At 41.3% G+C, this 72,089-nt stretch overlaps 1 long non-coding RNA gene across 1 annotated transcript; it reads left to right on the top strand.

Moving 5' to 3' along the window:
* Nucleotides 1–4,455: 4,455 nt before the first annotated feature.
* On the top strand, nt 4,456–45,561 carry LOC146675145 (uncharacterized). Its single transcript, XR_014910647.1, has 3 exons — nt 4,456–4,587; nt 44,950–45,065; nt 45,146–45,561. It is a non-coding gene; the product is annotated as an uncharacterized LOC146675145 (long non-coding RNA).
* The last annotated feature ends 26,528 nt before the right edge of the window (nt 45,562–72,089 follow it).

Genomic DNA, 72,089 nt, shown 5'->3' on the forward strand with positions numbered 1-72,089 from the left:
GTGAAAAATGAGTCAGGTGTCTCTTTCTGTATAATTTTCCTCTCTCAATAAGCGAGCAGCAGACAGATCTGCACAAATCCAAATGCAATCAGACAGCTTCCTGGAACATGCACAGCATTGCATACACCTTGCTCACCATGGATTAAATTGCCATTGACAAAGTCTTGTTGCTCGCTCTTTTCTGGATATGATTTGAATTGAATTTGTGCAGGCATTTCTGACACCGAGAGAGGAAGGGAGCGAGGGGGGGGGGGGGGGGGGGGGGGGGGGGAGAGGAAGAACAGGTGCTGGGTAGGGAAGGGAAGGGAAAGGTGAGAACAAGAAGACACTGGCGCAATCACAGACTGTGGGAATGAGTAAGAGGAGAGATAAAAGGAAACAAATCAGGAAAGGAGGTTGAGCCGACGAGAGACAGCGACAGAAGAAGAGAAAGGGGTAAAAGAGAAAGAGAGCATGTCTGACTGTTTCACAGGTTAATTCTGATGCATGGAGACAGACAGGAGAATAGATTGGTAGCCTTGGGTGGATAAGGACAGAACCATTCCCCAGAGAGATGGATTAGACAAAGGAGTGGAAATAAATGATCGCAGATTTTAATGGCCTTTTGGCTTGCTGTGCTGTGCCCCACCCCGCATTATCCCCCCCCCCTTCCTATTTTCACGTGCGGGGAGTTTTACAGTGATGACATTTTTACATGCCACCTGTGTAGCTTTTGAAGTTTAACTCTCTAAAACAATCATCACCCTCTTCCAGTTACAGATGCGAGGCTCGATGAAATTTGCATCCAAGCATGTAGTACACAAACGTAAACTATACAAATGAGGGTGCTTGTGCAACGGCAACCATTCCGGAGGTGATTATACAGAGTGAGAAGAGTCTAAAATTTACTTCATTATGCTCTGCTAGAATTTGCACAAAGGAACAAACAGGCAATTGCTACTACAGTCAGGCGTTTCTATGATTTACAACACCGGGTCCTATCGGCTACAATTAGGGCTGCATCAAGAGATGTAACAGAGAGACGTGGCAGTGAATAGAAATAGAAAAGCAAAGGTGATTGTTATCCTTCCTTGTTCCCAAAGAGCCTATCAACAGCTGAACCAGGAAACCTATGAGCCAATCGTGTTATTGCACTGACACATGTGGACAGTAGAAGTTCACAGTAGTTTTGGCTGTAGTAAAAAAAAAGAAACAACGACTGGGAAAAACGTGTCTTTTAAGGCATTTTTACCAGATCCAACTAGTGCTCTTCTACTTTATTTAGAAGACCTTCAAATTAACTGCCCAAATAACCACCTCAAAACCTCTGGCGTAGCAAGACTTGCTGATAATTTATCAAAAGGATAGTAAAGAGTTACATATAGTAAAGTCTTTAGAAACTTTGCTAAATGCGTGTATGCAGTGCTTGATTTTCATAGACAAATGATCGCTAACAATTGTGCTAATTTGCCTTGCCCATGGCTCTAAAACTGTAGTTCACTTTTCAAGGTTGGCTGTTTCAAAGATACAGTGGGGCAAAAAAGTATTTAGTCAGCCACCGATTGTGCAAGTTCCCCCACTTAAAATGATGACAGAGGTCAGTAATTTGCACCAGAGGTACACTTCAACTGTGAGAGACAGAATGTGAAAAAAAAATCCATGAATCCACATGGTAGGATTTGTAAAGAATTTATTCGTAAATCAGGGTGGAAAATAAGTATTTGGTCAATAACAAAAATACAACTCAATACTTTGTAACATAACCTTTGTTGGCAATAACAGAGGTCAAACGTTTACTATAGGTCTTTACCAGGTTTGCACACACAGTAGCTGGTATTTTGGCCCATTCCTCCATGCAGATCTTCTCGAGAGCAGTGATGTTTTGGGGCTGTCGCCGAGCAACACGGACTTTCAACTCCCGCCACAGATTTTCTATGGGGTTGAGGTCTGGAGACTGGCTAGGCCACTCCAGGACTTTCAAATGCTTCTTACGGAGCCACTCCTTTGTTGCCCGGGCGGTGTGTTTTGGATCATTGTCATGTTGGAAGACCCAGCCTCGTTTCATCTTCAAAGTTCTCACTGATGGAAGGAGGTTTTGGCTCAAAATCTCACGATACATGGCCCCATTCATTCTGTCCTTAACACGGATCAGTCGTCCTGTCCCCTTGGCAGAAAAACAGCCCCATAGCATGATGTTTCCACCCCCATGCTTCACAGTAGGTATGGTGTTCTTGGGATGCAACTCAGTATTCTTCTTCCTAACTTGCACAATCGGTGTCTGACTAAATACTTTTTTGCCCCACTGTATAGCCTTGAACAGAATCTTGACAGGGTTTGTAAAAGTTGTAATAAGACTCACGATGTGACAACTTACACCTCATCAACTAATAGGTATCCACAAAGCAAAACGACTGGGATTCCAACAACGAAGAAAGTCGTGTCATACGAGATTGCTAAAATCTCATGTGGTCTCTAGGCACCTTAAGAGAATGTGGTCTCCTGCATGTCCAACATCTCCATTTCTTTGTCATCTTAGCAAAGCTGCAATAATCATTATTTCCCATACTTGCAATGAGTGAAATATTACAGAGTGTATGATATAGTTGGTTAATAGTTCCTTTGAGCCTGATTCTGTAGTTCAGTTTAAAGCAACAACTTTTTTAGCCTTTTTCTCTTACAGCCCACTATTCCCAACTATTCCCTACTTTCATTGGTCGTTCTGTTTTATTTATATAGCGCCAAATCACGACAAAATTTGCCATAGGGTGAGGTAAAGACCCGACAATTATACAAAAAAAATCCCCATCAATCAGACATGACCCTGTGAGAAAGCACCTGGTGACAGTGGGAAGGAAAAACTCCCTTTTAACAGGAAGAAACCTCGTGCAGAACGAGGCTCAGGGAAGAGCGGCCATCTGCTGAAACCGGTTGAGGTTTAGGGGAGGAAGACAGGACAAAAGACACACTGTGGAAGAGAGCCTGAGATTAATAATAACTAATGATTAATTAATTACTACTGCCTTTCACAAACCAGGTAGCACTAGCAAGGCAGCTGATACAGACAAAGTAGAGGAGCATTTTGCACCGTAGCTTCTGAGCCACATATTTCCTCCAGGAAAACACAAGAAGAATAAAAGTAGTGAATTCTGCCCTTTGCCAGGATTCACAACCCAGGATTCATGATGCTGTGCTGTGTCTACCGGCTCACTAAGTCTCCTATTCCACTAACAAGAAAATCATAATAGCTTCTTCTTCTTTTTTTTAAACAGGAAACTACAGTGTGTCAGTGTTTAAAGTGAGTTTTGTGTCCCCAGAAGTGAACTGCACATCTGTTTTTACTGTAATGCGGCCCTTCTTCAGAGGGCACAAACACAGACTGCCGCTTCCACTGCTATTCCCATGCCAAGCCGCAACGGCACACATTAATAGCACGCCTATCGTATTACCCGGCTCCACCTTATCTCTGAATGCAGCACCGCATTAATCTTCACAATTTTAAAATTATATACACATATATGTATGTTTAAAGTACAGGGGAGCCGGCACATAAGTCAGCATAGTTGAGTAATATACTTGGCCATTAGTTTTTATGGAAATATAGCCTTGGGGTTGTGGAATAAAAAATTGGTCTCACTCCTAATTTCTGTTATGATAAGTTCCATACCTGATTGCCTCCATAAGAGGCAGATCTGTCTTCATAAGGCCTTGTGAGGCTCCTGACAACTATTTAGCTCTGCTAATCCATTTGTTTGATTTATTTCTTACAGTATGTGGCTAATGTCTTTTAAAGATCTAGCGGCTACAGGGAGATGAAGAAAAACCAACTGCTGACAGATAGCATCAAATTTTTGAGCGTCTAATCATTCTTGCATATCTTCCTCTGCTCAGAATTCCTTTTGGTTAATAAATGAGATGCCTTGATGAGCACAAGAGATACGGATGCTATTCTGTGCCAGTCGAGACAAGATAGTAATTCTGAGGGTGAGATAAGCATCATCTAAATAATGCAATGCACTACTCAAAATAAATTGATGACATGAAACAAATCACACCACTCCCGCAGCTTAAATTCTCCCAGAGAAGAACACGGAGGAGACAAAACCTTTAAAGAGGAGGATTTAGTAAACTTTTTTTTCCCCATTCCAGCGCTTTTCTCTCTCTCTCATACCTTTTCCATCACTCTCTGACCTCTAACCTACAGAGTCATTGCTGGGGGACCAGCAGGCCAGAAAGCTGAGGTGAGGGCTGAGATGACCTTAGGGGGGCTCTCCAGCCCCGTCCGACCAGGAACATCCGTCACCATCAGACTGACCACAACCAGAACTCGGCCTAGCATACGAGAGGTGACTGTGGTGGCGGCCGTGGAAGTGGGGGAGGGCAAAGAGGGAGAGATAAAGACTGATGGGTAAAGAGCTCCTGCTCCTCTATCATCATTTCACAGGTCTGGGACTGTGAGACAGCAGTCTCTCGCAGTGGGAATCACTGCTAGTTTGGGAATGGATGGGAGATGATAAAAGAAGAAAGGTAGGATGCTACAGGAAAGTGGAATGTAATCAGTTTTGTGGACTGGACTCTGCCACTTAAAGAACTACCGGCCAAAGCCAGCGGGTGAGTTGACAGACTGATTGAAATAGTACACAACAGCATTTGGAAGCACTTGAATTGAAATGTATTTGGAATGCTAAGTTGCAGAGTGAGGCACTGGGTGGCTTCATTCAATTTTTGTGCAAATACATGCAAATATACCCTCGTGAGGGGATACATATACATTGTACACGATGTGAAGACTTGTCTACGAAACATAATGTAGGGTAGAATATGAACGTAAGTGAGCGTTCACTTAAATACGCTTCTACATATTAAGAGCACACACAGAAAGGTCCATAAACTCACTGATGCCCACAGTCCCGGGCACGTGCACTCGCACACCTACACACAGATTAGGCTACTGCTGGGACTGAGGAAAATGGCTTTAGGGGACCCATGGCAGCGGCAGTGGTTCCCTGTCTCTGGCTTAGACAGAGCCACGTCGATAACTAATCCTGACCTTTCCCCAGACACCAAATTGAAAAATAAGAATAAGAAAAAATAAAATAGATGGCGGATGCTATCGAGACGGCCTCTGCTGCTTCCTGCGGGCGTAAGAAGCGTTCCATCTATTGGATCGTGAGGAGGGGGGGGAAGGAAAGGGTGAAGGGATGGGTGTTGGGTTGGCGGTATCAAGTTTTCACAGGGTTCCTTCAAGATGGTGAGACAAATTCTAGCCTTGGTTTTCCTCACTGGCTCTGTCTGACCATGAGGAATCAGTCATAAGGTTGATTTTGTCTGTCATGCAATGCAACTGTGTTCTAATTAAAGATACCAATCCAAATCGAAGAGGCCGATATGACATATACATATGTAGACGTTGGCCCGTGATCCCCTTATGAGAGGAGTTGTTCCTGCACACCCTCCCTTGCTCTGTCATACCTGTTAGAGCTCTAAATTAACTTTGCCACAAGCATGGCGAGTGTTGCCACGCATCTTGCAATATAGTGAATATATTTGGTTACATTACCCTACCACCTGTGGTGTGACGCTAAGGTGGCAAAGTGCTTTTACTGGACACCCCACTACCACCAGGATGGATCTAGCCATGTGTGTCCACCATCAGAATAATTGAAACAAACATCCCATTACGAATAAAGTCCATCATATCTGGTGAATAGTGCTCATTGGAAGTAAAGAATATCAGCGCTTCCGCAACATACAGATGAAGTTCTTGTCGTTCCTTGATAATCAGCGATTGTGCAAAAAGGGAAATTGGGGGAGCCGAGCGTTACGTGTTGCACGTGGAAATGTCTATTTCATTTTATTGAACAAGATGAAGCAGTGACAAAAGCACGTAGAAATAGTGCAAAATGAAACAAGAGAAAACTCATTTGAAAACAGACATCAAATTACTGCAGTCTTGCCCAATGAGATCATTTTCTCGCCCTGCCCAAGCAAAGAGCGGAAGTATCATTTGTGAGGAATCTGTGTGCAGGAATTGCAGCGGACACGCACACACACAGAACCACGGAGAAAGTAAAGTCTTTAATGTGGATGACTAAAGAGCTCTCCATTATGATTCAATAAGTATAGGCAAATAGGAACAAACATAATGTACAATCCATGTGGGTGAAACAGAGTGATATTCCTATGAGATCCACTAGGGGGTGTAAAAGTTTTTAGTCCCAAAGAGCCTGCTTCAATTCCTCTATAACTGAATCCTTACTTTGTAAGGTCCTCAGGTCAGTTCATTGCATATATTGATTAAAATCCAGTGCCTTTATAATCCAGTGTCCATTCAATCATCACAAAGTGGAACATGTCCGAAAAGAAGCTCAAATTTAAAATACAATAAAAAATATCTGAGTGGAAAACAGGAAAAGAAAGTAGAAGACATTGTACTTGTGAGTATATGTTAACATAAAAGTAAAAAAAAGGTTTAGTGCACATAGATGCAAGCTAAATAAGACAAATGACTGGAGTATAGTAGTATACACACTATAGGATAGACTGCAGAGTGTTGAATGAAACTTCTCTTGCAAATTATGGGTGTTACGCAAAAAAACGAAACAAACCCCCCCCATCATACTTCTGCATTTCATTCCTCTCGCTCTACTGGAAGATGAACAGGTCACACTGGTAGTTGCTTGTCATTGTTAAAAATTTGGTACACTGCATCAGTGAAACCTTCCCTCATCTTTGGACACAAATAATAAACATTACAAAGAGACATTAGTCAGTCAGTGAGTAATGGGGCCAAAAAAGTAGACATTCATGTTTAATACCAAGTGTACTGCATTAATTGCATTATTAAATTAATTCATCATTTAGCATCTTGGGAGCAATGCAACAACCTGCCTAGTTATCTTTAAAAGATGGTCCACTACATCTAACAGGTAGTGGGTAACTTTGTTGTGTGTTGCTCAACAAGATTGGTCTCACTACCAACTCATCACCAATCAACATTTGGACAGAAATTTTTGGCTACATTTTAACACACTGGATCATTTATTAATGTACAGGATTCATCCAGCCCTTACATCATTAAAGCTAAACTATGATCTTCTCCTAAACCTAACCAGGTAAAGTTGGTGCAGAAAACCAATAAAAGCGTGACTGAAACTTAATGTAAAAGTGAGTGAAAACAAACTATGCAGCGATGAAAATGAAGCTCCCGCATGACAGAGGAACTTCTGTCTCTTAGAAAGTCTTCTCCTCCACACACCAAAGAAAACTGACCACCTAAGAATAATTAACCAAAGCAGCTTTTACTTCTCATTTATCCAGCAAAATCAAGTACGCATAGTCTATGTTTTAAACCCATGTTTTAAACCCGAATGAGATCTATTCAAAGGCGGAACAGGCAACAGGTCAAAGTGTCCCGTGTCCGGATGGAGCTCATCCTATACATCATCTGCTTTCCCAGGCTTTGTCAGAGAAGGTCACTGTAGAGCACCCTCCAGTGGTAATGGTAGAGCTATTTTCTGCTGTGTTTTAGCTCTTTTTAATGGAATGTTTGCCTCCAGCTATCACATCCACAGCATGGCTAATTAATCGGAGTAATTATTTGCTTAGGCGGACAAAGCGAGCGTTTTGTCTGTGTTCGGCAGTTTTCGACAGGAGAACATTGTGTCCGGATGAGGGTATGGGGACTAGAGCATGATAACTGGGGACGTAAAGACGGGTTTATGACTCATTAATAGAATAACTTTTTTCCCCTACAATATTCTTTTAGTATATGTGAGTTTGTGCTGGAGTCTTGTACCTTTGGTGCCAGTTTTGCAGTCTTTGCGTGGACACTAAACAAGCAAGTCTTGACTTGTAGGCTGAAATGTGATTCAGTGATCCTGTTAAACTTCTGACATTTGATAAAGAAACATTCAAACAAAATTAGAATTTAACAATGTGGGGAAATTCAAGGCTGACAGCTATTCTAACCCTAATATAACCTCTTTCCGCATTGCTGGACAGTCACACTCACAGATCATTTCTGCTTAGGTTTCCTCCAGTGATGTTCTAAACTGTATCTTTCAAGAAGAAGGGGCAAAATTTAGAGAGAAAACCAAGACCTTAACTACTTGGGCCTGTAAAAAGACATACTTTGAGCAGGTAAAATACACAAGTATATATAGGAAGGAAGTTCATCATCTAATTAAATAACTTCAAGATTTTCTGTTTGCTTGTACAATATGAAATATAAAATACTGCATGGGTAAAATTCACTCCAAAAGTGCTTTGTTCACAGTGATTTCATTGAAGGAATATGTAAAATGGCTCTGCTCTCCTTGTAAAAGAAAAAGCATGTAGGTTAATAAGGCTACACAAGAGCTCTATAGCCTGTCTGGAGATATACATAATTAATAAAGTTTCCTGTGTAAAGTGAGTACTCCTCGTTTTTCAGTGGTAAATTGTATGGATTCTCCTACAGCTAAAGTCAAAGAAAGAAGGCCAGCTTACTGTGCTCCGTGTGAGGCAGAGTCTAACAACATATTTCAACATTTATGTGAGCTGGTAAATCTGTAATACAATACGAGATGGAGCACAATTGGAGTATCAGGAGAGAGCTCTGATCTTGCGGGCTTTGTAGTTACGAAAAGGCAAGAGTTTAAATTAAAACAACATACAGATTGTACCTTTTGATTATGACAATTATGGTATGTGTGTTGCTGTGATAATAAAAAAAGATGCCTCAACTGTAGCCAGATGAGCTGAGGATACACTAAATGATCTGACTTTGCAAGCACTGAAAACTTGGGGCGTATTCAGTATAAATACAGTGAGCTCCCAGCAGATAACCTTCTATAGGTGCTGTGGTTGGCAAACATAGCAGGTTGCTCAATGCACCCATGTTTCTATTTAAACAATCTTTTTGCAGCATTTTTCTGGGGTATGAAAACAGCCCTGTTGTGCGCACTCCTTCACACAGCGAAGGCCCAGTGACAGCAAAACAGCCAACAACAACAGAGTAGATGTGGCTGATTCATTCTAGCGAGAGCCATTGAAAGTACAACAAAAAAATACTTTTAGCCAAAAAATAAAACCACTCATCCAAGTACTGCAGTCCCCAGCGATACATCCATCAAGTCTGAAGCAGTTGTTGAAAGAATGAAGAGGAGCCAGACTGCTGGATAAAGATTTCTTGACTTGTTTCATTAACCCTCTCAAGGCAGGCGTTGCAGATTTGCAACAGTTAAAAACTAGCAACCTGATTACCCCACATACATATTTTACAAGTTTTTTTTACTCAGAAGTACCACTGCAGGACTTGGTTGTGCATTAGCAACAAAAAGTTTAATTTGAGCCTGAGAGGGTTAGACAATGCATAATGCATAATATGCTATTTCTAAAATTACAATATTGGCAATATCTTGATAAATGCTCAATTATCCAGGTAAGTAAATCCCAAAAAGTTGATTCTGTTCATCTGGACGTAGCGTTTTCAGTGGGAGAAACGTTTCGTCACTCATCCAAGTGACTTCTTCAGTCTCAACTCAGCCACTGAATGAACAATGGGCTTGTTGATCAATAGTCATGAGAATTTCCATATTAATGATCAAGGAACTGACCTCCCAGCCCATTGTTCATTCAGTGGTGCTATTTTCAGTCATTGTGCAATGTACTGTTCATAAGGTTGGGGAAACCTGGAGTCAGCTGAGACTGAAGAAGTCACTTGGATGAGTAACGAAATGTTTCTCCCACTGAAAATGTTACATCCAGATGAACACAATCAACCTTTTGGGAATATTGGCAATAGATTACCCTCATGAGAAAGTCCTGAAACTGAAATGGTGTTCATGTAAAAGGTGAACTTTATGAAAGGTAATTGGTGGAATTTACTGTCTTGTTATCGCCGTGCGGGAGTAGAGCCGCTCCATGTCCAAGTCACCAAGCGTCGGTTCAGATTTGCCGGTCACATCCTTCGACCCAAGACCTGCCCATGTCGCGATTTCGTGGAACCCGAAGAATGGAAAGAGACGGCGAGGAAGACCCAAAATAACATGGAGGAGGACTTTCCTTGAAGATTTACTCTCAGTCGAACTGTCATGGGATGAAGCAACAACCGCTGCGATGGACCGGGTTCGATGGCGTTCTCTTGTCGCCCGATGCGCCGATGGGCGCGGGAGGATCTAAGTCTAAGTAAGACTGTCTTGTTAAAATGTTTGAGAACATCATCTGTTTTGTGCTGAGGTTGTGTTGGTATACAGCAAACAGCCCTATTGAACTGCTGTACTAGTACTTTTGTATTATGGCAATGCATGGTCAGCTTATAGAAAAGAAAGTCCAAATTATGTTAAGCTATAAAGATCATTCAGTTCAGAAAATTTCAAAAACTTGGTTCATTCTCTGCAACAAAAACTTTCTCTCATAGTTACCATCCAAGCAAAGGAAGATGAAGACATACCCACATTAGTTACCTGCCTCAAAATCAATTAATGGCACCCCCAGATTGGAGCCTACATCAAAGGTTCACATTTCAGATACATCTCATATTTGTTGGGACGTGACAGTTGAATAGACTTTTTGTTCAAACTGCTGCAAAGAAACTACAAACAGGGGAATTTCTTGGGAAAAGTAACACAAGAAATGCACATCAAACAGGATATTTAGTGCAAGCTACTATACCCATAATAATTAGAAATATAAAATTGCATAAGCATGCATGGTTCCCATTCTGTACTAACACATCTATGCTTAACCAACATGGCTGTCACAATGGTTTGTAGCAACATGCCCATTTGGTTTAAGCATAGCGTGACTATCATTTGTCAGGCCAATGACCCAAAGCACTCTGTCAGGGTTTGTAAGGGCTATCTGGCGAAGAAGAAGAGTGATGGAGTGCTGTATCAAATGACCTAGAGGAAAGAAAAGTATCCAACAGGCTCGGCACATGAGGACTCCTTCAACACTTAGTCAAGCGTTCCAGGTGACTGGTTAAAAAATATGTAAGTGTGTACAAAGCTGCTAGCAAAGAAAAAGCAGTATACTTTTAAAAATAGTGGGAAATTATATTTTGATTTCCTTACAGTCGTGTTAAACCGTGTCGTGTCATGTCGTGTTACAGTCGTGTAACATAAATTAGAGCATTATTTTATACCATCTCCCAGTCAGAAACTTAGCTAGCTAGCATACGTTGAGGACATTAGCATGCACTTGCTAGCTCAAGTTATAACTGGGGCGTAGTTTTAAATCTAAATAAGGATACTAGTATATGACTATGTATGGGTTTGGTCACTGTGTTGTAATGGCGGTAGGTTACTCGTTACATAAACTCCATTAGATTGCAGTACATCTCCTTTGCTTAATCACATCACTGGACTAGACTGACACAGCCATGCGTCTCTACCCATTACATGACTTTATGTATCAACGAGCAGAAATAAAGGTGGCATGAACTGTACATTTAGCAAATCTTAGCAACCACATATAAACAAGCAGACCCACACGCTAACAAACTCACACTCTTGCTCCTGCCTATATTGAACAGGCTGGGTCCTTCGAGCACTCTAAATCTGTTCATCTGTCAAAGTGTCAGAGTCTATGCATCATCCCTGAGTCTTAGGCGCTCACACAAACATACACACACAAGACAGGGAGCATCTCTCAGAAGCAAAGCAGAAGGCTTTACTATATTTTAAATGAAGCAGGCTTAGAGATATCAGATTGCTCTCCATCTTATGGGAGACTGTCGCTGCTCTTGTGTGCGTGGGAGTAACAAAACATTAACTATTTTAAAGGAGGCTTACCACATCGCTTCTTAAGACCAAAGGAATAAAACAGATTCATATTTCCAGAGTAGTCAAAAGCATACTGATTATGCCATGCAGAAGAAATTTGTTTACCTTGTTCATATGCTGACAACATACTGAAGACATTTGGGTACACATTTGGATAAATATATTCAGGTTACTCAAACAGATAGGAACTATATATACATATGTATATATATATATATATATATATATATATATATATATATATATATATATATATATATATATATATGCTAGCAGGCAAGGCATACATGGAACGCCATAACCAAGTGGCCGGCATAGTGTACAGGAACATCTGTGCCGAGTATAACCTGGAAGTCCCGAGGTCAAAATGGGAGATGCCCCCAAGGGTGGTGGAGAATGACCGAGCTAAGATCCTGTGGGACTTCCAGATACAGACGGACAAAATGGTGGTGGCTAACCAACCGGACATAGTGGTGGTAGACAAACAGAAGAAGACGGCCGTAGTGATCGATGTAGCGGTTCCGAATGACAGCAATATCAGGAAGAAGGAACACGAGAAGCTGGAGAAATACCAAGGGCTCAGAGAAGAGCTCGAGAGGATGTGGAGGGTGAAGGTAACAGTGGTCCCCGTGGTAATCGGAGCACTAGGTGCGGTGACTCCCAAGCTAGGCGAGTGGCTCCAGCAGCTCCCAGGAACAACATCGGAGATCTCTGTCCAGAAGAGCGCAGTCCTGGGAACAGCTAAGATACTGCGCAGGACCCTCAAGCTCCCAGGCCTCTGGTAGAGGACCCGAGCTTGAAGGATAAACCGCCCGCAGGGGCGTGCTGGGTGTTTTTTTTTATATATATATATATAATTATTATTTTTTTTTTTTTTGTGAAGACAGATGAATATGTTTTTCTGCCAAGACAAAAAATTGGTTATTTCGATTTATGATGACTTGTCAAGGTTTTGGTCAATATTTCTGTTGGCTATGATACCTCTGCTCACCAGATTCATTTCTCATGCTTTTTTTTTAATATAGATAGACTATCCAAACCACTTTAAGAGTTCCAGTAAAACTGGCCACACTACAATCTTCTTGTTTTACAGAGAATAAACATATAAATACGTAAGAGTATGATACTATAACTATCAGATTTTGCTATACTACACTCCCCAACCTTAGTTTTATAGTGTTTTCTGGAGCAGGGTGGGGTGCAGGGTGGTGGTGGTTGTAACTGGCATATCAAATCAGAGTAAATGCCATTATCGGAAAGTAATAACACCATCATAGTGTATAAAGTTCGCCTAGAAATACTTAATAAGTCTCAAAAAAAAAAAAGAAACAATTAAGAAAAGACATGTTAAGCCAGTATAAACAAGCATCACGGATGCATACTACATTCAGTTTTCACACAAAATATTGAATTACTGCTAAAATAGAGCATCGCACTACTGTGATTCAAATAAAGCAGCCACAACTAGACACACCTGTGTGTTAAAGTGGAGAGTCATGCAGATAATAAATCTCTTCGGTCAGTCTCAAGAGCTAAAGTCAACAGCATAACAACAGCCTATCTGCACCCGTGTGAGTGACTCAGCCTAAGCAAAGTCTTTCTAAAAGTCTTCAGAAACTTTGTTGGGCAGTTCACTGTCTTTACTCTTAATAGCAATAACTAGTGAAATTATTTCCCTTGTAGCATCAACAAAGTATCTATCTACCTACCTACCTATCTAGCTATCTATCTGTACAAACAGTGTAAAAGGCTTTCTATCTTCACCACAAAATAAGATCTTAAAACCTCCTTCTGCACTGTTGTTTATGTCGACTGCAATCTTTGTGAATGTTTTGTGAATGTGCGTTACTGAAAAGAAGACCTATCCATCATGGTGATTTTTTTTTAGTTCATTAACATATATAATTGTGTTTTGATATCTAAATAAAACAGTAATCATCAATACCACAATACAGGATGTATCAAAGAGAATCATTCGATTTCAAAGTGCTTTAACTGGGCAACCGTCCACCAGTAAGAAAAACGCATACTGTTACAAAGAGCAGATTCATGAGTGCTACGTGATCGTTGGTGTGTAGCCTAATAGCAGTGACTCAAGACATGCTGGCAAAAGTACAGGACATGTTATACTATCTCATAGGCATATGCCCTGCTCCGGTGGGTGACACTTAAAAACATTATAAGCTCTGTATGTAAAACTTTATATTCCGCCATGCATTTTTAAATTTACTGCAGCCTCCATGTCCATTACATTAAAAAATATGGCTTTTTGAAATCATATGATCCTTTCTGATACACCCTGTATTGCCTAACCCATTTATAATACTGAGAAAAACTCCAGGTTTCGTGTCCAAGAACAAGAACTAAATGGTCACTGTGGTGCGATTTTATCAGCTTTGACAGAATGTTATGGTTGGTCAAAGGTGAATAAATAAAAGTTTTACAATCAGTGCAAATAGAAGTTAAACTTGGATAACCTAGTCAGTCTGATCAATGTTTGCAGTCTTGCCTTGTTCCACAATCACAGCAATTAACTTGATAAGGACATTATAATAATAATTATTATTATTATTAGGAACAAAAAATAAAGCAGACATAAACCCATAAAAACATACAGCGTGGAACATTTTAGATAGACTTTCTGAAATGCTCAGTATAATAATGTCCTTATGTCATTGTACCAAAGTAACTCCACTTGTAAAGTACTTGAATTCTACAAAGAGATACTCAGCGACCACAGTTGTGTATTCCCCAGAGGCTCGGATGTAAGTGGCACCAGTACAGTGTGTGCGAATATGATTATGGTTCGGAAAAGGGCACTGAGCCTCCGTACAGGTAAGGGCAATTGTTCTGTTGATGCAGCTATAAACAAAAACTGATTCTCATGCTAGTTAGAGGGCAAAGTCATTTGCAGTATTACACTGTCAGTGGAATGGCAAAAGCACATACGCCTTCTGTTCCCTCTGTCGTCTCCTGTCCCCGTCGTCTCTTTCTCCCTCTCTCTCGCTCTCCCACGCACACATTCGCAGTTTCTGATGGCCATAATTCAAAGGTCACGGGCGCCCTGGAGCGTGTAGTATCTTACCACACCTCGGTGGTCCAACACAGCTCCCAGGTGAGAAGGGATGCTGTGGGCTCAGCATGCTGATGCAAGCATGCTCCTCCACAAAGAACAGAGCAGAGCAAAGTAATTTGTTTGTGTGTCATTGTCTTTGATTGTTGGCAGCTGTGCGTAGATTTATGCATGTGTTTCAAAACGCACAGGTTTTCCTACTTTTCCAGATGCCTTTATTGGCGGACATTGTTGCGGCGGACAAAAACATTATGTGCCGGAATCACTCTAATTCATCAAGCTGCCACTTTCTCCAAATTACCTTTGTTACAATGATTAGTTATTTTGACAGGCTTCATTTAAACATCAGCTATGAGACAAGGACCGGTGCTGGTGGACATTTCAAAAAGTTCTCTCTGAAAATAAAATGGTAAAATGGCCTGTATTTGCGCTTTACTCGTCCCTAAGGACCCCAAAGCGCTTTACACATCCAGTCATCCACCCATTCACACACACATTCACACACTGGTGATGTAGCCACAGCCACCCTGGGGCGCAGACAGAGGCGAGGCTGCCGGACACTGGCACCACCAGGCCCTCTGATCACCACCAGTAGGCATCGGGTGAAGTGTCTTGCCCAACGACACAACGACCGAGACTGTCCAAGCCGGCCAAGGCCAAGGCTCGAACCGGCAATCTTCCAATTACAATGCAAACGCCCAACTCTTGAGCCACGATCGCCCACATAAAAAAAGGTTTGTTCCAGTATTACCAAGGATTAATGTTGCAAACAAAGACACACACATACAATCAGATAGTTCACAATTATGTTTCTGGAGCCCCGATTGTTGTACCCATCAACCTTGGCTACAATTCACGACCCAGTAGTTTTGTTCCATTGTCCCCACATCTGTTTCTTTGACTGCTTTTTGTCTGAATACAAAATAAATTTTTTAAAAAAAGTCTTAAGTGGATGCCCCACAAACCTTTTTGGGGAACAAATGCAATTTTAGAGTAGGTACACAAAATTATTGAGACAGCCATTAGCTAATTGACCATTGGCTAGATTTTGTCCCAGCACAGATATTGTCCAGTCATAGCTTAGCATCTGTAGGCACAACAGGACTGTCAAACTGGATTTTGTCCCGTGTTAGAACAGATGTCATTGGTGCTGTAGTAACATCAATTCATAGAGTAAAAAATACATTTTCACACAACTGTAAAGAGTCACCCATACCGCTACAATTTGGTCTTTAAGTGATGACGTGACGAATCCTGCTTCCGGGCCCAAACTACCCTGCGTTTAATAAGGCTTTTGTGTTTTTAACATGTTTTAATGCTTTGTATCTTGTTCTATTTAATCTCAAAAAGCCCCTAAAAACAGTCAGTGATCACTGTCGGCCTCTCTCGGTTTTTATTACCGCTAATCATTTTAAAGCTCAGTTTTTAAAACCTTACGGTGTAATGTTGAAAACACGCAGTTCTTTGAATCTTTGGGCTGAAGGAAGGACAATACTCGGTGTATCAATGCTCAATCAACAATCATTTATTTCCATACAATTCAACAGTCAGAGCATTACAACGTCCGGACGGGAGAGATGCTACCAGAGGGTCAGGCACATGTCTCAAAATGGTGACGGGTTGCTCAGCTTTTTATAGTCTCTAGTGGCCCCCAGCTAGTCGTAAAAGCCAAAACATCACATTTTTTCTCTGTTACAGCGCCTAAGTTATGACCTCGGCAGTTGTTTCTCTGCTTTCTGTAAGGTGGGGGTGTGGAATGTGGTCTATCTATCTCCCCTGTCTTTAGACACAGAGTCTCCTTCTCTTCATGATTCAACAATTAAGCATGTCAAGAAAACAGTGTAACACATTCCCAGCAGATCAAGGATACAGAGTGATGCACATTTATCTAATGAACTAATATGTGAATATGTTCTGTTAACTCAAAAGTATAATGAGAACTAAACTACATACAGATCCCACACTCTATTTTAAAGGGTATAATATGATCTACAGCAGTATTCTAATTCAACTACTTTGATTACATATATAAGGTAACATATAATAACAGAATAATATCACAATACCCTCTTTTGATCTCTCATTAAAGAGATCACTAATAACAAGCACTTCAGCGTTGCAAGGTCCAAGTTTTCTTGATCCTGAGGCCCTCTGTCCCCCTTTAACGGGTGGACCATATGTGGGATGACCTCTGTGTTCACGCAGTTCAGATGCAAGCAAAGTTAGATTTACAACCATAACAGCAGTTACAGATGACTCTCCCATCACTCCCCAATTCTCCCACAGCTTTATTTTGGTGCTCCAGTTTTCCACTCCCATTTTAATGCCCCCTTATACCTTTCAAATGTACTTAGACTAGAACCTCTGTCTAAGGAGCTTTTAACCTTTATTTTTATTGCTGCAGCTACCAGTGTCTTCCAGTTGGGTGATTCTCAGCTTCTTTCTTCGACCTCCGGGGTTAGACCACCCTTTAGTCATTGCACAGTTCTGGGGATTATTCTGCCCCGATTTCAAACAAGGATCTGTGTGTTTTGGGTTCACCGGCGTGTCCCCCTTTTTGCCAAGAGCCTCTCGAACCTCGTTGGTCTGGTGTTCCTGGTTTTCGCCAACCCCTTCATGGTTATTGCTGTGTTTGTGGGATCCATCTTCTCCAGGAGCCCAAACGTCATGACACTTGACCCCAGTTGCTGTCTCGGCAGTCCCTACATCTGTCCCTGCTGTGAAGGGTCCTCACATCTCCGGGTCCCCGTCTGGTGTCTGTTCCTTTCTCTGCAAGAGACAGAAAACCAAAACACCTCTCTCCCTAGCCTTGATAATCTAATATTGTTATCCATTGTTCTTCTAATGATTCAAATTTGGTTTAAAATATTATGTTCAGGACCTATTCTAATCATAATCTATGTGTGTGTAAAAGAAATCAAAAATTTGTGAACCCTTTCTAAGTCTAACACATTATAAGCTTAAGTTTTACCATAGCTAATTTATTAAACACAAAAATAAACTCATAGAAATTTTCATATCACCATTGTTTGATGTTCGGACCCAACTTCCCCCTTTTTGACACACTCCCATGTGTCAATTCATTGGAGCGTTGCTCCAGCCTTGTCATCCCTGAGGATCTTCGATCCCGAAAATGTCCCTTCTCCTCATGTAATAAAGTCCGTCATCCTTCCATGCCCCGGTAACTGGTCCATCCAGAGCTGTAACATTTTGAAATGTACATACAACAAGCCAAACCACACCTTGGTCACACCAACCCCTTTCTGCCCTGAAGATGTCCAACACCATCTTAGTCTGGACCAGGGTTGTAATAGTTTTGCAATTTTCATCAGTTTTAATCAGTTTTTACCAATTCTTTGCTAGTTTAGTGTAGTTTTTATTTTCTGAAAATCCTTAGTTTCAATTTAGTTTTATTTGTGTTTTGCAAAAATTAAGTGTAACAAAATCCCAGTTCCATCATATCAGTCATACTCTTCTGGTTATCCTTGGGTGTTGAGACTAATAACTATTAACTCTTGCCGCACCGAGTGGTCCTAATTTTGGTTCAAGTGAATTGATAACCTTTTGAAGGCGATTGTTTCACACCTTTATTTAGATGTCCCAGTCCTGTTGTCTCGGGATACATCACGCTGCCTTATCTGGGATTAGCTGTTTTCTAGGGATGCGGGTTGAGTGGGTGAGCTCTTCAAGGAGGGGGAGTGTGCTCCCCCTGATGAGGTCTTCTAGGTAAGCTAGGTTAACCTTCTTGTGTGGGCTTTTCAAGTGCACTTTAAGGTTAGTGGGACTTTTAGTTTTATAAATGTCCCTCATGACCCCCTGATGACCCAGTATTTCATTTTTGCACACTGTAGTACACATTTTAGTTTTTGCTTGTAGCTCGCATACTCTACTTGCCACTCCTCTAATTCCTGATGTTTCTTAGAGAGGGCAACAGTACCTTTAAAATTATATCACATGTGTGGGGGTGTGGCCTTGCCAATTGTTTTGCCCACCTTTTCAAAATGGCTGGCGTGCCCACAAGCACATTTCATGGAAAAAGAAAGGTAATCTTGATATTTACATTTAAAATGTTTTGTTAAACTCAGATTTTTATTTTATTCTTTTTGCAAGTACCCCTCCTCGGTGGCGAGAAACTGTTGGTGTGGTCAAGTGGGTGCTCTAGAAACAAACGCTCAGGACAGAACAGTTATCAGTCATGTACTTCCTACAAATTTTGCATATGTTTTATTTCATATTGATCCTCTGAGTGTAATGGTACATTTTAATTTGAATTTATCCAAACTAAACACAATATTTTCTTTATTTACTTTGCTCTTGTTCTTTTGCAGTACCACATCCTATCAAATGTCCCTGTCGATTATATTCTACATTTAATAACTTACTATTTCAAGTGAGAACCTAAATCATGTGGACCAATGTTTATTATTGCATATCTCTATTCTGAATGTGGCCAGTCATTCATAGGTATTGTTCAATTTTGGCGATTTTCCTCTATAACATTTAATTGACTTTTTACAGTGGCCTGCTATGGTTAATAATAACATATTCCAGTCATGAGTGGTATCAAAAGTCTTCTCCACTGTAGCATTTGGCATTCCCAATAATATAACATGATACCTTAATCAAAACACAGCTAATATAGCACAGTTTTCTTAATGCAAACATCAGTAACTCAAAATCAGCAACCACAGTGTTAAGTCTGCAGTTCATACTTATGTGAAGCTAGAGTCTCCTCCTCCAGTCTCTCTTATCCTCCTGCTCCTGAAAAAACAAAACAAAACAAAGCGAAGCATCCACCCTTCTCTTGTCGGCTGGGTGAATTGTTTATGAATTGTTTATTGGCATTTACTAATCCTAAAGTGGGTGCAGTCATTGTCTCAGTATCAAGTTAGTCAAAACTTTTAGTCGTCAGTCCATCACAGTCCATTCACATGCATACCTCCATACACATTCATACCAGATGTTGCTGATAATGGAGTCTCACGCGCAACCTATTCGAGCATCCATCACCAGCAAGTTGACGTCATCATTTTAAAGGAAAACAATTCCTTGTTGTTTTTTGGGCCGGATTGACTCGGTGCAATCCTTTTAGATCAGTGTTCCCTATAAGTGAATTTCTCCCAAGCCAATTACAATCATGGAGAAGCACACTTTGCAACTGTTTACAGTAATAATATTTCATAGCGCTTTAAATTTCAATCTTTCAGGCCTAGTTTAAAGAGCTGATTGTTAAATCATAAACTCACAAAATATCAACATATCCCCACCGGTGGATCACACCTCTCAGATGTTTTTTCTCCAGTGCACTGTAACAAAAACGAAAACAGACATAACCAACAAAATACTACTAAAATAACACAAACTAGGGCCCGTTACAGACATGTCCAAGCATAAAACTATCCCTCTCTCGCTTACGAGAAAGAACACAAGCCAAAGCTCACTGATAAAATCAAGCTAGCGCTAAACAAAACCAAACAATCAACCAGAAATTCACAGGAACATTTTGCTTCCTGCCGGGACAATATTGTGTGGGAATGAGAACCTCAGGTGCCGTAACACCTTTTGTTCCTCCTTGAATTAAAACTCAATCACAGAAAATGCCGTACTCCAACCTAAAACTTACACTATTAATTCATCAATTTCACTCTGTGCCACTGTTCCTCATCAGGGCTGTGTGAAGCACAGCAAAGAATTCAGTCAAGGCCTTGAGCCATAAACAGACATCACGCACAGACATTGTTTTCATAACCAAACTTTTTTAGACCTTATTAACTCTACATAAATGCCTTCTAGGTGACATATAACACATTCTAAGTAATCAATGGTAATCAATGGAAATCAATGGCTCCTCATAAAAATTATGCATTGGGATGTTTGTGTGCAGCATTTTGCATATCAGCATAAGCAAAGCATTCTTCATTGCATCAGCGTGTATGTGTGTGTGCGTGTGGATCACTCTTCATTGCACAAGCGTGTGCATGTGTATGTGTGCATCACTTCTCAGTGAATCAACATTCCCGTGTGTGTGTGTGTGTGTGTGTGTGTGTGTGTGTGTGTGTGTGTGTGTGTGTGTGTGTGTGTGTGTGTTTGTGTTCATCACTTTCCTGTTCTGGTGTTCTGGGTAAACCACGGCCTGAAGCATGCCCTGGGGTCCTGCCCCCCCTCCTTTTCAGTTTGTTTGCGACCATTGCTGCTGCTGCTGCTGCTCAAAATTCAGTCCGTCCTGGTTCTGACCCCAATTGGGGCAGTCCTTTCTCCAGTGTCGATGTTCACCGCAGGTGAAACCTGCATCTTCTTCTGTGTTTTTGTCCATTCTGAGGTGCCTTCTGTCCTCAGTTACTCCTCTTGTCTCGGTCACGCCCTTTTTCGCCACCCGATCATCCGTGTTGGTCCATCCCTGTCCTGCACAGTGTGAATGCAAAGTTATCAAGGTCAGCATTCTTTCGCTCGGCCTTACTTTTCATTCGGGCTTGGCGGGCGTCTCGTCACAGCTCTGTCAGCTGACGCAGTCTGGGAATTTTCCCCCGTGTAGTGAAACGGGCCTTAGGTTTAGTGCTCTCCGTCTCGGCTGCATGAGATCACATTCCTGCAGGTCTGTTGACATTCTCAGGTCGTTGTTGTGGGTCCAGCTGTTGCAGCATTTGGTCAGTGTCACGTATGGGGGAGAGCAGGAGTCCAGTCAGCCTCGGCTTTCAGGGCCGGCAAAGCAGCCTGTAATTAAATATGTATAGAAAAAACAAAAACAAAACAAAACAAAAACAAACAAAAAACAAAAACAAACGAACAGGAAAATGTTGTTGTGTTGGCTGTGTTATTCAGAGGGGAGGCAATGGGGCCAGGCCCTGTGTCAGCCTTCTCTCCCCCTTTTTTTGTTTTTTGTCTCCCGATATAATCAACTCCTAACCCACCAAGTTGACAGGACAACACCGGTATATGTTAAAATTCTTAAGATCATGTTTAAAAGCCCAAAAAAGGAACTTTCTTTCATTCAGTAATCACTTTTATTAATCAATCAACAGAAAACATGTCACAATTTGAATCTTTTAACCACTAAATTTGTTGCGTCTTGCCTGGTTGGTTAGACCAGTGTTCCTTTTTTTTTTTTTTTTTTTGTTAAATTGTTGTCCTGCAACCCAGAGGGTTTCTTTGTCAGTAATGTATAGACTTCATCATTTAAGTATGTTAATTTTTCTTTAACCTTGCTGGAAAATCTTCACGTGTTCATGAGTGTAAGCTGTTTCTTCATTGCGTGTATGTGCATTTGTATAAAAGCAGGTTAATTTTATCTTTTCTCAAACTAGGCGTTACCTTAAAAGGAGCCTTTCTCTCAGATTTCTCTGCTTGTGTGTGTTTTTGTTTCACCTTTTTGTTGTGATGCTCCGGACGCCTTCCCAACCTCCACAAGTCCGTTGGCCCTAATTTTATGTGTTAAAACTTCTCTTAATTTCTCCTCTAATTCTCTCCTCGCTGCTGTCTGTTTCACAGCTGCTGATTCGTGCTGGGTGTGGTTCCCATTACCTATAATTTTGCTTCGGCCGCTGTGCTTGTGGGGGCAGTTGGTCCAGGTCCGCAGCTTCCTGTATTAACACACTAAGAGATTTATTTTAATTTCATTTTCATCACTTTTAAACAGATAAGCAGGCAACACGCCTACCTTGACAGCGTAAACTGTACGCCAGTCTCCCAACACATTCCTCTCTCTACTCCTCTATAATTCTCCACTGCACACCTCTTACTATCTCTCCTTTTTATTTTTATTACACCACAGAGTAATACACCCAATTATGCCCGTCTATCTCTATGTGGCTCCAAATTCCCTCTTTATTTTAATTTCACACTCGTCAGGGGACAGGCACACAACAATTTCAACCACTGAAACGAGGAATTCAACCTTTTTATATTTCTTTACTAATCTAGACTCAACGTTTGTTCGCAAAATGTGTCTTGTTCTAGTCCGGAAATAAATGTGAACCCGTGATTACACGGCCGTTCCAGTGTTATTTCCGTGGCTATGCGGGGGCCCTCACCTCCCCAAGTCACCACCTCAGCACCCGGACAACGCCGGTCCTGGCCACGCGTCCACGGACAGGAGGGTCGCTACTCCATAGGCAAAGTTCCACAGGTACACTAGGCATCAACCTTTGATCCTAAAATGTGTATTTGCTCTAATGTCCTCCTAATCAAACACATTAACCGTCACTGTCACTGTGTTCACGCTTCACACTCCACCCAAAACACACTCAGAGCGCGCCTCACTCACACTCTCACTCAGTGCGCACTTCACCCACAAGACAGCACCCAGAGCGCGCCTCGCAGCTTCACACACACTCTCTCACCCAGAGCGCGCTTTGACACTCACACACACAACACTTTTCCTCAGCGGGAATTTTACACAGAAACCTCTGAGCTCAACTATTAGATCTTCTTAAAGCACACTGCACCATAGACCAAAATACCCCTTTCTCTGCGATTATGACCGCCACCACGGGGCAAAGTCGCATCATAAAAGTGATGCTTGCATCCCCGAAGTTATACCAGACATCATAAACCAGGTTTTGCTCTATGTACTTCTTGGCAAGTAAAATTTTACTTTGTTTTATGACCGCAGCCCTTAAAAAAAAACTCGACTGACGCCACAAACCACCGTCAAACCTCTGTTCAATGTACTAAAATTAGCACCAACCACTACTGCACTTCACAGCCGCATATCACCGGAACACGGCCGTATCATAAACCAAACCTACGGACGTGTTTCGCTCTCGCGTTGCCAGTGTTTAACCGCACCGTGAAGCCAGCATCTGCTTTTCCTTAAATCAACTTCTATTTCATAGCCGGCAAGAGCCAGGACGTAACCGACACCATAAACAAACTTCAAACCTCGACTTCAATGTACTGAACTAATGGCCGCGTCTTCAGAATAAATTCTAATGTATTATTGCTACAGAAGCCAGTATTAGACAAAATTAAATGTGGAAGGTAAAGTGGCTGCATCTAGTCCAACGTAGTATGTTATTAGTATCTCGGTAGAAGCAGATTACTGCAATCTAGACCAACGTAGTATGTTATTAGTATCTCGGTAGAAGCAGTTTATTTAACACACTGGAATTCAGCCTCAACTTATGTTGTTAGTATCTTGCGCCAAAAACCAGACACCGACAAATTTACTGTGAAAATACATGTGACTCAGCGAACAGATTAATTTGGAAAGCCCAATATGCACATTTGGTATTTGTAATACAACAGGCTGTGCTTACCTTTTTATTTTTGGACCGGTCCTCTGTTCACCTCGCCTCACGATCTCACCAAAGGTCAAATCTACACCTCCTCAGCACACCAAAGATCCGGGTCACGGCACCAAGTTGTTGAAAACACGCAGTTCTTTGAATCTTTGGGCTGAAGGAAGGACAATACTCGGTGTATCAATGCTCAATCAACAATCATTTATTTCCATACAATTCAACAGTCAGAGCATTACAACGTCCGGACGGGAGAGATGCTACCAGAGGGTCAGGCACATGTCTCAAAATGGTGACGGGTTGCTCAGCTTTTTATAGTCTCTAGTGGCCCCCAGCTAGTCGTAAAAGCCAAAACATCACATTTTTTCTCTGTTACAGCGCCTAAGTTATGACCTCGGCAGTTGTTTCTCTGCTTTCTGTAAGGTGGGGGTGTGGAATGTGGTCTATCTATCTCCCCTGTCTTTAGACACAGAGTCTCCTTCTCTTCATGATTCAACAATTAAGCATGTCAAGAAAACAGTGTAACACATTCCCAGCAGATCAAGGATACAGAGTGATGCACATTTATCTAATGAACTAATATGTGAATATGTTCTGTTAACTCAAAAGTATAATGAGAACTAAACTACATACAGATCCCACACTCTATTTTAAAGGGTATAATATGATCTACAGCAGTATTCTAATTCAACTACTTTGATTACATATATAAGGTAACATATAATAACAGAATAATATCACAGTAACTACAGCCCAGGCCATGCAGCAGTATATTAATGGCTAACCTTGTATTGTGGATGGATTATCTCAGTTGTTCTCCTGACTGAAGTTCGGTTCGTTTATAGCATCCTGGCACGCAATTGCATTTGTCCCTAACCACCGAGAACCCTCAAGTTAACTTTTATGAGTGGAAAAAAGTTAGCGTTCATCCTCCAGCTTCACTGTTTCTGTTATGCTAACATATCTTTGTCGCTAGGGATCATGTAGTGCATTGTTATATACCAGATAGCCAAACTTCAGTAACCCTACAAACGTCACTGTTGTTTAGTTTGCGGTCTTCATTTATGTCGGAAGTGATAGCAGAGCTGTACGTCTTAATTTGTTTCAAAAATCCGCCAGTCAGGACATGCTATATTGTATTTAGATGGAAGCTACCGAGCTAACTCCATGCTAACTTCTAACTCCGTTCCATCCATCCGCTTCCGCTTATCCTTTTCAGGGTCACGGGGGGCGTTGGAGCCTATCCCAGCTGTCATAGGGCAAGAGGCGGGGTACACCCTGGACAGGTCGCCAGTCTGTCGCAGGGCCTACACACAGAGACAGACAACCATTTGCACTCACTTTCACTCACACATTCACACCTAGTGGCAATCTGGATTATCCAATTAACCTATCCCCACAAGTTGCATGTCTTTGGACGGTGGGAGGAAGCCGGAGTACCCGGAGGGAACCCACGCAAACACGGGGAGAGCATGCAAACTCCACACAGAAAGACCCTGGCCTGATGGTGGAATTGAACTCAGGACCATCTTGCTGTGCGGCAACAGTGCTAACCACCGTGCCACCGTGCTGCCCTTTCTAACTCCGTTAAATATACCTGGTAGAGCAGAACGCTGATCATTTTATTATAGATGAAAGGATTTAGACTGTTTTTAACTCTTAGTGATGCTGTAGTGATCGCTTGACTTATGGACCTGCAGCGGAGTTTGGGCCCAGACACGGCTAATGACGTCAGACTTAAAGACCAAATAGAAAATAAAAGGGTTAGCAGCAGCTAGCTGCTTCTAATACAATGCAATTGGTTAACTAATCATCAGCAAGTGTGAGCACCTCTATAAAAGCAGAAGTTTTGGCACTTTCCTGCTCTGGATCATAATCACAGTCTTTCTCAGGTAAATTTCAAAACTTCTAAGAGTCTCAGACTCTGTAGACATCAGATAGCATGTTAAATATTCAAGTTTAATTTGAAAAAGACCAAACAATTATGGCTTGTTTAGAAGAATTGGCAGGGGTCTTCTCTCTAGCACATGACAGCATGGTTTAGGTTTGCAAAGTCTTGAAATTCTTAAATAATGTCCTTTGACTGATGAGACTAAGCTGGAGATGTTTGCCACAACACCCAAACTCTGTCCCACCCCTCCCTTATACTGGCTGAAGATGTTCCTGTGTTTCATGTCATTGGCTGAAGTCTGATTCTGGCAGCCAATGGATAGTCTCCAAGGCCTATATAATCTGCCTGAAGCTACACTTCAGAGCCTTTTGACAATTTTTGTGGTTGCTGGAATGTCAAGTGCTTGAGCATGCTGCTGCCAACCTGTCTGAAATACTGTTGCAAGAGCTTAAGAGAGCTGTGAATAGATGAAAGCCTGCAAACCTCACTGAACTAAAGCAATATTGTAAAGAAGACTGGTCCAAAATTCCTCCACAATGTTGAGGTGGCTGATAACGTAAAACTAAAAACACTTACTTCAAGTTATTGCTGCCAAAGATGGTTCTACAAGCTACTATATCATCGGTTTACATTCACTTTTACATGATTGTATTTGTACAAGTCATGCTGGCTACCTTAAAATCTAGGAACCTAAGCTTCTTCACAACTGTGGTCTGTATCAGAGTATATGGTAGTTCTCTCCTTTTCCTGTTGGACTTAGGGAAGTGTGTCCTCCAACAACCCCAACCAAATCCATTATCTGAGATAGTGTTTTGTTTCATGAAGTGCATATTTACAAAGTTCTCAATTTAAAATGCCAAACTTTAGACACAAAGAAGAATAAAGCTACCTAATCCCAGATAAAATTGGCCAGTCAGCTGACATTTCAACCGAACATAAATCAGCTGCAGCCAGCTAGAACTGCGATGGCTGCTTTTGTTCATCAATGTATGAAATCAAGGGTCCCTTGTTCTGAAAAGCCCTGAGACTATTTAGATTTAGGTAAATCTGTCAAACTGTATACTGTAAACTCTGCTCTGTGCAAGTGGAAAACTTGGCAGCTGTAGCAACAGTGACAAATGGGTGCAGGGCCTAGCGAACAGTCAATTAGGCTGCAACACTGAAAAGATGCCCCCCCCCCCAAACTTTTTTTTTCTTTTCGAAACTTTGTCTTCCTCAATTTTTTTTTCAGCCTGCCTTTTCTTTTTTGTATTGTTGCATTTTTTGTCTCTCTGTCTGCTTCTCTTATCCTTCATCATAGTCGTAATCACACCTTGTCCTCCACTCACTGTACCCTCATTCCTTCCCTCTCTCCTTCACCACCTCATCTCCTCTTGTGAGTAGTAAGATGAGAATGTGTGTTTGAGGGGGGCTGAGGGGAGGGGGGTTTAATGTCAGCCCGGGCCATGATCCGCTCTGAGGAGTTGATTTGCTGCGGCTCAGCACCCCAGAGGCTGATTAGCATTCCACCGCTAACTCCCCAACTCCCTCATACTGTACAGCGGCACAACCGCCTCAGCTTTCCCTCCTTACTTCCGTTTTTTTAAAAGTTTTTTTTAAGACAGTCCTGCCATCCTGTCCCAATAATGAGCGCTACAAATATCACTCTTACGCTCTCTCGCAGCTATCCTGGAGCACCCCGTTTGATTGAGCAAAACGCCTTTCCGGTATGAAATAATTATCAGTGGGCTGAGATGGCCTTTCGTGCCTCTTCCACCTGTAAGTGTGAAGTTTTCTTATTTTGACTGCGCAGTGACTGTTGGCTCACCCCTAAGACAATAAGCTCAGAGGAGCGGCCGAACTTGTGGCCGTCTAAAAACATTTGCCGAGCTCATTGGCATTAAAGCCCCGTGTGTGAGGCTCCTGGGGTTTGATGCTTTTCCTCTCACTCAATGAGACAGCCCTAATGATAGGTGTGCCAAGGCAGCACAGAGACATCGATTGGGAAGAAATAACCAGATTAGTCCCTCATTGGGTCTGGAAGTACGGATAAGCTACAGAACTGGGTGTCAAGATGAATTGGGCCAGATATCGAAAGATAAATGACAGCTCAGTCAGAGTTTCAGGTGCAGTTTTGACCGCCGGTGCCAACGAAATGCAAAGAAATGCCACTGAATTTGCAGAGGTAACCTTTCATACTTATTTTTAAAAGTCGCCATTTCACGATGACCTCTCTGCCGAAAGTTATAGCCCATTGTTTCCTATCTGAGAACGCAACCTAAGTGGACTCTTAATGGACCGCTATTACATCGTGTGATGAGAATACAGCTGTTTGCTTGAGCATCTGGCAATTCAATATCAGTTATGCGAGACATATCTCATGGGCAAATTGATACAGAGTGCTCCTTTATTGAACTAAAGCAGGAACAAACTTTAGGTTTATTGAATACACCCCAGGTGCTCAATAACCGCCAGACCTCATCAGACGACAGGAGCTCTCTATTGAGCAACACAGATTAAGTTTCTTGACTTGAGCCTCTCCAGCTGAGAACCAACATATATACCCGAATAATGTCGAGGAGAGAGACTTAATGAAAAATAAGATACAGAGGAATGAAAGACAGAGCATATATTGGCATCCTATTGGCATCTCTCAGCCCTCGGCCATTAATGTACACTCTGACATGGTGAATAGGACGCAGTGGCTTAGATAAATAATCCTAATGAAGAGTAAGAATTTCAAAATGCCAGATTCAAACAAAAGTGCTCAATCATCTGCATCCCCCACTCCTCCTCCCCACCCTTTTCCTTGCATAGGTGCGGTTTGTGAATGTCCCAGCATTGTGGGTAGGCATTAATTCACCTGAGCACTGTCGCTTTATTCTTTCATACATCAAAATAAGAAGTGAGTGTTGTCTTTTTTTTTGTCTGCAAGTGTATATTTACAAATGAGGGCTTTTAATTTAAAAGAATGACCCAATCCGTAGGTGGTGTCAAAGACATGATGACGAATGCTTTGCCTGGAGACTTGCTGCAAGTGATTGGTTTTCTGTTGCATCAAAATCAGAGATTCATAGATCATGATAAAGTGGTGCTGCTGGGACAATGCTTCATTAATGGCCAGAAAGGGACGCAGGCTGGGGAGGGTTTCTGAAGTTACAATATTTTTCCCCCCTCATCTTCAGCTCAATAAGGTTTTAACAGGGTTTTTTTTCCCCATCCCCCTTTTTCTTTTTCAAATGTGGCCGACTTCAACTTGGCAGAAATTTGAAGCAAATACAAGGTGAAGGGCAGACACTTCACAGAAATGGCAAACTCAAATACTCAAAGTATTTTGCAGAGGAGCATTTCTGCTTGGAAAGATATAAGCTAGCTTACAGTGTATGTGGATGATTAGTAGGTAAGACAGTCCGCCGCCTCCTCTTTTGTATTTGTGGACATTTTCTCCTTCCTCCAATAGCAGCAAGCCTTGAAATCCATAAGGGGACCCCTCTTCAGCTTGATCTGTGCCCCTACTGTCTGTACGTGTCTTTAATAAAGACGCTGTCCTCACTTCCTGCCTACTCCCTTCTGATTCACAGCTCTATTTACAGTTCCTGCATGGCCCTGCCAAATCAGGGGCCCTCAAATTGGGTAGTTAAAGGAGCTGCGGGCGGAGAAACGCATTTTATCACCAGATATGCCTAGAAATCAATGCACCCTCTCAAATGGCTGTCACTTTATGGACCGTCAGGGAAATATGAGTGGAAATGGAGAAGCGGGAGAGTCGTGATGTGATATGAGTGAAGGCCTTCATTCCTGAGTCTTACCTCCCGAGTTGAAAACAGACATTAACACCAAGGGTCCCATTGGTTAAAACTCCCCTTTCTCTGAGTCTATTGTGTGCAGTCATGCAAGGTTTGTACCTGATTACTGGACATAAAATCACAAAAAAAGAAAGTGAAGAAAGTACCACAGGACAAAAAAGAAGAGAGCTAACATTAAAGAACAGCAGTGTGACTGAGCCCACAGAGTCACATATACATTTCATGCAAGCTTTTCACTAACGAGATAAGTAACAAATTACTTTTCAGTGCTCATCTTCCTTGCCACCACTGTAATATTTGTCAAAACAGACAATATATACTTCAGTACTAAGTCAAATGTATCTGTAGCCCCGGTGATCTCTTTCTACATATGTAACTAGGATAATCATCAGTCTTACTAGTCATCCAGGTAGGCTAACTTACAGGGAATATTTTTCTAAGTTTGGACAAGAATTGTTTTTGATTGGTTCTCTTGTTAGAATTTGCACCGCCTGTTGTTTGGAAGCCAAATCAGTGTCTAAGCACCTGAGAGGGTGGACTTGTTGTTCCACAATAAGTGCTGTAAATTCATCAGTGCTTTACCTCCCTGAAATTTAAAAAAGGGGCTGTAATATTACAGATTTGAACTTGTTTACCCATAGTGCAAAAGCTGGAAACATGGCCATCCTCCATGTCAAACTGAAAGAAACATCTACAACCTGTTGTAGATTTTTTTTGTTGTTGCCCAAGTTTAGATCATTTGTTAGAATAAATCTCCCAAAGTAGCTACTCAAAGGTAATAAGCTCTATTATTTTGATGAAATAATCAAAATTAAATTCAGTTCAGTTTTTTCTTTATATATTTTATATAGCGGAAAAATTACAACCACAGTTGCCTCAAGGCACTTTATATTGTAAAGTAAAGATGCCATAATGATAGGGAGATAGCCCCAACAATCATAGAACCTTTGAGCAAGCAATTGGTAAGCATGGGAAGGAAAAAGTTCCTTTTAACAGGAAGAAACCTTTGGAAGAACTGGGATCAGGGAGGAGTAACTATCTGCTGGTTTTGGGTTGCATAGTTACTCACCATAAGTCTATGTAATAATGTGTATCTTTTACAAGTTTAGAAAGGAACCCTGTTTTAACCCTGCTTGTAAGCCATAGGATCATCAAAATTGGATTACATCCCATCTTTGAAGCTTGTATTTAAGTAATCCATGTATGGATAGCATGTGAATTCCAGAAGCACCTGGGGTACAAATGAACTGACAGAAAACGTCTGACTGCAAGCCAATAGCAAGGTCAGATATTCTATGGTTACAATGCCTGAGTTTTAAGGCAAAAATCTAGTGTTTTGGATTAACATCATTGGTTGTTATGTTAATTAAACCTCTCTCTTATCACTCTCTCTTCACCATTTACTGGTTACAGCAGATAGCTGTCCCTCCCTGAGGTTTCTTCCTGTTAAAACAGAGTTTTTCCTTCCCACTTTCACCATGCTCATAGGGGGTTGGCTGACATTTGGGGTTATCTCTCTATTATTGTATGGTCTTTATCTTACAACATAAAGTGCCTTGAGGTGACTGTTGTTGTGATTTGTTGCTATATAAATTCAACTGAATGTAATAAAATTGCACTGAAATCTCTGACAGACTGATTCAGCTCCACTCCCACAGTCTGCATAGCTAGACTGTGGCCTTGGAAGTGATTGGAACACCTGCCTTCAATGATATGGGTGGGTGAGTGAATGCTTTTGGCAATACAGTGTATCATACTCTTATATTATACGGTATCTATGTGGCAGAGAAGTGTCTGCCAGGTAATGCTAATATTATTCCATTAACATTTTAACTGTCGTAACAAGAGAATTAGTCAATTGTGGCATAAATAAAGTCATCTCAACTCATCACCTTATCCTGGACAGTTAAAAGAAAACAAACACTTACTCTTTAAAGGACAATAGAGTCAAACAATCATCACACAGTGACACCACTGCGTATTTCCCAATATTAGGATTAATTCATTGTAGTTCATGTGCACCAAACTGACATAAAGTAGACAGTAAAGTAACATGATAATAATAATAATAAAATTCTTTTGATTCTTTTAGTGTAGAGAAATACAAGTAATTCACATTTAATGAACCATCCATTAACAGCCGAGTGAGTAAAATTTCAACAGTTTCTCATTTTTATCCACATATAGTCAGTCCGTTGTAATAAATCAAAGAAATGTGTCAATGCTTGGCTTGACTTCCCCGTCTTACTTCAGTGTGGTGTTTCAGGGCACAGATAATGTCTTTGTCAGGAAGCCTGACAACGGTTCAGACCTCTGACAAGAATCTCACGTGTTTAGCACCCCTGCCGTGCAACGTGAAAACGTTTCATCCGACAGCCAAGGGTCGTATTTACTACTGCATTTGAACAGTCTCTTTTGAGTTTGGTCATCTCAAAGTACATTCAAGGCCATTTTTATGGGTTTAGTGTTACTGATGCAGTTGTTTTACTGTTTGTATTCACATAGCAGTGAGCTACTACAGCAGTTTTGAAAGTCAAAGCAGTTTAACTTACATCAATCATGCACGCCACCGCTACATGCGAGAAACTGTAACGTGTCCATGTAATTGATCTGCGTGTGGCCATTGCCTAAAAGCTGCTGCTTTGGTCGTATGGAATACTCATATCAACTCAGTGGCAACCTGCTCTTTATTTAGAGGCCAGTCTCCATAGATTAGAACCCAAGGTCATTGCATAACACTTTGGACGCAGGCTGCCAACAAAGTAGCCTATCAGTCATCATCCTTAATGAATAGGGTGTGGTGTAAAAATAGATACAAAGACACGCAGTCAGAATACAAGCTTTCACATGCAACAGTGGCATTGGCACTTGGCGACTTGCACCTCTTATTATCAGTCCACATAGCTGTGTCTTTTCATGTCCAAAACGGTTATCTTTAGCTTGGTGAAGGTTATTTTAGGGACCATGTGCAGAATGAGATACACCAGACTACAAGGACAAACATTAAAGATCAGGTCTGAGTTCAATTAAGGGCAGTTTAAAGCTTGCATAGTAAACTCTTTTCATTCATTCTTACATTCTTATTTTTCTTCTACAAGAAATGAAACTGAAATATATGTAGAAAATAACTCACGACTAACAAGTCGCTTTATTTGATGAAACTGCACTGACGCATCTTTGAGAACGCACACATAGAAACAAAGCTTTTCCAAAGCTTGTGTTGATATATGATCAGTCTTTGCCCTCGTGGGATCAAGCCTTAACCAGTGCCCATCATTAGAAACTCTCTCAAAAGCAGGGATTAGCTGCTTGGTTTGATTTTAAAGGCGAGCTTAACGCCACGCTGCGAAGCAGTGTTTCTCTGTCTTTTCTGGGTGAAGATTTTAGCTTTGTTCACCTCGGACCACACGCAAATCCTCTACAGGCTGTGGTTCGGTGTGTAGCACGAATGACTGTTTTCAAAGCGGGATGCAGCCATTGTGAAATCACCCATTTGCCCAACTTGAGGCCTTGCTGGGTCAAAGGAGTGGACTGCTAAGTAATGACTTAACGCTAGCTAGTCCATAAAATGTATGGGTGTATTAAAAATCACTGCTAAATAACATGCATAAATGCTAGAATTTAACTGAGGAAACCTGTTCTACAGATGTTGACACAGCAAGCCATAAAATGTATCTGGTAATTTCATTAGAAATGCTCCAAATCGCTACAAATGGACTAAAATAAGCCGAAGCGGCTACATCCTCCTTTGACCTGTCACACAAAGCAGTAACTTTAAGCAAATATACCTCCTTTACAGTTGTCATGAAGACGGAAATTCACTATAGAAACCAATTATATATTTTTTTATGTGTTTATTTCTGTCTAAAGTTGAACATTTTAACATTTTGGAGTCTGTGAAAATCAATTTTTGCAACCATCCTTCAGGTTTTCTTCAAGTTGGCTTTGTTTGTCTGGACGTGGCTTGTGCAGCACCTGTAATCTGTAACCACACCCAGTGTCGCTTAAAAAGAACAAAAAAAAAGAAGATTTTTCAGGGGCTGCTAAATTACTTCTGCTAAATAACGATCTTAACATATTATATTGATAATAGCGTATGTATACATATTAGTACATTGACCGGTCTTGATGAAACTTTGCATAAACATTGCCTATTGCATTGTAAGTGCCTACTTCTACATGGCACATGCAAATATTTTATCAAAATTCCACAGCTATACGTATTTCCACATTTGACATTTCTACATGCAACTTCGTTTGCCGTGTACATATTTGCTGACGTCTCGAGTGTGCATGCTACGTTCGCACAGCTTGTGCACGCTGTGTATTTAAACAGTCAGCACAAATTTTTAATCTTCCCAGAGCAGCTGAGCGGCTGCTGATTATTGATCAAGTTACATGTTTGGTTAAGAAGACAAAGTTTGGATGAGGATCGTCATGTTGGGAGACACATTATGAAGCAACCCATTGAGTAAAATAGTTAAAAATATGACATTTAACAAATTTGTTATATTATTATCATGCAGTAATGTGTGGGAAAGTAATTTTGACCTTTGTGATGTGTTAATAAAGCATTTGTTGAAGCACAGTGTAGGAAACATTTTTCATATTGACTGTAAGAATGCAACGCCGTGTTAACATGCAAAAATCTGTATCACATTTTCAGTGATCAAACAAGCGCTGCGGGCTAGCAAAACCTGTCCATATGAAACATAGAGGAAAAAGATACATATACTTACTAAAATAAACATCTGTGAAACATTTTATATAATCACAATTAAGAAAATATAATTATGATTCTCTTAACAGTTGCTTATTGACCTGACACCAAAGCAAAAGCCTGTGGTAGTAGTGGGAGTTTGCTAGTGGGAGTAAAACAACAATGTTAAGGTTTCAGAAGTTTTTTTGGTCCAAAAGAACAAAAACCCCCAAAATACAGTAAAACCAGCCGTTTTAAAACTCCATTCACAACCATTAAAGTAGAAAATAAGCAAACAGGTTTCTTTGTAAGGCCAAAAATACTTCAGTCAAAGTGAACCAAACCAGAAATCCACAATTAACTTCAAAAACACTAATCTTGTAGCTCTTAAATCTAACTTAATCGTGGGGTCAGCTCCAAAAGATTCTCCATTACCTGCACGAGGCCACAGCCACACACAGAAATTGAGTTTTTTAACAGTGTTGTGTCGGTTCCTTTAATAAACCCAAACTGGTCCTTGGGATTTAGAAATGCAGGGCGGCAGATGGCCGGCCCCCTCGCAGAGTGGCTCCGCCAGCTTGGGCTAGCACACATGTTCCCTGAGTGCAATTAAGTCTAGCTGACCCCTCAGAGCCCCCAGCATCAGCGGGGTGTTTCCGTCACATTCCTCCATGCAGATGCTAGCACCGGCGTGCTCTATGTGCAAACCTTTGCCATGCGTATCACACTACGCGCATATGGCCGCGCCGTTAATAACGCGGACATGTTTTAGCGGAAAACGTTAAGGCAGCAGGAGACCTGGACTAAATTGAACATCCGTATGACAAATAAAGCTGTTTCAGGTTTGTACAGTAAGCACGGGAATGCAAACAGTGATAAAGTAATAATAGATTGCAAAGAACACGAATGAGAAATGTGTGCACTCATTCCTCAGCTCTTTAGTTGTTTGCTTATGCATGGGGAAGGGGGGGAGTGTTTTGCTCTCTTGCAGCTCTTAAATCAAATTCTTTTTTTTGATTGCAAAAGCAAATCACTCACCATTTGCAATGTGACTCCTGAAACAGCATCTCACTCTTCCTCCCCTCTCCTCTCCCCCCCTTATCCATATGTACAGTGAATATATCTCTTTATTTGCATGCACAGACCGCAGTGAGGCATGACAATAAAAGAAGCAGCTTAATATATCAAAAAATCTGTTTTATTTATTGCCATCTGAAGTGTTTGCTGGCAACAAAAATCATTCCCATACCAAATAGTCTTTGTAAGGCTTGACTGCTATTTACTGTCATGCGTCTCATTTTAGTGTTATGGGTGATTATGATGGGGAGGCCTGTGCCGCCATATATTAGCATGCGCTGAATGAGCTGTGGGACATGATGCCCCGTGACTGCAAGGTAAATGGAAGCCGCTTGCTTATGCAGATGCATTTACAGCCTGACATGAAGCGAAAATGGCCCACATCATTATGCAGAAGTGTAGCTATGAAGATATCCATGCATTTTTGGTGTATTTATGGTTCATCCATCAATCCTTCACCCCTCCCTTTTTTTCTGCAAGTGCACATCCTCCTATCAGCAAGTCTATTTTTTTTTCCCCAGTCGGTCAATCCTATAGTCCAACATCCATCTAATTTGGGATTTGACTAAGGGCCGACCCACTGTTCTCCGGATTCCAGCAGGGAAACCGGAATGCTTCAGTAAGGCTGTCACTCTGTGGGTAAATTACTGTGGTTCCCACTGTCCTGCAGCATGCCTGGGTCAGACTACGCCATATCTGCCCCTTTCATCCAATTAGGAAATGAGTTAAAACCCTTCACTTGTGCTGACACAGACAGACATGCGCACACATACGCACACACACACACATGCGCAAGCACAGGTGATGGCCGCTGCATCTGCCCCATCGGCCGCGCTATTTCTTAATTTAGATCTCAAGTAGGATAACCGGTCAAAACACACATACAAATACACCGAGGGATAAATAGACCGTCTGTCTCCCCACTTCCCCCTCTGTCTGCCACATGGTGCAGACACACATCAATTGATTTGGCATCTCTCTTCCCGTCTCCTTCTTTTTCTCTCTCTCTTTCATACACACAATCACATACACAAGCAGGAAGTCCCTCCCCTGGGGATGCAATCACTTACACACACACACACACACACACACACACACACACACACACACACACACACACACACACACACACACACACATATATACAAACACACACAAATATCGGGTGGCTCGTTGCTGGAGTGGACAGGCCTTTGTGAGATAACGGGCAAACGCAGTCTGACAGGCTCGGCTGGGCCATTATTGAATTGCAGTGAAGACTATATTACTTTAGAGTGAGATAAAAGACTACATACAAGACGGATGGGTGGGGGACATCAAACAAGACTGTGTCCAGATTGTGCCAGGACTAATCCGGCTGAAGGCAGTGCTGATTTCCCCCAGGCCAGGTGCCATTTCTCCTTGAATAATTCTTATGAGGAATCCAACAGCAGCTCCGCCTTTGTGCCATAATTTGTATCGTCTCTTCGATTCCCTTCCATCATATCTTGTTTTTTGGGGGCTTTTTTCTTCCCCAGATCTGGCCCATTCTTCTGTCTTGATTCTTGGATTGGTGTTGTGCAAAACTCAGATGTTACGATTGTTATTCCTCAAAACCATTTAACTTCATGTGTTGCACCCTCGACCCAGGGTTGTTTCGCAACCATGAATGGAGGTAGGTAGAGGCGGGGATCCTCAGGGGAAATACTTGTGATGGTGTTCGGGAGGTTTGGCCTAGAATGCAATATGGATCGCAGTGGAAGCCATCTGATGTCGAGGAAACATTTGGCACCTCGTGTCATCTGCTGAAGTTGTTTGCAGTCAGAGGCGTCTTTGATCTCCAGACAAAAACAATGTAAGCAGATGCGTTGTGTTTCCTCGCTCTGAACATCTTAAGCTGCAAAAAGGCTGACAGGTATGATGATGACAATGCTGTGAAGTAAGGTGATCATTACTCACTTCAAAGAGGGAAATTAACAAATAAAACAAGGGGAAAAAAGAAATCATGACAAGAAACTGAAATAACAGTGGCCCTGATTTTCCTCTGTTCTATTATCTGCTGTAAGGTAATAGCACTCTTTTGTAGCTGGCAGCACTGAATGGCATTGAACTTGACAGTGATGCTGGCATGTCGTTAATCAAATATATAAGCATGGAAATCATCTGGGCACCCCGCCATAGGTTATGCTCAGGTGGCAAGGAATAAAATAAGTGGAGTGAAAAGAGGCCTTTCCCACAAAGATTCAACACAGTTCCTGCAGACTTTAAACAACAACAACAAACAAAAAACTAAAAAAAAAATCAAGGCTGGCTCGAATATAAATCCATGGTCCACATTAATAAAATATCAATGCTCAGTGATTTGGGAAATCGATCTATTTGAGCTGCTTCTCAGAATCAAAACATCATGGAAATGTAACAGTCTCCAAGCTGTAGACATGACACATTATTAGAGTGTCCTCTGAAATATTCAGTTGCATTGTGGTTATGTTCACATGGTTGGTGTGGCTTATTCCATGCAAGTGCACTTAACAGAAACCATGGAGTTTTTGCACTTTGTCCAGGAGAGACCAAAAAGAATGCCAGTTGTGGCAAGCTGTGGCCAGTCATGAGCTGGTTTCAAACACAAGTGAGAGTGCCAATGTCTGACACAGTCACAAACAGGTCAAAATCCACTTGATATCAGAACTGCACATACATGAAAACAGTGGCGGTAACTGTCCTGTGAAATTACACACGGTGAGTGATTGCCCTGTTCTAGCAGTGTGCTCCATGTGAGAAAGGAAAACTTAAGATAATAATCCCCAAATTGGGAATACATTAGAAAAATTGACATAGCCATAGTTTGTGAAACAATTTCAAAAAGCATCAACAAAGGGGGCTAGAAGTGACCACATTTGGATGAGAGGGTGGCGTGCTAACTTTTTAGCTAATGCTAGCAGGCGTGGTTAGCATACTGCATTTCATTGAGATTTGTCTGCCATATTAGATGTAAGACCAACTTCAGTCACTAAGGGAAAAAGTGTATTCTCCGATCATTTTGTGGATGGTTCCTGGAGGTTGCTGGCTGTTGCTGGGTGATGTCAATCGCAATGAGGATGCTGCACCAAAAACCACCATGTGAGCACTTTGGCTTCTAGCACATCGCCATGGTTGCCCGTATGCATGGAAGATGATGAGTTGCTTTTCACTCATGACATAATGTTTGCCTCCAATGTAAAAGTTGTGCCTCAACAATGCGGCCAATACATAACACAACACATTAAAGATACAATTTTAACTTCAAAGGAAGCAAATTTCGTCTCTGGTCTGTATCACGTTTTTCAGTTTTACTACCACTCAGAGAGTAGCTGGTGAGTGTTTGCAGATAAGTCAAAACGGTCAGTCCTAACTACAGGTCACTGCGGCAAGCTGCTAGCAACAAAAGCAACTGTAAGGACGTTTTGGTTTTTTTGCCAACCAGAGAATTCATTGTTCCTTTGCAACAGGTGGTTGCCAGGTGGTGGCAGACCAGTCTCTGGCCAGTGTGTGACAGAGGTCTTATTAACTTGACAGAATATTATTATGTCTAAAATGGTGGACAAGTTAACGTCACATAGTTATTGGTCACATAGTTATTGGTCACATGGCTAGTGGTCATATGACTGCAAAACCTCAAAAAATATATGGGTGGGTGTCAGAGACATTTTGGGAATGAAATTGAAAATGCCTAAGCTGCAAATGCTTTAACCTTTTGACAGAACTAAACTGTTAAAATCTGCTCTCTAAGGCCCTTCTCATCTGTCTGGCTTTCCAGACAGTGTTTTATGAATAAAGTTTGCTTAGCAGAAAACAGTTTAAATTCCATCGCAATTATTGCTGCAAGAGTGCAAATATACTTACAGTGGCGTGTCTTTGCTCCCTTCCTGATTTCCTAATGTTTTTGCATATTTGTCACACGCATCAAACAAATTTTAATATTAGACAAAGTTAACTGGAGTAAATTCAAAATGCAGTTTTTAAATGATAATTTCACTGATTAACGGAAAAAAGTTATCCAAATCTGCCTGGTCCTGTGTGAAAAAGTAATTTCCGCTCTTGTTAAATCATGAATTAACTTTGATTAACCACATTTTTTGGAAAGCTGAGTTCAGTCTCACTAAACCCACTCAGGCCTGATTACCGGCAGCCCTGTTGAATCAAGAAATCACTTAAATAGAGCCAGTCTGACAAAGTAAGGCAGGGTAAAAGATCTTAAAAAAAGCAACACATCATACCACAATCTAAGGAACCACTGAGAAACAAAGTCACTGACATCTATCAGTCTGTAAAGGATTACAAAGCCATTTCTAAGGCTTTGGGATGCTATTGAACCAGAGTAAGAGCCATTATTCACAAATGGTGACAACATGGAATAGTGGTGAAGCTTCCCAGAAGTGGCTGGCCAACCAAAATTATTCCAAGAGAACATCAATGACTCATCCAAGAGGTCACAAAAAAAACTGAGAACAACATTAATGAACTGCAAACTTGTTAATGTCAGAGTTCATACTTCCACAATAAGAAAGAGACTGTGGAAAAATGGCCTCTGTAGGAGAGTCCAAGGAGAAAACCACTGCTGACCAAAAAGAAGACAAAAGCTCGTCTCACATTTGTCAAAAACATTGTGATGATCCCCAAGACTTTTGGGAAAATACTCTTTGGATTGATGAGACAAAATTTGAACCTTACGGAAGTGTGTGTCTTATTACATCTGGCATAAATTTAACACAGCATTTCAGAAAAGGAACATCATACCAACAGTAAAATGTGGTGGTAGTGTCATGGTTTGGGACTATTTTGCTGCCTCAAGACCTGGAAGACTTGCTGTGGTAAATGGAAGCATGAATTCTACAAAAACATCCTGAATGAGAATGTTTGGCCATGTGTTCATGACCTCAAGCTGAAGTGAACTTCTACAGCAGGACAGTGATTCAAAACACACCAGCAAGTCCACTTCTGAATGGCTTAAGAAAAACAAAGTGAAGACTTTGGAGTGGCCTAGTCAAAGTCCTAACGATTGAGATGCTGTGATATGACTTTAAAAAGGAGGTTCGTGCTCAAAAACCATCCAGTGAGGCTGAATTACAGAAACTGAAAAGATGAGTGGGCCAGAATTCCTCCACAGCGCTGGAAAAGACTCATTGCCAATTATCACAAATGCTTGATTGCAGTTGTTGCTGCTAAGCTTGGCTCAACCAGTTATTAGTTTTAGGGGATGATCACTTTTTTTCACACAGGGCCATCTAGCTTTGGATTTTTCTCCCTTAATAAGAAACACCTTCATTTAGAGACTGCATTTTGCATTTACCTTGTCTAATATTTAAATTTGTTTGATGATCTGAAACATTTAAGTGTGACAAACATACCAAAAAATAGGAAATCAGGAAGGGGGCAAACACTTTTTCACACCACTGTACTATGATCCTGCAATGTCTCGTTTAAAATCACTAGTTCTTTCCAAGTATGAGGTTTACTACTTGGGAGATGTAGTCCAAGTGTAGTGTTAGCCTGGCAGTGTGAGCCTTTGAGTCTGACCTTAGGACTAATGAAATCCCTGAGCTACAGACCACACACATGTGAATACGAAATGCAAAAAGACAGCCAACCGAGAGAACTATATGAGGTGAAAATTAAGAATTATTCATAGTCCTAATATAGATTCTCATTTCTACTTTGTACGTTACCTTTTTTTTTTTTGAGTGGATCTTCTGCACATGCACAACCTTTATGGATACTTGCACAAAATAATGAGGGGAAAACCTTTCTGCACACATTTGTAAACACGCTGTAAAACGCTTATTTGTGCTCGAGAGGCTCGTGTCATGCAGCAGTTCTAAAATTGAAGGCCTCGCTGCTAATGTAATGCACGTGCAAGAATGTAATCCTAACCTTTTGTAAGTTTATACAAGGCCTTTGAAGTAGAGCACCTTTCCAAATACTTATATGTAATTCAAAGAGTTTGTCAGAGCAGTTCGATTGACAGTCTGTAATCTTCTATTGTCGCCCCCTTATATAACCTTATTTTTCCTGTAATTGGAGTAGTCACAGTTCATTATAGATTAAAGTCTTTTTTTTAATCATTTATCCTAGATTGAATTCCCTGTTCACCCTGTAGTTTGTGTCAATGACTGTGAGCTAAAAGCTTTCAGACCCCTCTAGAAGAACAAAGTAAAGATATACTTGCTATTCTCTGATTGAAAAACTGGGTTGCGTGTTACCCCTCCCAACAAATGCTCCGCCTGTTGGGGGGTGTTATAGAGCAAGACAGCCTTATTGTCTTATTTATTTGCTGATGTGATTCACAACACCATAATAATAATTAACTGAGGTTATTAATTTTTAATGAGAGACCTAAATGGTGCACCCTAAGGGCCTATAACCTCTGGTTTTAATTAATATGTGGTGGGTGCACATTAGGCTTTCAATTAGAGTGAGGGGAATGGCCGGGCAATCACTGAACACTTTTAATCCATATGCTCATCAATGGTCCAAGTCATGCCTTTTTAATCAGGCACACCAGACCTGAAAAAGAGCAAAAAACACATGTACATCAGTCATTCGGCGGCAGCAGCGAGAGGAGCTAGAAGTGATTCTGGACTCGGAGAAAAGTGCCGTGTTTATTTTAATGAGCTTGGCTAAAGACAGTACTGTGGCATGGAACAGCGAGGGATTTTAGAGAGAAGAAGGAGGAGGAGAAAGTGGAGTTTTTCAAGAAGAGCTGGGAGGGGAGGTGGGATTAATGAGATGCAAATTAGTCCCCATTTTTTTTTCAAACGGTGACAGCTGAAGCGTCGCTTTGACAGGGGACACTGTCAGTCCAACAAGCCCAAATAAACACTTCTCTGTTTTTGCCGCACAAACAAATGGCTTTCCCAACGTGCCAAGACGTGGCACATTCAGCTGGCTTGCCGCAGGTGACTTAATGTCTTTTGCGAAAATGAGAATCATGTGCCATGAGGAGATACTTCCAATGCATGCGTGTTGGACGGGGGTGTTTGTACATCTTGTAAGACAATACCCCCAATGCCATCTCTTCCCAAGAGCGCACACAGAACCCAAACCTTGGCTGAATCACTGGATAAACCAGGTGTTTTTATGTATGTTGGGAAGTTTAATTTTCCTCATAATGGAGAGTCTTTGCTTTTAAGATAGATTTGAATAGAAAGGTTTATGACTAATTAGTGAATCTGTTTTTAAGCCTATATATGTGGAGGAAATGAAATGCTGCTTACTTTAATCACAAATTTAAAAAGCAAATAAAACAAAACACATGAATTTAGTTCTATGGCGCAGGCATAAAGTATGCAGATATAAATGCAGGTGAGACGAATCTTTTTCGAAATGCGTCAGAGGAGAGCGCGCAAGCCTGCATTAAATGACATCAAAGCGCTTCACAAGTAGAATCAGCATTTGAATTAGAGAAGAAAGGGGGGGAAAATAAAAATAAATTGAGACAGAGCGGTGACACGGTGAGGGAAATAAAAGCGAGATTTATGGAGGGAAAGGAAGTCAATAGATACATAGACAGGTAGACAGAGAGAGATCGGGAGGTGGGGGGGCGTTGTGCAGCAGCTAATGCACACCAGCAATTATGGGCCATCATAATCACAGCATCCAGTGACAACATAATCATAGCACAATCAGGTGGCAAATCAGAGGCAATTTGCAGACTATCTGTACAACTTGGAGGGGCTGGCGAAATTCCCCATTTGTGTGCAGCAGGCTGAGAAAGCTTAATTATCCTGATGAGGGGGTGGCAGGGAAGGCACCAGCGACCCCGGCATGTGCTTCGAGCCACCTATGAGACGAACGACGAGCGTCTTTTGAGGCCTTAAGACACCTGGAAAGCGGATCTGTGGGCATCACCGAGAATTCTGTTGGCAACAAACAGGTGTCAAATTGATCCTGATTGAGAAGACAAGGAGGAACAGATGCACGAGCCGCTTGCAATTGGCCCTGCGATCTCCTCTCCCGCGGCTGTATGTTGCGTGAGCTTTCTGCACCATGTGGGTGCGTTTAAATATATCATGCATGCGCTTAAAGAACTTCGACGATGAACTGCAAGAACATCCTATTTTCTTGCCACAGAGGCTGATTGTCTTGTCAAATTCTGGCTGCTGGCCGAGATCCGAGCATAATGATAATCTCTGAGAATTGATAATGTATTCACGTATAGGGAATGCAAAATTCGAAATCTACAAGGAGACAAAAATAACTGCAGAGGAGAAGCTCATGAAAATTTCTGTGTTCAAAGAAAAAAAGGAAACGAAATACCTTTGGGTTATGTTATTAAACTTAGAAATGAACAACAAGGAAGCTGAATTAATCTCCACCATGAAGGGGAGCCAGATAATTCCAGTTGAGCAAATTGAATTGGAATGTAAATGTTAAAAATGATCCACATGCCGTCCCTGGGTTCCTGTGAGCACGGGCTCCGAATTCTGTCTGCGCCTTTCCCTTCATTGCTCAAATATGTGGATAACAACAAAATTAATTATACATATTAATGCTTGCTTGCCAATTTTTCATGCGCATCTCCCCGAAAACGGCTTTCTTCAAAAAGCACCCGTCTAGAATTTGAACTAACTAATCTCCAATTGCCTGGGGAGAGAAAACAAGCACTTTGAGGGAATAAGTTACATTCTGTTGCGGCGTTTACACGTGTGGCTGAGCACAGAACTTCAGAGCTGGCATTTCAATCGGGAGCCATCAGAGGCATCCTTGGCAGATAAGAGGAGCTGCACAAGCTCTTCTGCTCTAAACTCTAATAGCATGTTTACGCTGGAGATACACTCTGCATACAGTAGAGTGAATTGGGGGCTACACTGAGACCTTCTGCAGAAGCTTAGTTTTCACTGGCCTATATTCTAATCAAAGGAAAACTTAAATGTAATGTTTATTAAAGTGGGCCTGTCGTGCTTTTCCCCCCTCCCAGTACCATATTTTTGTTCTCGTAATGTACGAGATTAACTTTACACGATTCACAGTTCAAAATAGTCCTTCTTTATGTTAAACTAGACAGTACATCCAATATCGGAAACAAGTTGTTTTCAGTTGTTAAAGCAAACTTTCTTGACTTTTCTCCTCATAAGCAGAAGGTCTGAACAGCCGGTGGGTGTGGCTTCTATAGTTACAGCCAGAGCCAGCATTTAGAGCAGTCTGAAGTGACATAACAAGGAGCCTTGCATCGTTATTATTTGAGTTTGGCCAACTTCAGTGTGAGCATTCAAGATTGTAAAAGCAACCAGGCATAACACTGTGACCATGTGTTATATTGTGTTGGTCGTCGGTTGCTGCGCAGCCCTGATCTAACAAGACTGTTAGGGTCCTGGGTCGCCCTGGGCAGTTCTGGACATGTGTATTTTTGGTGCTGCTGTTCCTCGTCTTCCTGGTTTGTGTGCTGAGCACTGGTCTACAGGAGTCTTGTCTTGTGTGTCCTGCCAGGTGGCTGGCCACGCCTGAGGACCTCACACACCTGCAGCTGATCTGGCTCGTCGGGGGAGCTACATAGGAGTGTAGCTAAGAGCTCCTCGAGGCGGGATCGTTGAGTTGCACTCCAAGTTAGTGTGTGTCCAAGTATAGTATCGTGCCGGCCCGCGGAAGTCAATGTTTGACGGCTGCCTCTGTTGTTTCCCTGCAGGAGGAGCGTGGAGCAGAAAAGGACAGCACGCACGGGGAGTGCGGAAACACAGGAGCGGAGAGCACGAGCACGGACGTTTGAGCGAAGACACGACACGGGAGTCTAGGGAGCTAACGGGAATTTATTGTGTTCTTGTTATTTACTTCACTGTAAATAAATGCACTGCCTTCATTAAAGAGTCCTCCTTCCTCACATCCTCATGGTTGGCCGTGACAAATACACAAACTCTACTAGACCCCTGAAGGTGTGCTGTGGTATCTGATACCAAAAAGTTAGCAATTAAACCTTTAAGTCCTGTAAGTTGTAAGGTGCAAGGACTTGGACTTGGATTCGACATGTTTGTCCAGCACATCCCACAGATTCTCAACTGGATTGAGGTCTGGAGAATTTGGAGGGCAAATCAACACTTCAGACCATTCCTGAACCATTTTTGCTTGGTGGCAGGGCGTCCCATATGGAAAAGATATATATAAATCTTATAAAGTTTGTATCTGTCTTGTGTGAAACTTGTATGAAAAGCATATAAGAGTGAAAACAGATATAAGATCCCTTGAAAAATTATATAATGAAACTTGTATGTTTTGGATACTTACTAAAACAATGTATGAAAGTAATGCGAAAGTGGCCACTTTCATGAGTAAATCATGTAAGCCTTATATGATTTACTCATGAAAGTGGCCACTTTCATGAGTAATCACATATAAGTTTTTACTATTTCTTTTCCGTATGGGGTATTATCATCGCCCACAAAACAAATGGTTCAAATGTCAAAAACCACCTACTGGCACCATGGGAGCTTATTACTGCAGTATATCTTTGTGCTTTTTTGTACTCTTTAAACTAAAACAAACTGTAACAATGACATGATGTGTTAGGACAGCAAACTTTTTTCATCATCAGCAGAGTCCCTCCATGTTGATTCTGAATAATCATCGTTTCCTTTAAGCCACTGTCAGAGATCATCAAACATCCACATGTAATTTTTCTAAAGCCTTAAAGCAGCTACCATGTGTACATACAGAATGACTCAGTCGCTAATGAAAAAAATGCAATTGAAAGAGTTACATCTCCAGCGCTGTCAAGGCCGTTTGCGTTTGCTCTTCAAAACTCCTTTGTTATGTCAGATAGATTTCCTGGATTGCTCCCAATATCCTTAAGGCTTATTGGAGTGATGCATCCACACAACCCACAAAGGACACCCAAAGATAACAGGAAAAGTTGGACCTCTTCCTAAAGTGAGGTATTACGGTGGTTAGCCATGTGGTGCACTGGGATTCGAATCCACAGCATAACAGGTTTATAACACATGGTGTAAAGATTCATTGGCGTGATCACCGAAATTGACTTTTAAGTGACCTGCTTGCTATAAAAATGAGGCTAATTATGCCGGGATGGGATCTTGTAACCTTTGTGAAAATATCCCATCTATCGATGCCTTAATTTTAATGACACGTGTGACCTTTGTAGTCGCACCCTCGAGCTAGACAAACACAGAAGAGAGATGTCTTGGCTTATTCCGGTGAGCTCAGAGATGCTCAGCCTTGCTGAAAGCTCGTTTCATCTTTTACATTTGCAAAGCCTCCGCTCTGCTTCCTCTTAGCTGTTTTTTTCCCCTTCTTTTAATTTAGTTTACTCCTACATAATTCAGATTTCACTAAATTTAAATAAAATGTTACTCACTTCCAGCTTGAATTGTCAGCAGCAGATTATTGCAACATGTGGCGGTGTCGACAATGATTAATGCGTCACGAGAGCATGGGAGCTACTCCGCTAGTGGTGCTTATCCTATGTGACATCATTTATGTTTATCATTACATGGTCAACACACCACATGCACTCTGCATTAGTGTGAGAGGATTTTAATATGATGTCTGGCTGTCAAACACGCATCATGTTAAAATCCTCTCGTGCTATTGCAGAAATAGGTTTAGAAGACCATATGTGTGGCTGAGGGCAACAAATCATGTTTTCCACCACAGACGACTAACAAGTGGAAAAAATAAGTCAGTTGATTTTCTTCTTATCTTAAAATCGTATTATTCTTATGAGAAAAATCTAAAAAGAATTGTAGTGCCTGATGATTACATTAGATACATTGGAAAAAGTTTTTCTAACACTCTATATAGGAGTGCTCTGCAAGTCCATATTTTCAGGCTCCAAAGGCCAACTGAAACTTGTATGGATTTCTTAAAAAAGAAAAGAAATGTTGACGAGTCAGCAGTGGCAAGCTGTAAGTAAAATAATACCACTGAAATGTTTATCTTGTGTCGATAACTGTGCTGAATATCTTGTGACTACAGTTTCACAGAGTACACTGCTCTTTATAACTCAGTGCTATATTCTCCTCTCTATTTGATTACTAAGACACATTCTTTTTTGTTATAGTGTTGCTATTTGTCTCGGGTTCAAACCCACATTATGACATAGGGGGTGGCTGTAGCTCAGGAGGTAGAACAGGAAGGTTGGTGGTTCGATCCTTGGCTCCTCCAGTCTGCATTTCAAGTATCAAGATACTAACCCCAAGTTGCTCTCCGATGCGTTCATCGGCGTGTGAATGTACTTAGGTAACACTGAGTATAGATAAAGTGATTGGGTGAATGTGGCATGTTGTATAGAGTGCTTTGAGTACTCCGGGAGAGTAGAAAAGCACTATATAAGAATCAGTCCATTTACATGAGCTAACCAGCTAAGTAAGGAGACACTCTCTACATCATAGTGTTTTGACCTCTTGGGCTGATCAGTCCTTTGTTATGGTTAACTGTCAACCAGAGCCTTCAACTGAATCTACCGTTGTTATTGCAAACCCTATCAGATCTTAGCACATACGTCAAACCCAACTAAGCATTACTAAAGCATTTACATGCTATCCCTTCCTATTCTTTTCATAAGCTGTATAAATGTCACACTTTCCCACTGTATGTTGTTGTATTCTATTCTAATATCTACACTATGTAACTTCACCATATACCAGTATAACAATAAACACCCCACTGCAACAAACTTTCACTAATTTCTTGAACAATGTTTACTTTGTTTAGACTGTTGTGTTTTTAAAAATGTGATGCCTATTGTATTATGCATAACATACACACTGAGATGCATAACCGCTTTTGATTTCTAGTAAATCCTTTGAGAATACCTAATAATCCCGTATATCACTGACTACTTCAAACTGCTATTTATGGGTTGGACCCCCTTTTGCCTTGAGAGTTGCCTTTAATTTTTACAGATTCAACAAGGTTCTGGAAACTTTCGTCAGAGATTTTGGTCAATATTGACAGTTACTGGATTTATTTACACTCTCCCATTCCACTGCATCCCAAAAATCCCAAAATTCTGATCTTATCATCTAAATATCATATATAATATAACACAATATTGACGATCCTGTGTGAAATATAGCCTCAGTTTAAGCTAACAGGAGTGGCAGCTATTGTGGTCTTCTGCTGCTGTAGCCCATGCTCTTTAAGCTTTGACCTGTGTTCAGAGATGCTGTTCTGCATATATTGTTTATTATAGTTAAGTAAAAGTAAATTAAAAACTCGAATTAGGTGTGAAAAATAATTTTAGGTTTAAAGATAAAAAAAAATAGAGTTAGAAAAAAACAATAAAACTAACCGAAACTAGTTTGTGAACTTGACTGATGTTGGTTTGGTGGATGTGTTTTCTGACTGATTTTTCCTAAATCCTGTCTCTGACATGCCATCCACACAATAACAATTAAAAAACCAAAGCTAACACTGCAGCTAATAGAAACTAAAGTGAATTAAACATTTTCAAGCAATAAAAACTAAAAGAAGGAAATCCATTCTGGAAACTAACCAACTAAAAATAGAAATAAAGTAACCAGTGGTTATTTGAGTCCCTGTTGAGTTCCCCTCTGACCTCGGGCATTAAAGAGACAACAAAAAAATGCTGATCACAGGAAATCTTCTCATTTTTGGCCTATTATCTGTAAAACCCACAGATGATCATGTAGTAAAAAATCACTCAAATCCCCTTTTTCACCATTCAGATGCCTGGTTTGGACCTGATTAATTGATGATTGCCCGATTAGATATTTGCATTGTACCGTTCCAGCTGGCAGAAAGCTGATCACTTCTGGCTCAGAAAAACAACAACACGGTGTCAGCTAATATACTAACAATGATGCCTCAGAATTAGCCTTTTTAAAACAATGGGCGATATCATGTCCTGAGTTGCATGCCTCACTTCAATGTGCAGAAAAGAAAGAGAGTGAAAAGCAAAAGAATATAACAGGAACCACCCGAGTGTTTGCAAGTTTGAACATCAGTTATTCTGAGCTGCCACATACAGTAGACACACTGTATGCACACTGATTCGGCAAATGTCTGTACTGTCAGCTGGGAAACTTGATTGATGGCTGTTCAGCGCCAGAATTTGCAATAAGTTGGAGAGAAAGACAATCCCAGCGCTCCAACTTTTAAACAGGTGTACCTTTGTAAGAGCTGTGGCAGTCCGGTGTTTAAATGCATCGAGATTATGTAAATCACATTAGTGGTAATAAGAAAAAAATCAGCTCATCTTAATGTGCTCCCACACACAGCTACATAGACTATTACAACAACTCAGCCTCCTAATAAATCTACAAGCCCTCAGTCAGTGGTCACCATCATTTGAATGACACTTCCGTGTTCAGGCAGAAATCACATCCGCCCAACTAAATTGACGTGGACCAGTTTTCCATATCAGAGGTGCTCTGCAGCAGTCAAGTGTGTGTGTATCTGTTTGCGTGTGTGTTTGACTTTGTGTTCCTGCGTGCATGTGTGTGCGTGAGATCTCATTTCTGTATCGTTTCGGTGGTCTGATGCGTGCGTGGGACTCAAGCCCACAGCGGAGAGTCAATCTGAGACATCTATTATGCACTTCATCAATCTTTTTGGACTCTTGACATTTCACTAGCTGAACAAATTGTCAGTTATCAAAACTCAATTTCAGAAATGACATGTCGAAATTCACTCCTATACCCTCCCCCGAACCCCTCCTCCACTCTTACTCACTCTTCCTCTCCCCTTTCCTCTCTCTCTCTTTGCATATATCTCCTCACATTTACCTACATGCCATCACAGAGAATTCACCTAAACAAATTCACGCACAAACACGCGAGCACGTGCAGACGCATATGCACGAGGACAAATGAAGTTCATTTTTCTCCCCCTCAACTTCTTCCCACCTTTCCCCATTGCTTAAATAGCTTAGCGATGGCAGTTATGTATGCAAAGAGTTAACGGCTGCTGGAGTTAATCGCTCCTGGGCTACCGGCGTTCCTGTGAGCAGATAAGGCTGTTTCTAAATTGATTTGGTTATGCTTCATTGATAGTAAAAGGAGCCAGGCTTTGTTTACCTAACAAAACACATACGCACACACACACCACATGCCTTATCCGATCCCAGTTAAATGTGAGTGTATTGCACGTGTAGGTGCATAGGTATAAAACAGAGGTGTGTTTGAGGGTGTGTGCAAAAGAAAAAAATGAAAGAAGGAAAGAAAGAAAGTGCTGGCCATTGACAGGGTCAACCTTGGGAAAGGATGTAGGGACAAAAATCATTAGCGTAAAGTAAAGGTGAGAGAAGGCAACACTGAAGGGCCCCAATCCTTGCTCAATCTTGTTAATGAAAGTCATCAGTCACATTCTTATGAATACTAATGACATGAGCAAGTGCAGTGCCTGCAATCTCACACGTATGTGCACGCGTTTGTTCGCAAATGCGTGCTCGTGATGTGTGCGCTCCAGAACTTTTGTATTTAATTTAAACAAACTTGCAGCGTGATTCCATCTGCACATGGCGGGCAGTGCGACTCTTGTTTGTCTTTCCTCAGATTAACCTTTGAGAAATGCTTAATCCTGAAAACTAATCTGTAACCTGTGTCACCTGCTTCGTTTTGGTGCCTGGTTATCTGGTGTGTGATAAGCTATTACACCCCCCCCCATCCCTTGTGAATACAACAAATACAGTGTTACTGGCGAAGACAAGCCCGAGGGAGGATTTAAATGAAGTCTCGTACCTGCAGCACCATCCAGTTTAAAATAAAGACAAGAGACTAAAGGGGAAAAAGGACAAGTCAAGGATGCAAGACAAAGTTATGTTCAAATTATTTCTGCTTATATGTTCTGATTAAACTCAATTACCTTTCCAAAACCCTGCAGGCTACATTTTTAACATTAACCCATCAGCCTCTGGAGACAATAACTGTTTTAAGTCTTATAGCCAGCAGACAGGCAAGCTTTTGTTCTGTCTTTCAGTCATTGTTTGCCAATCCAGATCATTTTTTAAACAAAGTCATCATCGGGGTATGATCAAGGATTTTGAAACTCTTTGTCACCAACTTACATGTAAACAAATCTTCCAAAATCTAAAAATTCATCAATAGAGCCCAAACTACAAACTGACTATAGATGAAAACCATAAATTTTCCAGTAAAACACAATGAATAAATGAAACAAGAAATTGCTGCCATAGAGATTGTGTATATATAATGTACAAAAATACTCCATTGAGCCACATCTCTTAGTCTTTAAATTCCCATTGTTAGAGTTATATAAAATGAAACATCTGGCCACACAAACATCTGTAAAAGAATGCGTCATTCTAAAAAGCGTAATGGATTACTGGCTGACTACTAATATGATGCCACCATTGCAACAAGCCAGTCTATTATATTTCTTAACTCCTAGCTATATCAAGGATTGGAAGTGGAAGCATCTAAGAACTTGCACCGTGTAAAGTGTATCACTGATTGTTGAGGTGTACAAATCGACAATGCTCTTCTTGCCCAATAACTGCAAACCTGCTCTGGCATTAACATCAGCACAAAAGCTGTGTGCCGGGAGCTTCGTGGCTTGGGTTTCCAGGGCCAAAAAACTCCTGTAGGTGTAAAGTGTAGGTGGCCCAGTACTTACAGCACACCTATTTGTAGAGATTACATTAACATTTGTTAAGTTAGTATTTTAGTTACTAACCTAGTGTGGATCCAAGTCATCAGTGGTTTCAAAGTGATATTTAAAAACAGACTTTTTACCTTTCATTCATGCAAGTACACAGTGGTAATTCTAGTGCAAATGACATTTTCTATTATTAATAAAATAACAGAGACCTGTCCTTTTAGGTAACAATGACCAAGACAGAGTTGGCTGGTGATGAAGTATTAATCCTGTCCCTGCTAGCTTCTACGTTCGTTCAGGATGCTAGCTATGCTATGCAGCTGCTAGTGCTGACTTGCTAGATTAGTAGCTGAATACACTAGGCTACGTTGCTAGCTAAACTATGCTAGCCATGTCAACTAGGGTTGCCAACCGTCCCTTAAAAAACGGAATCGTCCCGTATTTAGAAACAAAAGTACACGTCCCGTGTTGAGCTAATAAGGGACGCACTTTGTCCCGTAATACAGTGAGAATCAAAAGTAGTCTATAAATGTTAATGGAATTAACGCTTTGTTTGAAAGCATAACTCCCAGCCCCTCTCCTGCTTTGTGACCAATGAGCTGACAGCACACTTATGACAATTCAGATTACCGCTCATCTCATTGGTCGAGGAAAGGTCGCTTGCGGAGAAAATACCGGAAGACAACAGATGACCACAACAAGAAGCATGGCCAACAGGGAAACAAACGCCGACACTGCGGTCTCGGACGACAGTACACCTAAAGCTGGGCAGACACTGTGTGATTTTTTCAGTCACGTTATTCAGCTCCTGCTCAAACTGCACGATTGACTCGCAGGGGTTAGAAGTTGGTAGGTCACGATGCAGGTCTCACACTATACCGCCCGATGCTCTGATGCGACCTGAGAGCTCACACTGTGCCTCCATAACATGAAGGTTATAACAGAAAATCTGTCGCTCTGTCTTTCACTCACACAGACACACCACCACCATCAACTTTGCTAAATTGCTAATGAAAAACATTGATCAGGCAGCTGTGATTGAGCAGCAGTGTAAATCCAACTATTTTCACGGTTGTTGTGGTCGTGATAATTTTGTGATGCCACATCGAAAAGGCTCGGATGAGCTTTCCGAAGTTCTACAAGTTGTGCCTCCATCGCTTGTGTCCAGATCACACGCTGCACAGCCGTGCTGCTCCGTCTTTTTCACCGACGTTTACGTGTTTGCGCGTGAGCAGTGTGAGCGGCTGTGGTGACACCCTCACGAGCGATTGATGATCGGGAGCTGCTCGAGGTGTTAATCGCTTCTCGTTACCCCACGTATACTACACGATGCACGATGAAGGCCAAAATTGGGCCGATCACCAAATCGGTCGCACGACTCAAAAATCGTCTCAAAATGGGCCAGAAGCCCAGCATTAGAGCAGCAATGTTTGTTCGCTCAGAGAAAGAAAAAAAGGCTGCAAAAGCACAGGGAGGAATGGGAAAAGGGAAACACCTGGCTGGGAAAGTGCACCATAACACCTATAAAGCGCACTGCACTGTGTGCCGGCGCACTTTTTCCATAGGCATGCTTCTATTGGTGGGCACATGAAGAACATGAGGGGCATGAAAGCTCGGGGAACCCTTAACCAATTTTTTGTCCGCCAGGCCACGGCAGAAGCAGATATGGTATGTAAACACTGGTTTGTTTTTTAAACCCTCTGGTTAAGGTTAATATGGGCATGTGCAGTGAATATCAGCGCTATGTGGCCAGAAGTGTGATAATATAATTTATTTTGTGTAATAAACAACTGCAAGGATAGATGATTACAACAAATAGATGACTAATACATAAAAGTAATACATAGATGAATAATGATGATGAGTTATGATGCGTAATCATGGGAACAAGTGGGTTTACAAACAGGAGCAGCTGATTAGCATTAGAAAAGCTGAAATAATACCTCAACTGAAGCCAATTGTACTAAATGCACTAAATGTGCACTGTTACAAGAATATTTTTGTTCTATTGCTTTCTATTAATTTATATAATTTTAAGTTAAGCAGGACAGAGTTCTTTTAAAGAAAGATTTACTTATATTCTCAAAAGTTAAGCATGACAGGCTTCTGTTTAAGAAAGAGACCTGTTTTACTGTGTTAATGTTGTCATTGTGAGCTAAAAATAAATGGCTAAATGATCATTTGTTTCCCATATGGTCATATCACAAAGAATATGCATCTGCTTAAATCAAATTCAAGTCAAATGGTTAAAAAATAATTTCACACACACAAAAAAGAGCTACCACACTGGGAAGGGTGAAGACAACTAGGTTGCCCGGCCCTGGCCACGAGGTGTCCCTTATTTATTTTTCAGGGAGTTGGCAACCCTACAATGTCAACTGAAAAGTAATCTGTAATCTGATGCTTCCGGAAGTCATTCAAGTGGCTCGGCCACACAGTCAGCAGCATTTAGTGGTTTCGATTATTTAAATGTTAATATCTGCTCCACTGAACTTTTTTCCTAGTCTTCCTCTTTCTTCTTTTTTTCAATTTCTGTTTTCGTTGAGAGTTGTCATTAGGTTTGTCTTAATGATTAGTGTGCCCCCATCCCCATTGCACAAAAGATTTTTAAGAACTAAATTAAAAAAATGTTGGATGTAACAAATATGATACAAATATAAATTAATGTTTGCAAATTAATGCTTCAATATTCTTTTTTTCATTTATCAGAAGGTAAAGAAACACTCCAGTTTCCCCCAGAATTTATTTTCTGGCAATTATTTTCATGGTTCAGGCTTTTCATGGTTAATCAGAACCATGGACGGCCCTTGGAAAGGCAGACAGTGGAGTCAAGCGTAGTCCCCTTAAGGAGTTCTGGTCTCTAAAACTGCCACTATCACAAGCTTTGCACATTGCCACTGCTGTAGTTTAAAGTTTGACAGCCCCCACTGTCCTGGGGCTCCAAACTGTTGCCTGCCTTGCCTTGTGGCAAATGGCCCCCTCTGCATGTACAAAATATGATGTTGACACCACACACCTCTCTGTTTGATGATTCTACATCAGCATTAATGGGAAGCGAACCTGAAACTAGGAAAGCTACCACTAGCCAGTAACAGCATTTTCAAATCACACTGAAGCCTAACTACACATTTGAAGAAAATTACTAACACCTCAAGCAGTTTTATTTATAAGGACATCACCATATACAGTAGCTTAGTTGAAAGTACCAAATATAGATGGATCACGCTGCCCCGAGAATCAAGCTGAAAAACAGGCTATCTGAGGAAGTGAAACATTTATCCTCCTTGGGGACTGGATAAAGAGTTTCCCAATGTTTCATTTTTTCTTGTCGGTGTGGCAGTACACATATCTGGGCCATTTCTGATTCAGTGGTTGAAAATATATATCTAAAAATATATATCATATCCATGCATTCTCTTAACTGCTTACCCAACACAGGGGTGGGGGAGGAGCGGGAACCCTGTCAGAGGGCTAAAGGTGGGGCAGACTATACCAGCCTGTCACAGGTGTAAGAAAAAATTAAAATGTAATCAAATTTGAGTTAAATAAAGCTCCTTGAAACTGAGCTAAAATGCACTAAACCGGCTTTATGCATGATATTATTTTATTGTACTATTACCCATTTTTTTGGTCATTTTTTATCAGCCCTTGAACCGGATCTCCTGTTGTGACAAGCAAAGAGACATCCCGGTGCTGTGTAAAGGGAAAAAAAGTAACATTTCCAGCTTGCGTGTGAATGAATAACATTAGAGAACGTGTGTAAGAGAAATGCGATACGTGTTTTGCAGGGACGCACTGAGATGATTATACCAGCTGCATACGAGGTGAACTCTATTTAGTGCTTTTCAATTTTCCTTCAAGCAGCGACAGTGTGGAATTTAATTTAGCATTGCATCTGCCCGTGTAACCATGACAAGTTTCTGGAATCATTTGATTTGCCTCTACTACTCACAATCTGTCTGTTTATTTAATGACATTACCGTTCCTTATTAAAAACCACCCATAAGTACAACACTCTCGTGTTTACAGTATACAGTATGAGGCAGAATAGGTGGTTAAGGAAGGCATGTCCACCTATTGGAGACAAACTTTGTTCAGTCCCGTACAGCCAGCCAGAAGATTTCAAGAACCTAACAGCAATGCCAAGAAAGACTGGTTTATTTAGACTGAGCCCAAATAGACTTGGTCTATTATAGTGCAGGAATTTTTTTTTCTCAGCTATTTCTCAGCTGATTTATGTTTCCACTGAAAATATTCTGACCTCTTTTTGACACTTCCCATAGAAACAATTCCCCCTTTTACACTAAAAACTGGTTGCATGGGAGGTACAGTGGATTACAAGATCAGTAGCTCCACTCAGGGGACACTACTGGCTCAAGATTTATGACGATCAGGAAGCTCATCAGAGGAAGAGGGGAGAAAAGGGGGAAAAAAAGAAAGAAAACATTGACTCAGAGGAAAAGTTCCAATAATCATAAACATCCGACTCATATTCCCTGAACAGTAAGTCCTGCATGGAGCTCATTAGCATTCAGTGGACCCACCAGATTACTCGGGGCACTCTGTAATTTGCAATAAAAAATAAAGATGATGCCAAAACAAAAACAAATTTGAGCTGGTACAAATTAGAAGGAGCGCGCTTGGTTAGTCTGCCAAAGCAGTAAATTTCCTTGCGCCTCGCGTGAAAAACTCAGGTCACCAGGCTCGAGCACAGGCGGGGGGGAAAATTAATGAGCTGTCTGTTTGTGTGACTTTATTCCCCTTGTATTTCCACCATTTTGCCTGGACAGCGTATCAATCTGCCTTTACGGTAATGATGCTGCGGTGCTGGAAATTATTGCATTAAAGTGATTGGGTTCATTTTGATTGGGGAAATAGGGAAGTTTTGAAATAAACAGCTGCACGCGTGCACACATCGCCGGTTTGACTGTTTTTGCAAGATGAAGACAAATTTTTACATTTCCCTCTTTAGAGCACAGAGTCCACCCCTGCTCTGGAGTTGTTATACGGGACATTTATCACATCTCCACAGTTGGCCTCAGCTGGTTTATCAGCCAAACCAGTGATGTCACCCAATCCTGAGATGTTTTAATGAAGCCAGTCCTTCCCTCCGTTGCCAGCGAGGGTCTCTCAGCATGTAGACTCCAGCTGCTGGCTGACACACTGATAAGCCAGACCTCTCACTCCAACATCTCACACTTCTCGTGCTGACTCATCACGCGGCCTTTCAGATTAAGAGAAAGGTCTGGTGGGTGTCGCCATATGTGGAGGCGTGGGGGAGGTGGGGGGGCCTAAACACCACCTGCCGGATCTCAAACCCTACATAACCTCTGTTTATGCTGATTGTAACATGCTGATATGGGAGATACGTTTCGTGGGGGGGGGGGGGGGGGGGAGTTGGTATACAGACCAAAATAGGTTAGGGAATGAAACGCTTGCTGATGCTGCACTAACGTGGCAGATGGGAAATGAAATTGTCGGCTCTTTCCACTGCGTCCCTGTATCTTTTCACTCATCCATCCACCTAGTGAGCAATCCGCCAGCAGCAGGAAAAAAAAGCAGAGGTAGAAATGTAAGCCACCTGAAGCTTTCAGGTCAGCTGTCATGGGACATCACCCATGCATCCCCGAAGACTTGGTCACAGAGTCCTAACCTGGCAGCACGGCTGACCTCCCTTCATCAGCCTGCTGCACACAGAGTAACACAGAGGCACTGTCATACCCTGGACACCTGTGTCCAATCTCTCTGCTTGTGTATGCATCAAGCAATTTTCAGATGCTTGTAACTGCGGGGAAACATGGGTGCCCGTCTCTCAGAGCTGCATTCTAACCTGCTAAGTTGTTGTTCTCATTTCTCGCCTCGTGTTTCACTTGAGGTCGATAAAACTGACATTATGGGTCGCCGAGGAAGTTACAAAGGGCTGTGAAAGGGAAAAATAGAAAACACACAGCTACTGTACGACATCAGGGAAAGTTGTTGGCGAGTTTGTCACACTGTGTGGCTTTCACAGAATTGTACAGAACTAGTAAAACTCAAGTGTACAATGCCCTGCAGTAGTTTGTTTGGTTACTCTGAGCAGAGGAATACATATCGCACATTATCGCACATACATACACACATCATGAGACATATGATGTGTGTCTCTAGCTTGCTAGATGATTGGTTTGCTTCATTACTTAGATGCAAAACTTTCTCATCTGTACCACACAATAGGATTACCGGAGCTTCTTCTCGCTGAAAACAAGATTGATGGGTTGATGGGAAACCGGCTTAAAATATTCAAAGATGAAAAAATCTGACAGCTATCATGTTACGTCAAAGAGGCCTTGTCACAAAGATATCTGCTGAAGTTAGCATGCTTTGTGTGTCTTTGTGTATAATGCTTCTTTAGACCTCAAGATGGGATAGCGAGACAGTCTAGCATAGTTAGCACTCAGTCCACCATGTAAAAGAGAAGTAAAGGTTCAGTGATTGTATTTTCCTTTTATCTGCCTCAGTCACTGCAGAGAATGCGCACTTTTCTCACAACCAGCAGTTGTTCCCGGATGGTTGCTAACCAGTCTCTAGGCCTGTGTGACTGAGGCCATACTCCGTATGATTCCAGCCTCTTGCCAATTTTGTTAAAGGACCACTAGAGAGAACAGGATAGCCGAGAGATGAACTGGACTGCAAGAGTTTGCTTTTAGTCTTGAAATAGAGATAAGCTGAGCTGTGTGGCTGCATTTATTTGTATGTTAGTGCATTAGTGGCCAGGTCCTTACTGTAACCCAGTAGCTTTTTCCAAGTATATTTGATATTCAGTAGCTACCGTATGTTTAATTGCATTTAGGTCATTATGGTTGAATACTCAGAGGGTTTCTGCCTGTCTATTCCAGTATCTTGCCTGGCATAACTTTGCCTCATGCTGTGTACTTTTTTTTTTTTAACCCAAAGCTACAGTTGTTGTTTCCTAATTGCTTAATTAATATTATTAATGCTGCTTCATTTGACACATATGAATACAGCTTGAAAAAGACCATAAACAAGTTTAAAAAGGGATCAATGATTATTTTCACCTGATATCCTGACTAATATGTCCAGTAATCATTCTTTGCTGTGTGTGAATGTTTGTGAATTTGGTGTCTACAGTATCTGATTCGTGTGTATGAAACGACTACTATGTTTTGTTGTTACAGTTTGCATACTTGTCTCATGTGTTTCATATATTTCTACACAGCTCTGATAGGAGCTGAGTGAAACAGTCGGACAGCTAGTTCTGGTATTGTCATCTTCACATAAATCCCTGACATGGCTGTCTGGAGATATTTACGGAGAGAGAAGGCATCGGGGGACGGCAAAGTGCTGAGTTAAACTTCCCCTCATCCCCTCCCATTTTTATATTTGAACCCACAAATGTAAACATATACATTCCTATTTGCCAAATCAGTATGGCGGCTGAGATGCATGGCTGGCGACAGGAGGAGAAAGAGATGCGAGAAACGATCCATCATGCCCAGAAACTGAAATAGCAGCCCTAAACCTCTGTGGACAACCCAGGCTGTGTCTTCTGGCCTGGACTGCAAGGATGCTTTCTATAGGACCCTTGAGCAGCTCGAAGATTATGGGATGAAGGAAAAAAAATACCATCTTTGTCTGTTCCCCCAAGCTTGGCTGAGGTTCTTATTGCAGGCTATGTATCCATTACTGCCTTCCTCTGGTGCCCCTGCATCAATACGACGCAGAGAAAATCTGGTATGGCGGCACCTTCCATTGACAAAGCATGTCTGGGTGGGTCGATAGTGTATTAATATGGGACAATAGTGCTAGCCACGTGTGGCTCGCACCACTAGGCCATATCGGAGTCTCTAGCACGCCCAGGGGCTGTGTGAATGGCCCTTAGCTCCACTGGGGCAGTGGAGGCTTCTTGTATGTGTGCGTGTGTGTGTGTGTGTGTGTGTCTGTGCTTAGACTGTTTTTAAAGCCAGAAGTCCCAATAACTGACTACCGAACCAAAGAGAGAGTGTGAGAGACAGAACAAGGGAGAGAACCATGCTCCACTGCTAACAATTTTACTACCTGCCTGGGAACACTACAGCAGAAGCATGCAACGAGGGAAAAAACAACCTGCCCATTTATAGGTGAATGTCCAAAAAGTGTTTGAAATGTGCTATTTTGTTTCCTTTCAAATTAAACTGAAATTTGAAATTAATTTTCTTTAAAGAAAAGTAAACATTAGTAGAGGCACATGTCAAAAGCAGTCTTTTCTTCATGCTGCAAGGCTTAAGTGATTTTACTCTTGCCACCCCGCTCTTGCCAATTCAAAAATAGCTAACAGCATAAGGGGGTCCTCAGAATTACAGCCAACTTCAAAGAATCATCCTTAAAGCAGGCACGGCTGAATGCGCGCAAGTACATGTTAGTTTTACCATTGCTTGGGTTTATTTATGCGCCTGTGAGGGACCCCGTTCAGTCACCAGCCAGTGCTTGCTTTGGCCTAAATAGATTTTTGTCAGTTTAATCCATTTTCTAAACTCTACATCGCTGTGTTGGTATTAGATCAACACATGGTCACCGCTGTCCTCGTATAATTTGGTTAAAAGGAAAGAGAGTAAATCAAGATCTGTGCAAAAGGTAAAATGCAGAAATCTGTATGCGTTTATCACTTTCTCAACCCACCCCATGATTACATGTAAATATTGTACACAAAAATGACACAATTTAAACCCGGAGACCGCTGACACACCATAAACACACATATTCAGTCACCCAGTATGATGTCCCATCTTGTGCCTGTATGTACACACACATAAACACACGAACACGTGTGATTTACTAGTACAGATGAGGCCCTGGGAGTACCTCTGCCACCACAGCACTCAAATCAAAGCTGTCAACAGGGACCCTGGAGGAAGGGAGGAATCAGAAAATATCTCCTTGCTTTTCCTCCTCACCATGACCTGTGTGTGTGGAGATGAGATGGTGTGAGTGCATATATCTTTTTTTTTTTTTTTGTCCCTGTGTTTGGAGGTAGGCTATGAGAAACGTTTGAAAAGATGCGCAAAACCTATCAGCTGGCTGTGTGGGAGATCAGCAGGATGCCAGCAGAGCCCAATTTACCTTCTCCCCCCTCTGCCTGGCCATTATACCTTGGGAAATATACACCTTTGGATGCACGGTGGCCAGAGGCTTGTTTACTTGCTAAACAACCTTGGTTGCGGAGTGGCATTTTCAGTGATGCGGCGAGGAAGATTGACTGTCCGCCGGCCCTGGGTGGGTGTCCACAGTCCTCGTGTATTCTTTACTATCCCTGCCAGCTTGCTCGCCTCCCATTACACACCAGCTCGCCTCACAGGCAGAAATGCACAGATTTGTGTACTCATCTGTGGGCTTACGAGCACATATGCAAATTTACACACACGGACACACGAACACACGCACACTTCAGACCATTTTCAGCCAAACGAATTGGCTGCTCCACGCGTTCATGATATACACCCCACCACCACCCCGATTCAATTTCCATGTTGATGAAACTGAATTTACAGTATAGATGCATCTAAACATACTGGTGTGTGAGGTGTCTATTATAGTGCAGCTGATGAGCGATTGCACGGGCTTTACTGTGCCATTATCATTGTAATCACTGTAATCATTTGACCCTCTTTTGGGTCTTTCAATGAACGTGCAACCTTCATACCTGGCAGTATCTCTGTGTGAAATGATGCAGGAATGACTTGGGGAACGGAGCAAATTGATTTAGGGAGGCAGGGGAGAAATGCCTGCCAGTTTGCTATCAAAGTTCATGCATTGTATTTACCCGAGCCCGATTAACTTAACAAGGCACATATATCACATAATTAATCCACAAGATTACCATCAAAAATCCATAAACCAGTAACATGCTTCCTTGCGCTCTGCCATTAATTATATTTGTGGCACTGAAAAGAAGAGATTGCAAGAAGGGGAGGCAAAAAAATTGAGAAAAAGGAATACACAAGATAGAGACGCAGCCATAGAAGAAGAGACAAACCACGTTTTTAAATAAATATGCTGATTATACTGTACAGTAACTCATCATCTTCAGATAGCGATAAAAAACATATTTATATGACTATACACACATAAGACATATTATAAAGTGTCATAATTGTACTCACATACTAGAACCTGTAAAAAATATAATGGTGTCAGATGAGATATTTACATTCAGCACATACTATGCTCAGATTAAAAAAAAAAGAAATCAAGGCTGACAACTCTATTACTGATCAATTTTGTCAAATTGCAGGAAATCCAGCTAAGCTGATTGAGGTTTTAAGGCACAAGGGTCGATTTCTAAAGCCCATTATTTTCTGACGGATATAGACATTGTCAGCTAGACATTTAGGCCTCCAGGCATAGCTGGAGGATGGTACTGGGCCCCATTGCCTGACTTTGATTCCCCTTCAACCATCTTGTTCTTTCTTCGTAGACATTCTTTCTTTTTTATCCCCATCAACCAACTTTGTTGTCGTTTTTTCTCTCGTGGTAGGAGTACTGTAAAATTATCTCACATCTATCAGAAAGTGTCTGCCACTGTGTATAACATCTTTATCACTTTTGGCGTTGGGCTGGTTTTGCTAGCCTTACCCGTGGCAGTTATGGACAAAAGAGAGAGAGCCCTGTCAGAAGGTCACAGCCTTGAGCGCAAACAAAAAGACACAGAGACACAAATCAAAGTTTTCAAGAAATCGGTAAAGAGTTTTTAGACTCTAACCCATTTCTTGGTTTTACAATCTGTGCACCTGATGCAACACACGGCGATGACTGGTTTCATATCTGAGGATAAATCGTACTCTTCTGTCTTCAAGTTCTGCCTTGCCAAAAGTGCATTCATTCTCTTTACCCTTTTCACCCGGTGTCCCATTTACACTCTTTGCCATCTCCTCCTATATTCTTCTGTCTCCATTTGTTACCCCGCCCTCTCCGTCTTTCCGTTTGATGCCAACACCTAACTTTTTGTCTTTGTGGATCTTGTGCATCTCTTTTTCTTCGTCTCTTCACTCAATGTCTCATTGCCCCCTCCCCCAGCCCTCTTCTATCTTCTTTTTGCATGATGGTGATGGATGGGGCCTATGGATGAGTGGGCCGTGAGAAGGGCTGTGATGAAGACCGGCCTTGAAGGGAAGAAAGTGAAAGTAAGATGTGGGCGGGGCAACATGAACAAGAGAGAAAGTAGGATATGTAGAAAGAAGGACAGAGAATGAGAGATGCAGAGAGAGGTAGAGGAGAGAAAATGCATATGATGAGGGAAAAAAACAGAAGATGAGTGCAATAGAGCTGAAAGATGATAATGATGATGGGTTTAGGCCCGATAGTTTTGTTGCGAAAGTAAGAGAAGGCGTGATGACCCTGTGCTTATCCTCGGGCTCAACCCTAGCAATAGCTTGCGTTGCGGTCAAATAGTGTTTTTTGCTTAGGAAGGTTAATACCAGAATGAAATGACCCAGAAGTATCTCACGATCAGCAATAATAAGAGGCGGTCAAATGCTATAAATATTAATGAAATGTATTTCCGTGCTTTTTTTCTTATCTCCTTTAGTATGTATTTAACTAAACGAAGGATATAATGCTTCCCCCATGTTTATAACCTGCCTGTAACTCTATCTTCAGAACAACATACTTTCAAAACAGTAGACCACCTGTGTCGTGACGACTCTTTGATCACCACGGTTTTCTTTGTGAATTCTCCTTAACATGTTTCCTGTCATTCCTTGATACGGTTTTCCAGTGAAGTCAAGGAAAATTGTTTTGAAAAGTGATAGGAAGGAATCATGCGGCTCTAATTTGCCCTCACTTGTGGTCATATGGAGGGATGGGTACCGGTATCCGGTGCCATTATGGCACCGGTTCTGACATAAACGGTAGTAACCAGACCGAAAAGCAGCGCACATTTCGGTGCTTTATTTCGGTGCTTTTTTTTCCTGAGATGTCATACACTTTGGATTCTAGCCAATCATTTTACCTTTGCAAGCGTAGTAGGCGGGCCCAGGTACGTACGTTCTTTTAGAGCAGAGCTACAGATTAAAAATGCCCAAGGCGAAGCGGTCAAAGTCTGGCTGTACTTCACAGCAAAAGATGCAAACTCAGCAGCCTGCAGCAAGTGCTTTAAGCTGATACTGTGCAAAGGAGGCAACACCTCGAATCTGATGAAACACCTGGCGACGTAGTGCATTTTGTTAAAAGCCGAGAAATGCGCCGTATTTGATAGCTTGCTGCAAGACCTCACACCGAGCACATCTACTGCGGGTGTGGTGCCTGTTATCGGACCAGGAGTTAGCAACATCCCCCAAAAACCCGAAGAGTAGAGTCCTGGCCCCTAGCCCTGTCAGTGTAGCAGAAATGATGACGGATGATGACGGCAGCAGCCGTTCTTCTCTGCGTGAGTAGCTTAATGTTGTTCGTGTGTAATTTACGTTGAGTAGGCTAACCACGTTATTACATTAATGCATGTAAGGTGAACTAGCAAACACCGTCATAGTTACATGAGGCTGTCTTCTTGTTTGATGGCAGATGCTCCCTTCACCCTGGCCAAAAAGGCTAAAATGACCAAAGAAAAAGTGGAAAACAGCTAAACATGAGAGGTTTTTGGACAAAGTTTGTGTTTTTTCCATTGTTTAAGCACTGCTTCCAGCCCAGAGTGATGCCATAAATCCCCTATAGCTTCAGAAAAGGCTAACATTGTTAGGGTCAAGTGGGTAAGGCTTCAGTCACACAGACCTAGAGCCCAGTCTATGAAAATCTCAAAACCACCAGTCATAAGGGAAAAACATGTATTCCCAACCTGTTGGCAAGCCCCAGTCATAGAAGCCTAGAGATTGGTTAGTAATCCCCTGCCAACCACTAATCCTTAGGAAAAAGAAATATATATCCCATCATTGTGATTGCTTTGGTTCTTTTTTTGCATGAAACATGTAGACTTCTTTACAAACACCTATTTGCTACTCTGAGTAGTAGTGAAACCCTAAAGATTCCAACACAAACTGATACCATCGTAACTGTTAGCAACCAAAGCAATCACGAGGCTCGTGAAGCAGCATCCTCTTTGTGACCAATTTCAGCTAGCGTCATCCAGCAGTCTCCAGGAGCAACTCTCGAACCAGTTGGGGAAGGAATATTTTTTCTCTGAAGACTGGTTCAATCCCATCCAATACGGTGGACAACTCTCGAACAATATGCACATGAGACACCTCTGTGCACATGATTTCAGAAAGTATTGTAACTGAAGACACATATGACTAAATAATCAAGAAATGGATGACACGGATCATGTGAGCCAGTATATATTTTGTTATATTAGCCAGAATATTCGAGTATAACAGGCTATGAAGGCTATTGTTAAAGACATATTTCATCCAGGTCTTTACTACCTTAATGGTTCTCTCCAAGGTACTTTGTTTCATCTGTATTATATTTCTCTGATCACACACTTTTGAAAATAGGAACTTAAAACATGGCTTGATCTAGCTCATCTCTGACTACATATGAACAGTCAAACATAATCCTATTGTTGCAGCATTCCGTTCAAAATGAGGTGATGGGTATGCATTGCGCGTTAGGTGCCAATTTCAGAGTCTGTCTTTGATATTAAAATTCATGTGGGTAAGAAAAAAACACGTCTGACAGGTGCGCAAGCATATATACAAGTGGTTTTTAAAGTAGAAATACACAAAGGGGAAACAGCAAAATAGAGAGAAGGAGACTCACGGTCTCCATGTTTACCACTTCTTCTGCAGTCTTTGTAAGGACTAGAGATATTCCCACATAATGGATATCATCTGATTTGTACAAGGCACAATAATGGAGAAGAATGCTTTAATACTGAGTGAGAAAATCTGTTTTACTCTGCCATATATCTTTACATCCCATTGCATCCTACACATAAATGCAGGGATCTTCAGATGATAGCCTAATTGTAAAGCCCTGTGATTTTCTGCTAGCATCATAAATATGCCACATCCCATCCTGTCAGCGACGTAGCCCATCCATTCCGCTTCCTTCTTGCATTCTATTACCGGCTAGGAAATGAAGGATTCCACAAGAGACCCTAAAGGAGATCCATTTAGAGAGGAGGGGAGTGGTGCATTGGGAGATTTTTGACCCCTTTCACCTTAAAGCCTATGGGGACAGCAAGGGCTCACATAGTTCTGTCACTGACAAAGCCCCAGGGTCTTGACACCTGCAGAGATCAGCAATGTGACAACAGGAGACAGAGGAGGCCAAGACTAGGTTCCTGATGACAGACCTCCTTATGTCCCACAGCTGCCAGACAGGTGAAGAAGGTCAAAGTGAGTTAAATGTAAGGATAAATGCTGTTGGAACCAATGGAATCATTCAATAGTTGGTGGGAGGTAGCTATTTTCATGTATTTAGACCAGGATTCATGTTTATCAAGTTCCTATGCTTTGGTTTAAAAAAGACTCTTTAAAGAAAACTGCATAAGCTTTTCTTTGTTTCTGTATTCTGTGTTTTCTACACTACTGTGAGAGTACAAATGATATAAAATGGGTTGTTTTTAAGACACTAAACACAAAAATCTGAACTTAGGGCTGGCATGTATATGTTCAGCATGCCCATTGCTTTAAGGTTCATTACTTAGGATTCAGAACAAATGCCTGACAATCTCAACTGGTGCCTTTGACGCAGGGGGAAAAAAAATCTCTCGAATGACGCATGTGAATCCTAAAAATACATTCTCACCAAAAACCTGTAAAAGTAAAACACAGTGTGATACCAAATTACTATTCATCAACCCTTTTAAAAGGCCGAACCCAGTTGAGTTCAATCAAATATTTGATTTTGTACAGCTGTCAGACTCCTGAACTCTGCCTCCTGACATCTGACCCACGTTAACTCATGGACTGAACATACACACACCCACAATGGACAACTGTACCCTCAAACACAATAATAACATGGACTGAACCACCACTCACAACCACTAGCACTTTATATAGCCTCTGTAGAAACTATCTACACCCTCACTTATCTTAACTGCACTACTGTATAGCTCTGTGTAAATAATCATTCTGTACATTCGATAATCTTTAATCCTACAACTGTTTACAACTTGCATAGTTCCCATTTCTGTATAGCTGTATATCTCAGATTCTGTAAAGTTATTTATTTCATTTCATATTCTGTATAGTTTTTCATATTTATATCCTGTTCATAGCCTGTACATAGCTTGTACTCACTACAGCCTGTACATACTTATAGTTATAGAATATTCACAACATACTTCATACCGTGTACATTATAACATACCATAATAGACCCATTTCTGTAATATACTCACATATCTATATTATTGCTAATATATATTGTAATATATCTATATCACTAAAGCACTTCTGGATGGATGCAAACTGCATTTCGTTGCCCTGTACCTGTGCATGTGCAATGACAATAAAGTTGAATTCTATTCTATTCTATAAGCAATTGGACCAATTCAGCTAAGACAACCAAATTTGTGTTTGTGTGCCTCTGCATGTGGCCATTTTATCAGCTCTAACTAAATCCAAGAAAATGGGTCCAAACAAACCACTTTCATGACATTTTGTCCCACCTTTAGTCTGCCTCTACCCTATTATTCTTGTCTGGACAACAGCAGCCTCCTTGCCTTTCTTTCAAGGTCTACAACTGTTCACATCTTCCACCTTTCTTCACTATTTGCTAACTGCAACAGTTAACAGTAGTTCATCCTATCTAGCCCACACTGGTGATGGCTTAGAGGCATCTTCATGGATTAGAGTCAATAAGAATACAGTATACGTACTGTTTCTTCTACAAATGCATAAAGTAATGACACCCAGCAGAACTCCTGGTCCTGGCGCTGATGAAACTCATGATCACTGCTAGTTTCTCTGCTTGAAATGTGATCATTTTGTGTCATTTAACAGCTGACAAAGTTTAATCTTCTGAAAATGTCCATTGCTAGGTTCATCTAGTATTTTGCCACCCATAATCTAAATTCTTCCTGCGCCCTGTATTGACAAGAGGACTGTAGTAGATACTGTATCATTATGATGTAGGTCAAGAGTGCAAGCCACTAACTCAATGTACTGTACAGGTTTTGGCAGAGAAATGGAAGAAGAGTTAATTAGTATTGTAACATGCATCCAGAGCTTGTTTGCACATAACCTTGCGAGACATTGCATTGTCTGTTTGTATGCTATACAAATAAATCAACTAATTGATTATGCAAAGAACAGCAGTATATCAGTGGCAAACACAAACACATCGACAACCAAAGCAGAAAGTAGTGTGAGCAATTTAATACAAAAAAGCCATCCTATATCTTTGATTGACAGTGTTAAACATTGAGCATTAGGGCCACATTAAGAAACAAAGTATTATTGATGATTTTTCAGAATAGTCAAAATTCAGAGAAAAAAAAGGCAAAATGGAGAGATTACGGCTTTTCCAAGGCAAACTGCCGAGGCTGCTATGCCCTCTAGAATGCCTTGTGTAGATGAGTTAGTGAAAACAAATTGATCGGCCGTGTTATTGTGTCTTGTGATACAACATACAACCTGTTTATTGCACAAGGGTGTAGCCATCAATATCCTTCTATCTGTCCACTGCGCGCCAATTCATTTTGTACAAATCCGCCCAACTCTTCCAAGTTTGTGTTTTGTTCCTTCTGACCTGCACCATCTTTTCAGCTTTCTTATATCGATCAGCAAACTGTGGATAAATCATCTCTTTGTAAATAAAAATGATTCTGACGTACTATTTCACTAACTCATCTACACAGGGCATAGCAACAACTGTAATCTCCACATTTGGACTTTTTTTTCTCGAAACTGTATTTCAACTTTAATCTCAAAATTTCGACTTCATTCTCAAAATGATTAACACCATTGTTTTCTTAAAGTGGCCCTAATACTCCACCGCAAAAATAAGATGAACTGAAATGCATTCAAGATAACTTTGAGCTAAGAAAATTAATGCTACCCAATAGCTATTTCACCAAAGAATCAAATTTATTATGTTATTATAACTTGGCTGCTTCCTGGCTTTTCATAATATACTATTAAATAAGATGACAAGGTATGATAGTCGTGTCATACCTTTGCTTGTGCCTCTGTATGTGTTTTTCTGCCTGATCACTTAAGCGTTGTGCTGAAATCCAGGGGTCTCCTTTAAAGGGAATGAGCTGAAAGTGGCAAAGTCAACCCATCCCTTCTCATGCTCCAACATGATCTAGCACAGGTAAGCCCATTAACACGGGGAAAAGGTCACTTTGAGAAGTGGAAATCAAATACAGGGATTTGGGCAGGGCCATTAAGCTACCGGGGCTATTAGTATTCATGCGGTGCAGATTAATGGAAAATATGAGCCCTACAGAGGGACTGGTATTAAACTCGATAAGAGCTGATTTGCCCAACCTCTGACATCTCTGTTTTCCTATACCCAATTCTACTCTTTCTATATTAATATTAATGATTATATTTTTTTGTCATTTGAAGCACAATGCTGTTAGATTACAGGGTTTTCTGACTCACCCACCTGTCACCTCTGTGATTGGCAAAGGTGTGATTAATGGTCAACTACAGCAGCTAACCATGTAGCCATGCAGAGCAAAGTTTATTAAATTCATTATTCTTAAAGATACAGTGTGTAAAACTTTCACCACCAGATGTCAGTAGACTGCAGTTCGCCATCAACTGAGTTCTCCCTTTTTATCCCCCCCCCCAATTCAAGTGATAATCCTACAGTGGCCTTGTAGGACAAAGGTCTTTAATTCACCAAAGAGAGATGAAAAAAAAAAAAAAAAAACTATAATGGCCAGCGTGTTTCTATGATTAAAAACAGCTGTTTACCTCAGCTGTCAATGTCGGGTAAGATGCGTCAACGTCTCCTTTCTAGTTTGTGCAAGGAGTTGTACGGGTTAATGAGTCAAAAACGCTCACTTCTGACTCTGACGTCTGAGTTGTTGAGAAAATGCTAACTGCTGTTTTTGTGGCTGTTAGCTGAAATTAGCCGAGGCTAGCTGCTGTTAGCCGACATTAACGAAACTTTCTTTAAAGTGGATTTAACTATGGTGGACTCGGACATGGTCCTTCATATCTTGAGTCTGAAGATTTAGACAAGAATTGAAATGTTCTTTTGTTCTCCGCAGGATTATTCAGAAAGTAAATGTCCAAGGATGCGAGTGCTTGTTGGTTCTGGGTTGCATTTCTATTTGTGCTCGGTCCTTTTATTACATCTTGCCCCCCACCCCTTTTTTCTCCTGCCTGTTTTGCCTTAGACATTGTTATATTGTATACTACATACCTTCATTTAGATCATAATTCTAATTGCAAAAGCTGCCATGCAGGGCTGGATATAAAAAAAAAAAGTTCTCGGCTACTATTTTCAACTATGGCAGGGGAACACAAATCACAAACCCATTCCAATCTATTTTTAAGGGATTAATCAAGTTTAAAAGAACACGTCGGTTTGTTGAAGGACATAATTACAAACTAATCTATGTATATTTATGAGTGTAACCTTTAAAGTAGTGCTTCTCCTGGTAATATACTCCAAATGTGCCAGATGCGTGCTAGTATTTTCTGTTTACATTAGTATCCCCATGCAGCAAAGCAGGCAGTGCTGCGTGGCCTCTATATTTTATGGCAGTTAATTCATAATAGTCCACATGTGTTATCGATGTACTTACCTTGGTTCCTTGCCCATCTCTGACAGTGAGAACAGGTTTTTATTATTGCTCAGAAATCTCAGCCCATGCAGATTGTAAAGCTTTGACATACCAGTTGCCACTCTTGGCAGATACCCACTGAAAACTGACAATACCCACCCCTCCTCCAGCTCCTACCCCTCCACCCTACAGCCGCCCCTGTCCCCGCAGCACACTCCGCCTTCCGCTCCATCTGTCGGCCAATAACCTGCTTGAGCCCACCATGCCGTTTACGCACCTGTGCCTGCCACCTCAAATAGAGCTGTTTGACGCACGCAGGCGGCATGCAACCACACACACACAAACACACACACACACATCCTATATCCCCTGATAATACTGCAGTATGTCTGCTATCTGTGTCCTCAAAAGGCTGTGCCATTTCTCAGGAGTACGGCAGAGAAAAGGTACTTCATTGTTGCAGATATGAACTTTCTTCTCACGAATACACTTGCTTCCTGGGCCGTGACCACATGGGCACAATTGGCGTGCCTAAGGGCACAGTCCTACTGTGCCATTACCTTACCCAGTCCATGCTTCTGTCCACATGAGGCACACATGCCACAGGGAGTTTGGCCATCTTTTTCCTCATTAGTTATAAAGTAATGGCTGTAGTCCACAGAGCCTTGCCCTCCACCCTCCTGCACAACACCTGTGCCCACTGTCCAAAACCTTGCCCTTGCCCTAGCCCCCAAGCAACCATATATCTCTCTGCTTCTCTTTCAGCCTTGTGCAAATACACTCATCAAATATGGACCAATTATTTTGACATAAAAAATTTAGCCAGCAAATACTAAAACATCTTACTCAAATGGAATCCCACTTTGCTTTTTTAGTATGAATGTAAGCCATGTTATGGATTTCTTTCAAATGTCTAAAGATTTATAATCAGTCAAAAGTTTAATTGAGCACTTAGATTTTAACTTACTGTTTCTAACCACATGCAGTTCACAGACCTTTACAGATTAACTCCGGTTAATGCATCCCAACTGGGTCTTGAATGGCACTCCTCCAAAGGCAACGGCTTTAATCCTTCAGTTTGGGCAGGAGCATGCCGTTCCAACATCTGTCATGCAGTTCAAATGTGATTCAAGCATCTTAAATGACACTTTGAACTGATTTTGGACTGATTTTACTCAACAGTTTTAAGAAGCTCAAACCAGGGGGACATTTATAGACTTCATTGCCACAGACAAAACCTCAGTGAAATGAATATGATTAGCACATTTTAAAATGATAAAGCATAATGAACAAATATGCATTTAAATTGCTATTCATTCTCATTGCATACAGAATCGACTACAATGCCACTTCATAGTTTACATCACATTTTGAT

This window comes from Rhamphochromis longiceps, linkage group LG3 (assembly GCF_057381845.1).
Source record: "Rhamphochromis longiceps isolate RC_006_pf linkage group LG3, R_longiceps_female_GT1.1, whole genome shotgun sequence".
Lineage (NCBI taxonomy): Eukaryota > Metazoa > Chordata > Actinopteri > Cichliformes > Cichlidae > Rhamphochromis > Rhamphochromis longiceps.